This window comes from Miscanthus floridulus, chromosome 5 (genome assembly GCF_019320115.1).
Source record: "Miscanthus floridulus cultivar M001 chromosome 5, ASM1932011v1, whole genome shotgun sequence".
NCBI classification, from domain to species: domain Eukaryota; kingdom Viridiplantae; phylum Streptophyta; class Magnoliopsida; order Poales; family Poaceae; genus Miscanthus; species Miscanthus floridulus.
In genome coordinates this window covers 88,501,822-88,573,910 of record NC_089584.1, presented here as the reverse complement: position 1 = coordinate 88,573,910, position 72,089 = coordinate 88,501,822, and the positions used below count along the sequence as shown (strand labels likewise).

General features: G+C 43.7%; 2 protein-coding genes and 3 long non-coding RNA genes across 5 annotated transcripts; all 5 read right to left on the bottom strand.

Moving 5' to 3' along the window:
- Positions 1–9,960: 9,960 nt before the first annotated feature.
- Positions 9,961–10,827, bottom strand: LOC136452547 (uncharacterized). The gene is made up of 3 exons (XR_010758852.1): positions 10,700–10,827; positions 10,500–10,619; positions 9,961–10,124 (listed from the first exon to the last, which is right to left on the bottom strand). It is a non-coding gene; the product is annotated as an uncharacterized lncRNA (long non-coding RNA).
- A 953-nt stretch (positions 10,828–11,780) lies between these two features.
- LOC136452546 (uncharacterized) lies at positions 11,781–13,205 on the bottom strand. Its single transcript, XR_010758851.1, has 3 exons — positions 12,502–13,205; positions 12,125–12,232; positions 11,781–11,901 (listed from the first exon to the last, which is right to left on the bottom strand). It is a non-coding gene; the product is annotated as an uncharacterized lncRNA (long non-coding RNA).
- Positions 13,206–13,782: 577 nt separating this feature from the next.
- Positions 13,783–15,057, bottom strand: LOC136452545 (uncharacterized). Its single transcript, XR_010758850.1, has 3 exons — positions 14,808–15,057; positions 14,590–14,687; positions 13,783–13,969 (listed from the first exon to the last, which is right to left on the bottom strand). It is a non-coding gene; the product is annotated as an uncharacterized lncRNA (long non-coding RNA).
- Positions 15,058–40,636: 25,579 nt separating this feature from the next.
- On the bottom strand, positions 40,637–44,963 carry LOC136450195 (S-adenosyl-L-methionine-dependent uroporphyrinogen III methyltransferase, chloroplastic-like). Its single transcript, XM_066450549.1, has 6 exons — positions 44,311–44,963; positions 43,947–44,024; positions 43,064–43,133; positions 42,900–42,969; positions 41,475–41,682; positions 40,637–41,397 (listed from the first exon to the last, which is right to left on the bottom strand). Exons 1-6 carry the CDS (start codon positions 44,896–44,898, stop codon positions 41,230–41,232), a joined length of 1,182 nt encoding a protein of 393 aa, XP_066306646.1. The 5' UTR covers positions 44,899–44,963; the 3' UTR covers positions 40,637–41,229.
- A 6,104-nt stretch (positions 44,964–51,067) lies between these two features.
- Positions 51,068–56,810, bottom strand: LOC136450194 (glutenin, high molecular weight subunit DX5-like). The gene is made up of 10 exons (XM_066450548.1): positions 56,521–56,810; positions 55,368–55,622; positions 55,080–55,295; positions 52,799–54,989; positions 52,364–52,720; positions 52,079–52,210; positions 51,898–51,980; positions 51,596–51,759; positions 51,407–51,515; positions 51,068–51,318 (listed from the first exon to the last, which is right to left on the bottom strand). Exons 2-9 carry the CDS (start codon positions 55,572–55,574, stop codon positions 51,440–51,442), a joined length of 3,426 nt encoding a protein of 1,141 aa, XP_066306645.1. The 5' UTR covers positions 55,575–55,622; positions 56,521–56,810; the 3' UTR covers positions 51,068–51,318; positions 51,407–51,439.
- Between the last annotated feature and the right edge of the window lie 15,279 nt (positions 56,811–72,089).

The window sequence follows — 72,089 nt, the reverse complement described above, 5'->3', positions numbered from 1 at the left end:
ATGCTGCTTTTACTCAATATCCGAATAGATATTTGTATCCGACCTTCTCCGAATCCGATTCATACCGTATTCGATACTCATTATTCATATCCGTAACCGAGTCAATCCGTATTCGTATATGTATCCGAACGCTATCCGTGTCCGAATCCGAATCCGAACAAAAATATGAAAATAAATATAATATGAGTGATATTCGTTCGTATCCGATCCGTTTTCATCCCTAATGTGTATGGATGTTTGTGTGGTGTTCTACGATTACGTTCAGTCGGTGAGATATACGTAGTGATCCAGAAGGAGAAGAAGGACGTGAAGATTAAAGCTTACCGAAGGATCAGTGTGTAAGGCAAGTATAGCATGGGACCATCCTTGTTACCTATTCACATTTAATCACTTAACTCATATTGCATGTGTCTACCTTGTTGCCATTAAGGATATCCCAGATATTTGATATCTTGTACCTTGATACCTTTGGGATATTGCATTGGGTAGTTTTTGCTAGTGCTTAATCAAAACCATGATCTTGTAACTTGACTAATGGTATATGCAATAAACATTAAAACTTGACTTTTTGGTAACATGGAAATAGGGGGCTGGAGTGTTTAGCTACTTTCTAAATGCTTCAGATTTCTCTCCCTAAGGACTTATCCGTAAGCGATCATTCGGGACTTACAGTACAGCTATGAGGGCTATATGGCTCTGGCTTTAGCTCAGTATGAGGACCTTTTCTAGCTTATTAGTGGTTACCTTTATGGCGTAAGAGGGTATGTTTCCTTTTCTGCTGGGATGTGTGTACCGTGCTGCGATGCCCAAGCATGCCACTCCTAGAGAAGGGCCACATACGCCTATCGGCCCTAACTTGTTAGACGAACCTTTGAAAGGCTTCATAGTGAACCCTGCCAACCTTCCTTGGTAGTGGGTCAAGATGCTGATCACCTTGGGTGAAAGGGTAAATCATGACTCATAGTGAAAGTGTACAACCTTTGCAGAGTGTAAAATTATTATAACAACCGTGCTCACGGTCATGAGTGGCCTTAGACCCTTATGGAATAGAGATGATTACTAATGGATAATGGTACTAATAATTAATTGTTTATGCTATACATTATTCATGTTTACCTAATCATGTGTTTATGGGAATGATAAATTCTTTGCCACTCAATTGCATAAAAAGATGACCTATTAAAGGTAATCGTTGTAAACCAGTGTTAGCCTTTTGAGCCTCATGAACCCCATGATATAATTGTTAAGTACAACATGTACTTACGCTTGCTTTACTTTTCTATACTTGGATAAAAATCCCGGATGGGTACCAGATTGCTGGTTTGGAGGAGTTAGGCTTGTGGTCAACCAGTCAGTCATCCCTATGGATTTGGAGTCTTCGCCAGGAGATCGGAGTCGACTTTCCGTTGTCTACACTCTGAGGTTATATTCCTTTTACTAATACATTATGTAATAAGTATTGTCTCTTGGTATTACCCTTATTTGTGGCTATATGTGAGATTTGACTTCCTAGACTCACATATAGTGTGTATCTGGTTTTGTCTTTAAAACCGGGTGCTACAGCTTCCAACTCAACACATCTCTAACCTTCTTGGGATCTACTGCTACTCCTCCATTAGAGATTATGTGACCAAGCAAAGATACTTCTTTTAGCCAGAACTCACATTTGCTAAACTTGGCATAAAGCTGATGTTCTCTAAGCTTCTGCAACACCAACCTCAAATGTTCCTCATGTTCTTCTACATTCTTAGAGCACACTAATATGTCATCAATGAACACAACAACAAACTTGTCAAGGTACTCCATGAACACTTTGTTCATCAGATACATGAAGTAAGCAGGTGCATTTGTTAGACCAAAAGACATGACTGTGAACTCATATAGTCCATATCGGGTCACAAAAGAAGTTTTGGGGATGTCAGTACGTCTTATCCTCAACTGATGATATCCAGATCGAAGGTCGATCTTGGAAAACACACAAGCCCCTTTAGCTGGTCAAATAGGTCATCAATTCTAGGCAGTGGGTACTTGTTCTTAATTGTAACCTCATTAAGTGATCTGTAATCTATGCACATTCTCTGTGTACCATCTTTATTCTCTACAAATAGTACTGGTGCACCCCATGGTGAAGAACTAGGTTGAACATAACCCTTATCTAACAATTCCCTTAATTGTTTCTTAAGTTCTGCTAATTCATTCACTCCCATTCTATAGGGTCTCTTAGCTATGGGTGTAGTTCTAGGTAAAAGTTCAATTATAAACTTGATGTCTCGTTCTAGTGGCATACCTGGCAATTCCTCAGGGAAGACATCTGGGTACTCATTTACTATCCTTATATCTTCTAAGGTTGTGCCCTCCAACTGATTAACCCGGCAGATTTCTGCAGCTAACTGTGTTGCCACATACTCAATTTTCTCTCTGGATGGAGTGGTAAGATTCGCAGAGCTATTGCCACAATTAATAACTGCCTTCTACAATCTTAACCAATCCATTTCCAAAATGACATCAATACCAGATGAGTTTATGACTACAAGGTTTGCCTAAAATTCTACCCCCCTTATGCTAAGACTAGCAGCTAAGCATATCCCCTCTGCTTTCATTACCCCTCTAGGTGAGCTTACTAACATGTGTTTCTTCATAACACTCACTGGAATACTATGCTTCTTTATAAATGTATATGCTATGAAGGAATGTGAAGCACTAGAATCAAAAAGTACGGTAGCTAAGTTTGAGTTGACTGGAAACATACCGATCACCACATCTGGTGCCTCCTGAGCTGTTTCAGCAGTCACATGGTTCACCTTCCCCCAAACATAATTCTATTGCGTGTTAGCCATCCTCTTGGGGCATCTGTTGGAGTAATGTCCTGGCTCTCCACAATTGAAACATTTATTATAATTAACTGCATTTGGCGCTTTTGGTGCGCCATTCTTCTATGGAGCATTGGGGGCATTGTTTCTCACAGGTACATTGTTGGACTGCTACTGGCGCTGAGCTGGTGCCTTGTACTGCTGCTACTACTATGCACGCTAGGGTTGCTGGTTGCGGTTGAAACCTGACTGACCTTGATAGTGCTGCTGAGGTTGAGCTTGTTGAGGGTTGGCATAGAAGCGAGAGTTGCTCCTGGATTGTTGTCCTTGAAACTTCCTCTTTTTGTCCTCCATCTAGCGGTGCTTGTTCTCGATCACTAAAGCCTTATCCACCAGCTGCTGGAAGTTAGCAAAAGTATGAGACAGCAACTGGTACTGGAGACCATCATTTAGGCCCTCCATAAACAACTCTTGCCTCTTCTCGTCCTCATCTACCTCAGTTGGTGCATACCATGACAATTGTATGAACTTGTCATGATATTCAGCAACAGTCATGCTCCCCTGCTTGAGAGCCAAGAACTCCTTCTTCTTTAGCTTCATCAGTCCTGCAGGCACGTGGTGAGAGCGGAAGGCACTACGGAACTCAACCCAAGTGATGGGATTAGCTTCGGTATGGCCGAAGTGGAATGAGTCACACCAATCTAGTGTAGCTCCTTGCAACTATCCAGAAGCATATAGAACCTTCTCCTTGTCATCACACTAGGCAATCTCCAGTTGCCTCTCAATGGCATGTAGCTAGTCGTCAGCTTGGAGTGGGTCGGTAGAGTGCTTGAATATAGGTGGGTGTCCTTTCAGGAACTCTCCCCTCTTATCTCTGACGTGAGGGGGTGCATTCCCATTCCCTTGCCCCATGTTCTACATATTCTGGGCCATCTGCTGAAGCAACTATGTCTGCATCATCATCAGCTGCTCCATGGTGACTGGAGGGGGTGGTGGCAAGTCCTCGCCTCCCTGATTGTTCCTCCTGGTGTTCACCATCTGTAGATGCATCATATAAGTCTCACATGTCCAAGCATATAACTCTTAAAATATAATGGTGTAACAAAAGTAGGTGTCACAAGATCAAGACAAGAGATATATGTAGGGTATACAAGAAGATATTTGTTCTGAACTTTTCCGGCGAGTTGGACAACAGCAGTGTAGTAAAACGAGCATATCTCACTCTCTGTTTATCATCTGATTGCGTATTTTACCTTTCTAGAAAGCTTATGCAATTATCTACAACTTTCATTTAGAACACTGTTCTAGGCATGGTGTGGTGACCACAGACCCCTCCATGGATATCGCTCAGCAGAAGCTTCCCCTGTTCGATGGGGATATAGATCTACAGGATCTCGGTGTGGCTTCGTTTGTAGAGTTCGCCTTCTACAAGAACAAAGGACTTGGCACGACGTGCGAGCCATCAAGCTTCTGTCTTGTCCATCGGCAGCATGTCACAAAGGAGGTAGTCGAGGTAGAGTGTTCTCTAGTTGACCAGAGGGTCAGGCTCTATCACTGGATCCTCTTCCAGCTTCATGACCTCAGGGCCGGACAGAGCCGTCAGATGGTTAGCCTCCGAGGCTAGATTGGATGGACCATCGTCGGCCCATTCCAACCCTTCGTAGTGCACCGATGGCTTGTGTTGGTCGCTGGTGAAGACACCTGTTGGCACTGGCTCTTGGTCAGACGCCGCCTTCACAAGCGCATCGGCCGCCTCGTTGAGGTGTCTTGGGATGTGATTGAGTTTGAGGCTGTCAAACTTGTCCTCTAGCCATCAGACTTCTTGGCAGTACGTAGCCATCTTGGTGTCATGATAGCTCAACTCCTTCATGACTTGGTTGATGACTAGCTAGGAGTCGCCCCTAATGTCGAGGCATTGGATGCCCAACTTGATGGCAATGCATAGGCCATTGATGAGTGCTTCATACTCATCCACATTATTGATGAGGGAAAATGGAGACAAACCATGTACCTCATGCGTACCCTAAGGGGCAATACGAAGACCAATCCTACGCTGGTGCCCTTCTTCATCAGCGATCCATCAAAGTACGTAGTCCAGTACACTTGATCGATGACCGCCGGTGGTGTTTCGACCTTGATCCATTCTGTGATGAAGTCAGCCAACACCTAGGACTTGATCACCGTTTGGGAGCCATATGTAATGCCCTGATCCATTAACTCAAGTGCCCACTTTGCGGTTTTTCCTATGGCATCCTAGCTTTGGACGACCTCACTGAGGGGGAATGACGTCATGACCGTCATCGGGTGTGACTCGAAGTAGTGGCGTAGCTTCCTCTTGGTGATGAGGACTGCATACAGGAGCTTCTAGATTTGAGAGTAGCGGGTTTTAGAGTCGGATAGTACCTCACTGATGAAGAACACAGGGCGCTGCACCTTGAGGGCATGCCCCTCTTCCTCCCACTCTACTACCAGGGCAGCGCTAACCACTTGCATGGTGGCCGCTATGTATAGCAAGAGGGATTCTTTGTCTCTTGGAGGAACCAAGATCGAGGCCCTTGTCAGAAGCAGTTTGACCATGTCAAGTGCCTCCTAGGCCTCGGAGATCCACTCAAAGCAGTCAGCTTTCTTCAAGAGGCAATAAAGGGGTAGACCTCATTCACCGAGGTGTGAGATGAATCGGCTGAGTGCGGCAAGGCACCCTATGACTCGCTAAACCCCCTTTATGTTCTAAATTAGGCCCATACTTGTGATGGCTGAGATTTTCTCTAGGTTTGCTTCGATGCCACGCTTGGAGACGATGAAGCCGAGTAGCATGCCCCTCGGGACCCCAAAAACACACTTCTCAAGATTGAGTTTGATGCCGTTCGCTCGGAGTTTTGCAAAGGTCTACTCAATATCAGCAATGAGGTGGTCAACCGGTTTGGACTTAACTATGATGTCATCAATGTAGGCCTCAATGGTCCGCCCGATGAGGTCCCCAAAGCATTTAAGCATATAGCGCTGGAACATAGCCCCGGTGTTCTTTAGACCAAATGGCATTGAAACATAGTAGAACAATCCAAAGGGGGTGATGAAAGATGTCATGAGCTGGTCAGACTCTTTCATTGTGATTTAATGGTACCCGGAGTACGCATCAAGGAAGCAGAGGGTTTCGCACCCCGAGGTAGAGTCGACTATTTGGTCTATGCATGGCAAAGGAAATGGATCCTTTGGGCATGCCTTGTTGAGACCCGTATAGTCTACACACATCTTCCATTTCCCACTCTTCTTTCATATAAGAATAGGATTGGCTAACCACTCTGGGTGGTATACTTCCTTGATGAATTCGATAGCCGATAGTTTTGCTATCTCTTCACCGATGGCCCTATGTTTCTCCTCGTCAAAGCGACACAAGTGTTGCTTCACTGGCTTGGAGCCTAGGTGGATCTTCAAGGTATGCTCGGCGACCTCCCTCGGAATGCCCGGCATATTCGAGGGTTTCCACGCAAAGATGTCTTTGTTGTTGCAGAGGAAGTCGATGAGCGCGCTTTCCTATTTGGAGGAAAGCGTGGTACCAATGCATACTGTTTTGTCCTCGGTGCTCTTGAGGTCTATGGGGGCTTCTTTAGAGCCCTCTAGCGACTCGAATGACTCGATCAACTTCTTGGAGTTTAGCGCTTCTTTGGTGACCTCCTCCTTGAGGGTGGTGAGCTCCCTTGAGGTGACGATTGCTGCAGCATGACCGCATCACTCAACCTTGCACTCATAGGCGTGCTGGAAGGAGGTGCTGATGGTGATGACCCCATAGGGGGCTAGCATCTTCAGCTTGAGGTATGTATAGTTGGGGACAGCCATGAACTTCGTGTAGCATGGACGTCCTAGGATGGCGTGGAAGGTTCCGAGGAACCCAACCACCTCAAAGGTGAGGGTTTTAGTCCTAAAATTGAACTGATCCCCGAAGGTAATGGGCAGATCGATCTGCCTGAGTGGCATGGCCTGCTTCCTAGGCATGATGTCGTGGAAGGTTGCTCGGGTTGGGAGGAGGCGGGTTCGGTCAACACCCATCTTGTCGAGCGTCTTGGCGTACATGATGTTGAGGCTGCTGCCTCCATCCATCAGTACTTTGGTGAGTCACTTTGGGCCAACGATTAGGTCAACCACAAGCGGATATCTCCCTGGGTGTGGAACGCTATTCGGATGGCTAGTCTGATCAAAGGTTATGGCAAACTCTGACCACCAGAGGAAGGGAGGTGTCGTCAGTTCGGCCATGTAGACCTCGCTGCGTGCGACCTTCTGACGACATTTGGAGTCATAGGCTGCTGATCCTCCAAAGATCATAAGGCAACCATTTGGCGTCGGAAAGTCATCGTCCTTCTCCTCGATGTTGTCCGTAGTGGGGCAGGGTCCTTTCCCTGCTCCCCTTTATTGGAGCCCTCGGACAAGAACCGCCGCATGAGGCTACAGTCCTTGAGCAGATGTTTAATTAGAAAGGCATGGTTTAGGCATGGCCCCTCAAGTAATTTTTTTGAAGTGGTTTAGAGTGCCCTCCGTGGGCTTCCGACCACCCTTGCGATCAGCAGCGCCACGAGCAAGTCCTCGCGCCATTGCTTCTTGTTCTTCCTTTTGGGGGAACGATTAGAGGTGCCTTTGCCGGCTCCCTCATCCCGCCTTGCCTTGCCCTCAAGACGATCGAAGATTGCTCCGACTGCCTCTTCTCCTGAGGCGTGGCTGGTGGCGATGTCCAAGAGTTCCTTGGTGGTTCATGGGCCCTTGCGTCCTAGCTTATGGACCAAAGACTCACAGGTAGTCCTAGATAGGAAGGCTCCTTTAACGTCAGCATCGGTGATGTTGGGGAGCTCGTTACACTACCAGGAGAAGCGCTGGATGTGCCCAAGGAGGGTCTCACCAGCCTTCTGACGGTAGTTCTTGAGGTCCCATGGGTTCTCAGGGTGCTTGTATGTGCCCTGAAAGTTTCCCATAAAGATCTCCTTCAGATCCGCCCAACTCTAAATTGTGTTGGACGGCAAGTGTTCCAACCATGCTCGTGCCGAATCAGCTAAGAACAGTGGAAGGTTGCGGATAATGAAGTCATCATTATCTGCACCACTGGCTTAGCAGGCAAGCCGGTAGTCTTCGAGCCAAAGTCTAGGGTTTGTCTCCCCAGAGTACTTAGGGATATCGGTAGGTGGTCGGTACCTCGACGGGAAAGCAGCATTGAGGATGTGTCGGCCGAAGGCCTGAGGGCCCGGTAGCCTAGGGCTCGGGCTCTAGTCCTCACCACTGTCGTAGCGTCCGCTGAGACAATGATGATAGAAGCGGCGGGCTCCTCTTGGGTCACCGTAGGTGCGTCTACGGGCGTCGAGGGTGCTGCATGTGTCATGGTTGTAGCTGAGACGCTGATGCACCAGGACCACGGCACGCTGCCTGCCACCTGTGGTGCCTGGTGGACTGACGCATCCCTAGTGGGGCATGCCGAGGGCGTGCGCTGGCTGGTGTCGAGCTCGCATCGCTGAGACAATGAGCTCTCTGCCTGTTGCGCCGCCGCATGCTCGAGCAACATACGAATCTCACGGTGGGCCTGACGATCCTCGGGCATCACGGCCTCTGGAAGTCCATGGAACAAGGCCATTGCAGCGGCAATGTTCTGGCTCACCCGTGCGAAGTGAGGAAGGGCTTCATCGTCGGTGATGATCCTCCGGTTTACATCGTAGGCCATGGCATGTGCGCGACCACTATCCCCACGGCGTTCGATCTCTCAATCGAGCTCCACGCACTCTTGCACAAGCTGGATTCTAGCTTCCTTGATCTCTCGCTTTCGGGCTTTCAGCTGCTCCACCCCTATGTGAGGTGGGGCCGCTGTGTCCCCCTCGGTTTCGTCGTCGAGGTTGCCCATCGGGGTAGCCTCCTCCGTGGGGATGCTTTTGACATGTCCCTCGGGGGTACCCATCATGTAGCATTCCCGGGAGTCCAGCCTGGGGGGGTCGGGCGAGGCGGAATCTACCCCTAGACATCGGGCAAGGCAGAGTCCAGCCCTCAAGGTCGGCCAAGGCAGAGCCAACCCTCAGGGGCCGGGCGAGGCGCAGCCAACCTTCGGTCATACGGACAAGAAGTGCAGTTGCGTTCTCGTCTGCTTGAAAGCATCAGCATTTGATGGTTATTAGCTCCACCTCATTGGGTACCCAGTATTAGGTCCCCGACAGATTCCTTTAACGGCAACTAAGTGAGCTTCCTTAGGACTAGCTTGAAATCTAGCACACATACACACAGTAAACATGATGTCGGGCCTAGATACGGTCAAGTATAACAAGCTACCAATCATAGAACGGTAGAGAGTTTAATCATGATGTCGGGCCTATATACGGTCATGTATAACAAGCTACCAATCATAGAACGGTAGAGAGTTTAATCAACTGATTTACCTCCCTCGTCTAGGTCGAGATGTCCATTAGAAGGCATTGGTGTCTTAATTAGCTTACATTCATCCATTTTGAACCTCTTGAGAAGATCCTTGGTATACTTTTCTTGAGAGATGAGAATCCCTTCTCTCATTTGTTTGACTTAAAAAACAAGAAAGAATATGAGCTCTCCAATCATTGACATCTCAAACTCCTTCAACATCAATTCACCAAACTCTTTTCAATAGTCTTCATTTGTTGAGACAAATATGATATCATCAACATATACTTGACAAATGAAGATCTCTCCATTAAGCTTCTTGGTGAATAGTATAGTATCGACCTTCCCAATGTTGAAGCCCTTCTCAATGAGAAAATCTTGAAGACGCTTATACCAAGCTCTTGGGGCTTGCTTTAGCCCATATAGCGCCTTGGACAACCTATAAACACTAGTATAGTGCCTGTGCTAACGCCACGACTTCATTTCAGGGATGCACATGAAAACAACCAAATTGCGTCACATAAATAGAGTACAGCAAGACAATTAAGAGAGATTCCAATTCGGTGCACCATTTTTAGTATATTATAGAAATAGTATAATACCCATGCTAACGCTATGGACAAATCAAATAACTAAAGTATTTGTAAGAAAATATTTGTTTGCCAATCAACAAGACATTAAAAAAAAATCATACACGACATAGGAAACATCTCAATTCATATGAATATTGTATTAAAAATATAACAATACATGATGATACACAGTGCAACCATAATTCAATTAATAATAAAATTCATATTTATTTTTATGAATCAATATCTAGCTAGATATTATATAATACACAATATCTAGAAGTCTTCACCCATGTTAATTATTGGTACATGCTTCCATCCGGTGTGTCTTCCATCTCAATACTTTCTTTATCAGCTTCTTAAATGCCTAAAAGAATCAGATAGTCACTGTATTTTTGCAATAATGCTTACACAATACTGACTATTTATAACAAGGTATGAACAACAGATATAACCAACATAACACTTGTCTGTGCAGCTTCTACCAGTAAGCAATAGCTATAGGATAGTAGTTGAGAAAGAAAATATAACAAAACAGTAGTGATTTCATCAGATGACCAAACAAATCAGCATGGGTGCATTATATTGGTGTAGGGAAGAAGCATGACCTCTTTTAGTTCTCTAATTATATCGTATTTTTATTAGCATTAGATTGTTACATTTCCAATAAATTCATATTTGAACCTATGTCAACAGGTTGTAAAATTTAGAAATGCCAAACGTGGAGAAGGTGAGAGCTTACTTTGTGGCTCCTGGAAAATTCAGAAGCCCACCCAAGGCGTGCATGTTGCCTAGCCACCCCTTTAACAGCAGCAAGAAGACGGTGGTCCTCATGTGTATCCTACCTATGAAGAACTTGCTCCTATTTTAGAGTGGCACAAACTACTGTGTTAACCACTAAACATAAATGTTATTCAAAGGAAAAGGGAGGAGGACACTTACAAGGTAGGAAAATATGAAGCTCCTGTAGAAACACTCTCCATCACCATGCACTGGCCTTCATAATAGGAGTACATTTGAGTGAAATTCCACTCCTTGCTCAGCAACCATTTTGAGGAGCTTGTAATGCCTAATGAACCCGGCCATGTGTACTTTCTGCACAAACACAAGAACAAAGGAATTTAAATCAAAATGATCTGAACCAGGAAGCATCAGTTCTAATATTGGATTCTAATTTCTTAATTTTTCAGGTTTCCACATATAAGAAAACTTTAAGCCACTAATAAATGAAACATTTTTGCTGACACTGATTGTTCTGTGAAGAAAGAAAGAACATATAGCACATTTCCTAAATTTAATACCAATCCAAGCTGATCAAGGTCCATTTCCCCCGAGTTGCTGAAACACCATCAAGGCAATACCTGTGCATATGAGGTCAATAGTTATATGGCTGGCAAATACATCTGAAAATTTCATATGATCAAATTCTAAATCCAGTGAACAAAGTAGATACAGGTTCTAAAAAGTAGTTGAACAAATCATTACTGCATATGTATTTTTGCGCAGAAACATGTATTGAAGCCTGGCCTTCCAAAGTGAAGCATGGCCTGCCGCGGCAGATTTTCTGGATGTCCTTGGTAGGCTGCAGCGTGCAAAAATTAGAGCAAAAATTAGTTGAACTCATGATTTGAATATTTTCCAGTGAGACCAACAAATCGATGCAGTGTTTCATTGTTCTCGTCAGCTTCTAAAGCTACCAAACAACAGTGTGAAAAAAATTAGAGCATAGTAAGTATGACATCATCAAACTGCTTCGAATTAGCAAAGGAATCAGAGAAAAATTAGGATCCTACAAGGCTTTAACACCACTGCATAATAAATTCTTGCCCAGAAATTAACGCTACTGCATAACATGTGCACATGTCACATCACACAACTGGAATCAACTCTCATCAGCACTGAACATTCAGAGCACAAAGCAAACTGGTTCAATCGATTTCAGCACAAGAGAAGGGAGAGAACCCAAGCCGTGACGCACCTTAGTGATCTTGAGCTTGTTGAACACATCCTGCGGGACCTTGTAATTCTAGATCATGTCGTACTCCATCTTGGCGTCGAAGTTAACCTTGTGCATTGGCACGGCACCGGGATGCGCTGCGTCCATCAGTTGGCACGCAACCGCGCCAAAAAATGGTTTGATGATACTGATGCAGAGGCAAGTTGTTTTGATGCAAAATAAAAAAAATGGATTAGTGATACTGATGCTCAGGCAAGTTGTTTTGAGATTTATGTACAACAATTTTAGCACAGGCCACATGAATGTCAATGCTCCTTTAAATACTCTGCAGCACAGTTTTAGCTTCACATCAAATACCTCAGCTCACAGTCTGATGTGTGAATTGCAACATGTAATTTTTTTCCCCTCACCTGGATCGTTGATGGCAAATGCGGCAGCATCCCTATGCATAGCCCCACCTGATTTAGACAACGTGGTTCAAAATTGCAGAAAACATGTCCTTGTCCACCACTTTGATCCTGTCATTGCACCAATGTCACCTCAGTCATATACATTTATCTCTATTCTTGTCATGTGAATCATATACAAGTCATAGCATTAGTCCAAGTGTTAATTCAATTTTATAGCTGGTTCTATAATTCAGGAAAACAAATCTTGTGCGTAAAATTATATTCTGACAAATAATAGAAGCTCTTGAATAGGTTGCAATGTCACAATTTGATTTTTTAGTAGAAATAAATTGGCCAATATAAAAAAACTTGCAATGATCAGGCTGCAGATTTATTACCAGACAAGCACCAAAGTAACTTGAGTTCTCAGATTCAGGATACACCTTTTATTTTGCACAACCTATATGAGTTTGGCACCTACTGTTCCAAGGACCTGCAAATGGTACTATGTTAAATAAAACTGCCATTGCAGTTTTTTCTGGACACCTACCTTGTGGAGCAGCAAAATATGGGGTAAAATACATCTTCACATGAGAGATAAAAATACTTCAACTAGTAGACTACAGTATGTGAAAAGAGAAAAAAAAACATTTCAAATTTACAGAGCAGTGAAACAATGGATACATGAGAGCAATTTTTTAAATTGGCAGGAAACACTAAGCATAGGACTACATTAAGGGTCAGCTTTGAGCCCTTATCTGTTTGCCTTAATGATGGATGAGGTCACAAGGGAAATACAAGGGGACATCCCTTGGTTTATGCTTTTCGCGGACGATGTAGTGCTAGTTGATGAAAGCCGGACAGGAGTGAATTAGAAACTGGAGTTATGGCGGGAGACTTTAGAGTCCAAAGGTTTTAGACTTAGTAGAACTAAAACTGAGTATATAAGATGTGACTTCGGCACTACTACTCGGGAGGAGGAAGATATTAGTTTGGAAGGTCAAGTAGTGCCTAGAAAGGATACATTTTGATATTTAGGATCAATGCTACAGAGAGACGGGGATATTGATGTAGATGTTAGCCATAGAATCAAAGCAGGGTGGATGAAGTAGCGCCAAACATCTGGTGTTCTATGTGACAAAAGGGTACCACAGAAGCTAAAATGCAAGTTTCATAGGATCAATGCTATGCTGTATGGTGCAAAATGTTGGCCTACGAAAAGACAACATGTTCAACAGATAAGTGTCGCGAAAATACGTATGTTGCGTTGGATTTGAGGTCATACAAGAAGGGACCGAGTTCGGAATGATGATATATGTGATAGATTAGGGGTAGCACCAATTGAAGAAAAGCTTATCCAACACCGATTGAGATAGTTTGGACATATTCAACAGAGACATCCAGAGGCACTGGTGAGTAGTGGAATCATAAGCCAGGATAGTAACGTAAAGAGAGGCAGAGGAAGACCAAAGTTGACTTGGGTAAAGGCAATAAAAGGAGACTTAAAAGGATAGAATATACCTAAAGACTTAGCCTTAGATAGGAGTGCTTGGAAAACAGCTATTCACGTGCCTGAACTTTGATTGCTTCTGCTGGGTTTCAACTCTAGCCTACCCCAACTTGTTTGGGACTTAAATGCTTTGTTGTTGTTGTTATTGTTGTTGTTGTTGTTGTTGTTGTTGTTGTTGTTGTTGTTGTTGTTGCAGGAAACACTAAGCATACAAACAATGCCCCCCTTTTTAATAGGAAAATAACAGCAGATAAAACAAACATTCTATACTCTTGGCAAATAAAATGTGCTAGTAGCAGAGATCCTTTCATTTTTGCTGGCAGAGATCCTTTCATTCAGTTTAATTCCAAATATACCTGCACAACAACCACCAGTCACAACTCCAAATATAAACTGTGATTTAAAAAAAAAGTCTAACTATTGCTGCAGTTCAATTGCGGCTGCACATTGTGACTTCTTACGGATATTTTTTATTTAAACAAGAGAAGACAGAGTATGACTGGAAAATATAACAGAACATCATAATGCCTTTGTCTAAATTTATTAACTTTCAACTCATTGAAAGTCTTCATCTAGCAATATCAAATTAGTACTTCTTTTATTAGAATCACCCTCTTACCCTACTCAGTGTTGTCGATGGAATATTACTTCTATCAAGTATATTTCCCATGCTAACGCTATGGGAGAAAATGAAATAGTATACTGGCCGCTACGGGAGAAAAAGGAAGGGTGTCAGAACCATGATAACCGATTGCTTCCAAGAAGCAATGAATCACAGCTCATGATTATTACCTGTATACTTTGATTGTGTATAATTGTTGGCCTTGAATAATTTAAAAAGCCGATAGCAAAAAAACAAGTACTCACTAATAATATACTATTTACAACATAGGCAACACTTTAGACTGGATGCCTTTTATTCTGTCATGGTTCTCGTCACAACACAGTATGAAGACAGATCAGTATATATATTTACCTTAATTGAGTCGTCTTGGGCAATGCTCTGTACTCACGAACATGAGAAAAAGAAAGCATCTGTTCTGTTCATCCATGCCTGAAAGAAAAAAGAAGGATCTGCAGCAGCCAACAAGGTCACCATCCATCGGAGAAACAGGGGACACCACACCATCCCCTGCCCACAACTGAGCAGCAAACGGGGGTTCTTGCGGCAGGGACAACGGAAACGAAACAAACCTATGGGGCCGGAGAGCAGGATGGCGCGGCCGCGGCTGGTGGCGAAGAGGTTCCGGATATGCTTTGATAGCTCCGCGGGGACCTTCAGGATGGGCACCGGCAGCGGCGGATCTAGGGCGGGTCGGGGCTGAGGGAGGAGGGCTGCCGGGGCTCGCTCGCGCCTGTGCGCCGCCGGCGAGGGCGCCGTCGCCCTACACCAGCCGTCGCGTCGGGAGAGAGAGATGGAGTTGGAGGGGAGCGGGAGAGGAGTCAGTCGCGTGGGGGAGAAAAAAATTGAGACTTTTTCCCGTGTGCCATTACTCCATTCTTACGTACCATCAAAAAGTTCACACAGACCTTGGTGCCATGACGCTAAACTCTTTTGTCCAACAAGCCGTTCCGTCCAGTTTTGCTCCTAACGGTGGGTAACGGCGCAGCCAAATGACTTAAATGCCCTTAGGCTTGTGAGGCTTTGTGAACTAGTTGGTTTGCTTATGTGCCATTTCCAGGCCAGCCCAAGGCCGAGCGTTTTGGCACCAAAGTCAGGGTTGTTGGCGCCAACTGAGCCCCTAGGCTGTTCCTCATATATATAGGTCCTCAGCTCTATCTTTGTGTATGAGTAGTCATGGATGAATGGATGTATGGATGGATGGATGAATCAATCAATCAATGTTGAATGATGAATATGAAGATTGTTCATTTGTCAAGAATGCAACAACATATGAGAACAATATAACAACAATTAGAGTACTGCAACAGTAAACAAACATTCATCACATAATAGCGGCTACCTTAGTGTTTTTTATCACAAAGGTTTTATGGCACCAACATTCATCACATAGCAACTAAGTTATTGGTTTTCATCTACAGCTAAGTATTGTTATGCCATCATAGAACATTCATCACAGAGCAAAAGAATAGTTGTGCCATCACATAGCAGGTATTTTTTCAGAACCACATCACCAAAAGAACATTGAGCAGGCACCTTTCACTGCAGCTAGAGCTTCTTCTTGCTTCTAGTATTTGAAGCAGGACTACCTAGGCTAGATGGGCTGGCTGTTGTAACTTGGAGCTTCTTTGGTGTAAGCTTCTTCTTGATCCCTATCTTCCTCCTTAGTGAAGCCTAGGTCAGCACAGTCTCTAGTGGCTCTGTCTCTATTGTAATGGAGTCTTCATGGAAAGGGGTCAGGTTCACAGTTTGGATTGGAACTAGGTCATTGGAACCAGTTCCAGACCTTGTGGCAAAAAGGCAGAGTGTGCTTTAGCATTAGCAGTCATAATAGAAGTGTTGTGATCAATTTAAGAGCTGGTAAACATACTTGTTAGACACACGGTTTGGACCTGAGTTTGAAGTAGTAGTGGTAGCTGCCCCCTTGCTCTTCTTGGCACCAGAAGAAGAAGATTTCCTCTTCCTTTTCTTGTGTCTAGCATTGATCACTGCCTCATTGTGTGGAAACACCATCTGGGATGGAGTAGCAACCACAATGCTAGTCTCTGTGTTATAGCTTGCTGTTTTTTAGCCTTTTCTTTGGAAGACCCTTGCATGGAAAAAGTTACATTAGTTAACTAAGTTATTGAAGCTGTACATGTATCTGCAAAGTAATTTAGTTACATAGTTTACCTTTCAGCCTCCATTGCAGCTATATCTTCTGGATTCCCATTCTCGCAAGTGTACCTGTGATGCCCTAACTCATGGCAGATGGGGTACTCATGTTTCTTTGTCCTCTTCTTGCTGCAGCCTCCCTCAAATGATGATTTCATCCTATTCTTCCTTCTACCTCCTATGGACCTAAGACAGGAGGGTGCATGAAAAAGTCATGTGTAGCTTTGGGCCACATGCTTTTGTTAGGAATATAAGGGATGGAACCCTCATATGCAGCTCTGAATTTGTTGACAGAGAAGTAATCATCCACATGGTCTTCCAGTTTTCCCTAGGAATTGAAGTAATGTAGGCTATTGCATGTTTGCATGGGATTCCTAACCCCTGCCAAACCCTATAGGAACAGGTTCTGTCAAGTAGGCTGACCACAAACCTGAAGCCACTACCTCCCTTAGCATACAGTTCTGCCACACCATCAGGGGAGGCTGTGATCACTTCAATGTCCAGGTTGTAACTGTCTTCGCTTAGCTTATGCAGGATATGATGCAGAATCTTTCCTTCCAACTTCTTGGCTACCTTCTTCCTATGGTTCCATTTGATCAAAATCTTTTGTCTTATAGTGTCCAGCAAGTCATCCAGGTGCTTTACCTTCTCAGGATTGATCCAATTATTGAATGATTCAGCCAAATTATTAGTCACATAATCAACCTTTGACAATGTCCTGTACTGGCTCCTAGTTCAAAGTTTCTTGTGAGTTTCTTGCAGATACTTCATTGCCTCAGATTTGGCTGCAGCCATTGCTTGATAGTGCTTCTCAAACATGTAAGGGCTCCATGAATATGAAGAAGCCCACAAGTGATCATCAAATACCTTCCCACTGTACCTCTTCTTGAAATTCTATACTAAGTGATACATACACTCTCTATGTTCAGCATTTGGAAAAACTTTACTAACCCCATTCATGACTGCTTGCCACAATCTTTGCAGAATGTCAAGCCCTCTGGGGTGGCTATTGCTTCCTTCAACCTCTCCATGAACCACACCCAATTCTCATTGGTTTCTGAGTCAATTACACCAACAGCTACTGGATACATCCAGTTGTGCCCATCTACTACACAAGCAATGCCCAACTGTCCCCTAAACCTTCCTATTAAAAATGTGCTATCTACTGCAAGATATGGTCTACAGCCTCTAAGAAATCCATCAACACATGGTTTTAGTGCAAAGAATAGCCTATTGAACCTGATCTTATTGTTGATGGTGTGATTATCAATGACAAGAAATGATTCAGGACTTGATTCTTTTAACTGGGCCTTAAGCCTATATAGGTTATCAAAACTTTTGCCCCAAGGCCCATAAATCTTATCCATGGCAAGATTTTTACCTTTATACACTCTCTTGTAGGGCACCATAATTTTGTGTGCATCCTTCAACCTCCTTTGCAGTTCTGTTGCACCTAGAGTTTCATCTTCCTTCAGCCAATCAATCACCTAACTACACACCCAGAACTATGTTACCCCTACACAGATTCCTTGCCTCCTAGTGCTCTGACACTCATGAGGGTAGGGGTTCCTTTTCACCTGCAAAATAGTCAAGTAATGCACTTATTACAAGCCACACAATGCAAGAAAAATAGGGAGCAGTCAATGAAAACAATGTACTAACACATTACCTTAATAGTGTGCCCATACCTTAGAGTTGAGGCATGAAGTCTCCACCTACAGCCCTCACTTCGCTATGAGCAGTTCACCCTATACCTCCCTATATCACTCTTCTCAATGTCATAGTTGAACTCATGTTTAACAGTATGAGTAGCTAAAGCAATCTTAACATCATCCATGTCTAAATACACTGTTCCTACTAATATAGGAGGGTCCTTTTTGTCATAATCAATATCAGGCATATGTTCAGGCTCCCTATCTTTAACCATATCATCTATGTATTCTACTTCATCATTAGAGGATTCATCATCCGAGTCTGTCTCAGAGGATTCATCAGCACCAGAACTCTCACCTTCCCATTCTTTACTCCCACCTTAGCTCTGAGGATTGGGAGGAGGTGGGGGTATTGGGGATCAAGGTCAATATACAACCCTTCCTTATCTACACCCACATGCTCATTCATTGGGTTTGGGTTAGCCAGGTATTCATGTTTAGCAGATTGAGTGTGTGTGGCATGGCTTGGTTCTGCTAAGCTTGGACAAGCAATTGAAGGGGTGAATGGGGGTTCAACAGAGTTCACAGTGCTACTAGAATGCCAATCAGGAATCACAGGGGGTTCACTACTTGGGCTATGATATGCAACAGTCAACAAGCAACATTTGGAAGCCTTATGTTTTGCAAACATTTCAACCAAATCTTGGTCAGTGCAGACTTGGATGTTCACTTTACTATCCATGCAGAAATAAAACAATCTCACTATGTCACCATAGTTATGAGGATACTTGTCGACAACTTCAGCAACCAGGTCTGTGAAGTTAGTGCGGTTAGCATCCACGACTTTGTTAACTGAAAACCACCGCGCACGAGTATTGGGAGCAACAATCTAGATTTCTAAGTTGTAGCTACTTTCTGCATCCATCCTATAGATGAACAAGGAGCATGCAATCAACACTACAAACATGGGGCACAAACGCAAGGCACTAAATACCAATCAACACTACAAACACGGGGCACCACGAAACCAAGGGGGAAGCAGTGAACTCACTCATCCAGAAGCCAATCCAGTCGCTCGCCCATGCCCTTGTTCCCCGCCATGCCACGCCTATCCTGTATATCCATGGGCGAATTCATGCTCCACTACCCCATGCGCTACCACAAGCACAGGGGATTCATCATCTTCTCTCCTAGCCGCCACTATAGCCTCCACTGCCGCTAGGGTTTCTTCGCTGCTAGGGTTAAGGAACTAAGGGAGTCGAGCAAGAAGAGAGAGTGAGAGACTAAGGGAGATGTCAGTCAATATCGATCAACATAGCCTCCACATATGTCCATGACTAAAAGGGCAACATGGACATTTTTCTTGCCCGATACCACATGTAAGAGCTGCCAAACGGTCAAAACCAAACAGAATGAAGACAGAATGGCGTGTTGGACAAAAGAGTTTAGCATCATGGCACTAGGGTCCGTGTGAACTTTTTGGTGGCATGTAGAAATGGAGCATCTTCCATAATGGCACATAGGGAAAAGGCTAAAAAAATTCACGCATGTGGGATCAGGGGCGTCAGGGAGAAGGAGAGCCGCTCGTGGGGTGACACAGGATAGGATGGGATGGGACGATGAGTAATGAGGACTAATCCCAACAATCTAGACCATTAGATGTGAGTAAGAGAAAAGAGATGTTAGAGTAAATCTGGTGCGTTCATTTTTAAAGGTTAGCTGTTGTTGGGTGCAATTTTATGGTGCATGTAGGAGAGTTTATGACTGTGGTGGACAGTTTATGGGGTGGCTTTAGGAAAGTTCACAAGCGGTGCATTATTAGTGATAGAGATGATTAGGATATCTAGGGTCTTCAAACCCGGGAGGTTGATCAATATAGACTAGTTAATTTATGAAGCCATTTAAAAAACACTTTTAACATTCATTTGATATAATTTTATTTCATGATGCGATGCATATGCAAGGAGGGTATGAATGGCTTCAAGTCTTGCAACTGGTGCAAAGGTCTCTCCAAAATCCAAACCTTCAACTTGAGAGAACCCCTTTGCAATTAGCTTTGCCTTGTTCCTCAAAAAAATGCCTTGATCATCTTGCTTATTGCGGAATACCCACTTTGTTCCAATAACTCTTGCAACTTGTGGTCGCTCTTCAAGTGTCCAAACTTCACTGCGGATGAAGTTGTTCAATTCTTTATGTAGGGTATTTATCCAATCCAGATCTTGAAGAACTTCTTCTACATTCTTAGGCTTAATGCAAGAAACAAAAGAGTGATGTTCAACAAATGAAGCAAGTTTTTGAGAGTGAGTCATTACACCCTTTGAAGGACTCCCTATGACGAGATCTTGTGGATGTGTTTGAAGTAGAGGCGAATTTCTTCTTTCAACCACTTAGGGAGGAGGTTGTGGAGCATCAACATCTTGAGCTTGTGCCACCATTTGATCATGGGAGACATGAGTATCTTCATTTTCTACTCTCCCATCTTTATCATTATCTTGTGGCACATTTGATGAAGAGGTGGATCAATCACTTGCACTTCATCTTCAACATCTTTAGGCTTGATGTCTCCAACTAGAATGTTCTTCATGGCCTCCCTCAATGGTTCATCACCTACATCATCAAGATTCTTATGTGCTCCTTAGGAGCCATTAGATTCATCAAATTCCATATCATATGTTTCTTCTACCAAGGCAGTGGCATTTTTGAATACTCGATATTGAAAGGATCTAAACAATGCCTAGAGCAGGGGTTAATAGGCGTATATAAAAATTTCTACAAAAACTCTAAGTCAATAGTTAGCAACTGCCAAAACTTCCGATAGTTTGGGCCAGAACTTCCAGCGGTCGAAAGTTCTAACGCAAACAGTCAGCAGTTCTGGCTCCTACGGGAAATTTGCTACAAGTGCTAAAATGAACTTTTGAGTGTGAGATTTCTTACAAACCCACTTCCAAGTGGTTAGGTAGACATATAGGGTCACTCCCTTGACGCTGAAATGCTTCCACTCCGTAGATTGAGTCCAAACCCTAGACAAAGCTTTGGGGAGGAAGAGAGACAAAACAAGAACAAGTATGATGGCACAAATCATAACAACAACAAGCACATAGGACATAAGAATTTATCCCTAGGTTTGGCAACCCCACAACGGAGCTCCTACGTTCTTGTTGTTGAGGTGACCACAAAGGTCAGAGTCTCTTCCACCTCCTTGCCTCTCTCAAGGAAAACACAAAGGTCACTTGAGTTTTCCACTAAGAAATCAAGGGTAATACAAACTTCTCAAGGCTCTTCCACAAGATGAAAAGCTCTTGGGCGATGCCTAGCTTGCTAGGAGCAAAGCTCCAAGAGTAATAGATGCAAATCCAACCGGCTTGACAAAGAAATCAAGTGCTCAAGCTTGCCAAAGTGATTCTCTCACTAAATCCACTCTCCAATCACTCAAATCCTTAGGGAAATCAAATTTAGGAGCAAAGGGGAGAGGAGATGAGAGCCTTGAATGCTTAAGAGGAGTTTTGGACAGAGTTAGGTCATAATGAATGAGTGGGTAACGATTAAAAGAGAGGAGAGAGCTATTTATACTCATAGGTAAAAACCAACCGTTAAGATCAGCATCGAAAGTTCCAACACAAATCGCTGGAACTTCTGGTGCCAAAGAAAAGCAATGTTCAAACGTGTAGTCCACTTGGTTGACTCCACCAGAGTTAGAACTGTTGATGATCGCCAGCACTTCTGGCTAGCGTCGACACCTCTAATGGTTGGCCGGGCAAGGCGCCTAAGTCCCCTAGGCCTAGGAGTTCCGGCAGGAGCTAGGACTTCCGGCAGTCGGCACCTCTGGCTAGCATCGGCACCTTCGATGGTTGGCTGAGCTAGGCGCCTAAGTCCCAAGGCCCCAGGAGTTCCAAAGGGAGCCAAGACTTTCGACAGCTGGTACCTTCGGCTAGCATCGGCACTTTTGACGGCCAAAACTCCAAAAGCTATATCTAAGTGTTCATGAGGTTCTTGAGTGTCTCTCTTTTGATTTTATTTTTATGCTTGAGCACTCTATCTTCCTCAGACCACCTAAATCTGCATCCCTCTTAATAGTACGACGAACCTAAACCCAAAACAAAAAATGTAAACTTTGGAGACCACTTTGAGTTTGTCTGCCTTTCCAACTTCAAGAAATTGAGGGATACCATTTCATCTTACATCAACTCTTTAAAACTTTCATGGGACTAAAGCTGCAATATATCTCATTAAGATCTTATTAGTCGCTAATTTGGATGTCATCAATACACCAAAACCCACATAGGGGGCAAATGCACTTTCAATCTCCCCCTTTTTAGTAATTGATGACAACCAACTTAGGCTTTTATAAGAATGGAAGAGTTTAAAGCTTTTGAACCCCAAAATTTATGGATAGCTCCCCCTTAATATATGCAATGAATTTGAATTTCAATGATGATCATAAACACATCAGTTGCATATATTAAGATAGAAACTCTCCCTAAATTTTACAATCCGTGGGGTGCAACAAGTGTGTGTGAGCATGTATATATCTGTGAAAAAGATAAGCAACATGACATGATATATTCATACAACAAGTAAAAGAGATCGTGATGGCCAAGATCTCAAAGTAAAAACTTGAAACAACACATGGCTATCCAAGATAACATCCACCAATCCTAAGTAAAGACAAGCATGAACTCTAATAAGATAGATAATAAGCATTACTTGTCCTACAATCATCCATCATACATAGATATATACTTGTCCATCATATAGTTGACACCACACGACATAGTTCATACAAGCTAAAAGTTTTAAAGTCTCGAACCCAACTAGCTTATTACATAGATAGATCAAAGCCTAACACTCCCCCTTTATCAACAAGTGTCAAAAGGGGTAGGCCGCGTGAAAGAAAGAACTACTAATTCTCATAGTCGTCATCATCATCATGATCACCATCATCACCACCATCGTCATCACCATTGTCATCGTCATCATCATCTTCCTCGATGTAATCCTCATCATCAACATCAACTTGCTGCTTGCCATGGTGATAGGGCTAATCGGACGACTCCCCATAATAATCCTTGCAAGCCTCATCATAAAGCTAGAAGGGGTCACGAAGGGGCTCTAAGTCATGAGGTAGAGCAGAGTGGATGTCCAACTTTTGCTCAATGCAATGCATCTGCACAAGCAACTCTTGCTCACACTCCACGCTAGCACAACAAGCCCCAAACATATACTTCATGAAGAACTTGAACTTGATGGGGGGCTTAGCACCGGAGGAGGACGAGGACTGAGGCTCCTCACTATGAGCATGATGAGAGTGAGAGCCATGCGATGGAGAAGCATGTGAGGTGGATCCGGAAGCACGAGTACCCTTCGCCTTCTTGAGCTCATCCTTGGCCTTAAGAGACATCTTGTTGGAAATCTTGAGCTTGGTGTGGCGCGTGTTGGTGGGGAACTTGATGCTAGACACTTGCTCAATAATGTGCATGATATAGGGAGCATATGGAAAATACTTCACAACATTCTCACTAATCTGAGTGATCCAGTCCCAAATGTACTCACTGATGGTGAACTTAGTGATATGCTCACCAAAGCAATCAAGAACCACCGGAGAATCATCACGAAGAAAGGTAGAGTCATCGCCCTTCGGATAGAAAATCTAACAAAAGATGTTGTTCATCACATAATAATAGGGCTTTAGCCAAGTAGTCTTGCCATCAGCTAGGTGACCATCCATGTACATGTACTAATACTCTGAGATTACAAGTTTCTTGAGGTCAAAAATCTGAGGTCGCTTGCGATCCTCCTTTATAAAGCCAAGAAGGTGACCAAAAGTGACTGCATCTAGCTTATAATGCTTGCCTTTGGTAGTCCAATGGATGCAATGGTTGGAGTTATCCAAGTGATAGGAGGCATAGAATTGACAAATAATCTCATTGCTCCATGGCTTGTGGAAGTCCATTAACTGCTCTAGCCCCATCCTCCTCAAATCACGGACAAGCTATTTGAGCTCCAACTCTGGCATCTTACCAAGTTCATAAGTGTCGATGTATTGCATGTCAAGAACCGGTGGCTCAACCTTCTTGCTGTGAAGGAAATGGTGATAGACCAAGTGATTATAGAAATCAAAGTGGAAGGGATGCCAAAGGCGATACTCGATCCTCAAGTCTTTGCCTTCCTCCTCATAAAGATTCTAGGCACGCTATTGCCTGAGCCGCTGCACATCAATCCATGGATAGGTGTGGCATGTAGCCTCCAGCAGGATTGGGAGTGCGCTGAGGCTCCCAGATGGTAGGACTAGGGCCTGAGAAAGGAACCAAATGACTAACCAAAAGAAATGAGTCTGTTGGGAGGAGTGTGTGGACACACTTCTGGATCAATGGTGTGGCCTGCTTGATTGAGAGCATCTTTGGTAGGATTAGTAACTAGCACATCTCCAATGCTAGGAACAAACTACCACGCTGCAGCACTCACTGGTGGAGGAGGAGGGGCTACTGGAGCGGAAGGGGCACGGGCATGGGTAGACTGACCATAGCCACAAGCACCACCAGCATCATGAATGTATGCAACCTTGGTACGGCCTGATGGCTTGGAGGAACTAGTTGGGTCGTTGTTCTTCTTGAACCGCTTCTCTCAACATTGCGGAGCACTATCATCATCACCAGACGCCATGGCTATGAGGCAAAATGAAGTAGGACTAAGCAACAAGGCGAGAAGAAAGGGAACAAATACCTGGAGGTGGAGAAACACGGACGGATGGATGACCAAGGAGTCAGAAGTGCCAGCCTGAGCCAGAACTGCCGACTGTTGGGAGTCCCGTGCTTAGGGTTAGGACTACCGATGCACTCGGTGATCGATCCATCCAAAGGGCTCTAGATCCAGGGAAGCAAGAACACAAGGAGGGTAGAGGAGTAGAGAGGGAAGAAATAGAGAAGCAAAAATCATAGTACATTGAAGATTAGGGTTAGGGCATCATGGCTAGTACCTTGAGAGATAGAGAAGAAGATGGAGAAGCTTCAATCCACATCGAGGAGAACACCACGGAGTAGAATCACAGCCACCACACCACACGCAAGCCTTCAATCCGAGGAAGAAGAACATCGATGAAGAACTCTAGGATGAAGAGCGAGTGGATGGTGAGAAGATGGAGGGAGAGGTGGTGCCAAGATCAGAGCCAGAGCTCTCGGGGAAGGCCAAGCCCCTAGGGAGGGCCGAAGCACTCAGCGTGGGCCAAAGCCACCGGTAGGGATGCGGTGAAACAACGGCGGCGGCAGAAGCGACGCAAAGACGGGGGCGGCATAGTCAGGGGTGGGCAAGTGGGATAGAAAGAGTGGAGTGGTAACTAGGCCAGGCCACGGTGAAAAGTTATTACCCTAGGTCAAATGGGCACGGTCAAAACATAGTCAAAGCGGTCGGCTCAGATCTACATCGGCCGTGCAGACATGAGCCGAAACTACTAGCAGTCGGGGGTTCCGGTAGGAGCCGGCACCTCCAGCTGTCGACACTTCTGGGCGACGCCAAAACTTCTGACGTAGGAAACTTATAAACTTCCTAGCTCAAACTCAACATGCCATGTGGGGCAAAAATATGATGGACACTAGCATTTTCAGGTGTGACTAGATTTCAAGCAACCATTTCAAAGCAATAGTCACGCGTGAAAAACTATAAAGTAGATTTTGAAAGTATCACACAACATTTTTCACAAGTGCTTCTACTATATAGATCAAACAAAGTATGTGCAAGACATCAAGCCACGTTATGAGAATCAATGATATTTAGCTCACTCCTCAAAGCAAAAACTCATCTAGGGGCTTTATGAAGATATCGGCTAGTTGCTTTTCGGTGCTCACATGATGAATTGTGATATCTCCTTTGGCTTCATGATCTCTCAAAAAGTGATGCTGGATGTCTATGTGCTTTGTTCAAGAGTGGTTTACAGGGTTGTTTGCCAACTTAATGGCACTCTCGTTGTCACACAAAAGAGGAATCTTGGTTAGCTCACAGCCAAAGTCTTTGAGAGTTTTCTTTATCTAAAGTAGTTGGGCACAACATGCACCGGTCGCCTAATACTCAGCTTCGACGGTGGACAAAGCAATGGAGTTTTGCTTCTTAGAGCTCTAAGACACCAAAGACCTACCAATAAATTGGCAAGTCCCGGTAGTACTCTTTCGATTTACTTTGCAACCGGCATAATCCGAATCAGAATAGCCAAGTAACTCAAAAGTGGAGCCCTTAGGATACCACAAGCCAAGATTAGGAGTGTGCATTAAATACTGAAAAAATCTCTTAATAACCATCAAGTGACATTCTTTTGGATTAGCTTGAAATTTTTCACACATGCACACACTAATCATAATATTAGGCCTAGATGCACAAAGGTAAAGAAGGAATCAAATCATGGAGCGATATACCTTTTGATCGACGTCCTTTCCACCTTCATCAAGATCAAGATGTCCATTGGTTGGCATGGGTGTCTTGATGGGCTTGTCTTTGTCCATATCAAACTTCTTCAACATGTCATTGGTGTACTTGGTTTGACTTATGAACGTGCCATCCTTGAGTTTCTTAATTTGAAATCCAAGAAAGAACTTCACCTCTCCCATCGTGGACATCTCGAACCTATTCATCTTGATCCTACTAAATTCCTCACAAAAAGCCACATTAGTACTACCAAATATTATGTCATTGACATATATTTGGCAAACAAAGATATCATTATTGACTTTGCGAGTGAATAAGGTAGCATCAGCCTTTTCTATCTCAAACCCTTGTTTGAGTAGGAAATCCTTCAAGCAATCATACCAAGCTCTAGGGGCCTGTTTGAGCCCATAGTGCGCCTTGTCGAGCTTGTAGACATGGTTAGGATACTTGGGGTCTTCAAAGCCGGGTGGTTGCTCTACATACACCAACTCGGATAGGGGGCCATTGAGAAATGCACTCTTCATGTCCATTAGATATAGCCTAAAATCATGATGAGCGGCATAGGCAAGTAGAATATGAATCGATTCTAGCCTGGCCACCAGTGCATAGGTCTCTCCAAAATCTATGCCATCAATTTAAGTGAATCCTTAAGCCACCAACCTTGCCTTGTTTCTTGTCACCACACCATGCTCATCTTGCTTGTTGTGGAAGACCCACTTGGTTCCAATCACATTTTGCTTAGGCCTTTCCACCAAAGACCAGACTTCATTCCGAGTGAAAGTGTTCAACTCCTCTTGCATGGCTATCATCCAATCTAGATCATCAAGTGCCTCTTGCACCCTATGAGGTTCCAACGGAGAAACAAACGAGTAATGTTCACAAAAACTTGCTAAAGGGAAATGTGTCATTACTCCTCATCGAATGCTCCCTAATATGTTATCAATGGGATGATCCCATTGAATGGAATGATGAACTCTTAGATGTGGCACTTGAGTTGATCTTTGGATGGGGCCATCATCTTCATCATCATGGTCTTGATTGATTTGAGGATCAAAACCATGGTCTTGTGGAGGGTCGTCTTCACTTCTTGCTTGATTGTTGAGTTGAGGTTGAGCTTGCTCATCACCATTGATAGCACCATCTTGACATGGATGACCTTGTGCATCATTTGATCTTCCATCATTTCTTGTTGCAAAAGCTTCACCATGTTCATTGGGTGAAACATGATGAATGCTAGGATAATGATCAGCATGCATAGTGGTGTCTTCATCTTCATCTTGTACTTCGATGGGCTTTACCTCACCAATGGCAAGCTTCTTGATAGCTTTATGAGGAGCTTCTTCATTATCTACAATCTCAACATTGACTTGCTCCTTTTGAGAGCCGTCGGTTTCATCAAAAGTCACGTCTACTGCGATTTCAATTAAACCGGTGGTTTTATTGAAAACACGATATCCATGTTCGTTAGTACTATAACCAAGCATGAAACCTTTATCAACCTTTGGTGCAAACTTTGAGCTCTTGGATTTCTTGTTAAGTATGAAACACTTGGATCCAAAAACTCTAAAGTAGCGCACCTTAGGCTTTTTACCGATTAGAAGTTCATAGGCAGTCTTTTCTCTTTTCTTGTAGAGATATAAGCGGTTGATGGCATGGCATGCCGTGTTGACCGCTTCCACCCAATAGTTGGTTGGAGTCTTGTACTCATCCAACATTGCTCTTGCGGCTTCTATGAGTGTTCAATTCTTCCTCTCTACAACACCATTTTGTTGTGGAGTGTATGGAATCGAAGACTCATGCTTGATGCCTTCTTCATCAAGGAACTCTTCAACATTGGTATTCTTGAACTCCGTCCCATTGTCACTTCTAACTCTCTTGATCTTGACATCAAACTCATTTTGGGCTCTTCTTGCAAACTTCTTGAAGATGCCTTGTACCTCACTCTTATCACGCAAAAAGAACATCCAAGTGAAACGAGAATAATCATCAACAATTACGAAACCATATTTGTTACCACCAATGCTTATATAAGCGATGGGTCCAAATATGTCCATGTGAAGCAATTCCAATGGCCTTTCGGTTGTTACAACATTCTTGACGAGATGTTTGGCTCCAACTTGCTTTCCATCTTGGCATGCACTACAAATTCTATCTTTCTCAAAAGAAACATTTGTTAGTTCAAGGATGTGTTCACCTTTTTGAAGTCTGGTCAAGTTCCTCACCCCAACATGGGCAAGTCAGCGATGTCATAACCAACTCATGCTAGATTTTGCCACTAAACAAGTCTTGGGATTTACTCTATTTGATGTGAAATCAACTAGATAGAGTTTCCCTTTTAGATGACCCATAAATGCAATAGAGGAATCCTCACTTCTATAGACTTCCACACCCTTATCCATAAAGAGATAATTATAACTCGTCTCACAAAGTTGTGAAACAGACAACAAATTATATCTCAATGAATTCACAAGTAAAACATTGGAAATAGAGTTGTCATTTGAGATAGCAATTTTACCCAAACCAAGTACTTCTCCTTTTCCATTATCACCAAACACAATGTTTCTAATTTTTTCATGACTAGGTTGGAATGGTGTGAACATATCCTTCTCTCTGGTCATATGATTGGTGCATCCACTATCCACCACCCAACTTGTTCCACCAAAGGAATATTCCTACAAAGATAAATCAAGCTTTTGTTTTAGGTACCCAAAAAGATTTAGGCCCTAGGGGGTTAGTCACATAAAACTTGGGCACCCAAACACTCCTCATGATCTCCTTCCTCTTTTGGGCACCAACATACTTCACCATAATCTTGCCATCCTTGCCCAAACAACACATATAATCACTAACATAGCACCATGGAAGTGGTGCTTGTGGCTTGGGGGCCTCGGATTGCTTCATCTTGATTGTCTTGTCACTTGTAGGTGGGATCTTGGGAATGAAGACCTTGTTGTTTGCCTTGCATATGAGCTCATCAAGAGCAACACCTTTGCTAAACTTCACACAAGGCACACCATTGATCATGTTCCTTCCATTGGCCTTTCCATCATACATATTATAGCCAATGCCTTCCTTGATGGATGGGTGCCTTAATGACTTGTATATAGTCTTGTTGATTGCTCTTGACACTTGCACCCATTCTTCAAGATCATATTAAACTTATGAATCTCCTTTTCTTTCTTTTCTAGCTCAACAAGATTAGTTGTATATACATTTACATCAATTTTATAACATCTTTTACAACCATTACTAGTGGAGACATTAGAGTCTTCGGTTGCCTTAGGAGAAGTTGAAGTGCTAGCCCAAAGAGTGCTATATTTTAACTCAAGATTATGGTATTTTTCTTCCAAGCTTGTAAGGCTTTCTTGAGCTATACTTTTCTCATTCTTGAGGCTAGCTATCGTGTCATTAACCGAGGAATGTTCCTTAGTCAATTTTCCAATTGAGTCATTGACTAAAGACAATTCTACGGTTAACTTCTCAACCTTCATCTTTTCCTCGGTGATAGATGCTTCAAGTGTCAAGGTTTTCTCTCTCTTTAGTGATTATATCTCCTTGCATCTATAAGCATCTATCCCTCTTCTCTAATTTCTTCATTAGCGTTTTTATTTTAGTGAAGGCTTTTTTACCAAATTTCTTTATCATGGTTGCTTCAATTTCTTCTATGTTCTCATCACAGCTATCATACTCATCACTAGAAGAATCTATTGAGTCATGTACCTTCTCCCTTTTAGCCATGAGGCAAGTTGGAGTGTAGTATTCATTGTTGATGAGGTTGGAGAAGAGCCTCGGTGATGAAGATAGGTTGGAGAAGAGTTTTAGTGGTGAAGTCAAATCGGGGAAGATCATGGTCGGTGACGATGAGTGGTGGATGGCGATGTTTGTGGCTCCCTTCTTCTTCTCATCATCACTTGAGTCATTATCATTTGACTCCCACTCTTCACCAAGATGAGCTTCACCTCTCTTCTTGCCTTTGTTCTTCTTGTCTTCATCCTTGTCATGCTTGTGCTTCTTCTTTTCATTAGGACAATCGGCTATGAAGTGACAGGTTTGGCCACACCCATAGCAAAACCTTTTCTTGTTCCTCCTCTTCCCATCACCGTAAGTCTTGCGGTTGCTCTTCTTCTTTATGAACTTTCTAAAGTTTCTAATGATGAGTGCAACATCTTCATCGGACTCTTCTTCTTCACTTGAAGAATTATCCTTCACTTTCTTCTTCTCTTGACTAGAAGATTTGCCTTCATGAGCTTGAGTTGCTTTTAGGGCTATATTTTTGTTGTATCTCATTGCATTAGGATTTTAATTGTGAGCATTGATTGCATCTTCATCTAGACACTATGATGCTTGAGCTTTGAAAGAACTTCTTGAGGTGTCATCTCATCATAACCAGGCCTTTCCATGATCACGGATGCTAACATGTTGTTCTTGTCTCTATAGGTTCTCAACATCTTCCTAGCAAACTTGTCATCCCATTCGGTGCTTCCAAGAGCTCTTATGCGGTTGACCAATGCCACAAGCCTATCAAACATAGATTGAGTTGTTTCATCTTGCAAGAACATAAATATTTCCAATTCACCATGAAGTAACTCAATGTTGTATTTTCTCACACTCTTATCTCCTTCAAATGACACTTTCAAAGTGTCCCATATTTGCTTTGCACTTCCCATTCCATTCACCTTTCTAAACTCATCTGGGCCTAGGCTTGACACAAGCAATGCTATGGTTTGGGCATTTTGATGAAGATTGTGCACTTCTTCTGGAGTTATCTCTCTATCTTCATTGGTAGGAATCATCACACGAACATCCACAACTTCCCAAAGTCTTGCGGCAATGAGATGCATCTTCATCTTGTAAGACCAATAGGTGTATCTTGTTTCATCAAAGTGAGGTGGCTTGCCGAGATTGACAGAAGGAGAATGTAGGTGGACCTTTGATGAGTTGTCCATAATCGAATCCCATGTTTGAATACATTCCTTTTTCATTTGCATGCTTGCCTGCTCCAACATCACTTGCATTGTCTTTGGTTGCTTCATTCTTGCCACTTATAGCATCTTCCACCTTCTTGCTCAACTCTTTCTTCATCTTGCGCACCTCATCTTGTTTCTTCTTCATTTCATCTTGGAATAGCTTTTCTTGCTCACCCATCAACTCTTTTGCAATTTGCTTGGGCATCTCGATGGCATCGGCTTGCATCTTTTCAGTGTCCGACATTGTTTCTTCTCACGTAGTGAAGTGCTAAAAGAAGACCTTGCTCTGATACCAATTGAAAGGACCTAAACAATGCCTAGAGGGGCTTGAATAGGTGTATCTAAAAATTTCTACACAAACTCAAAGTCAACAGTCAGCAATTGCCAAAACTTCTGGCGGTTTGGGCCAAAACTTCCGACGGCCAAAAGTTTCGACACAAACAGTCAGTAGTTCCACGTAGGGTCACTCCCTTGACACCGAAATTTAATCTAGGAGGAAAGGGGAGAGGAGAGAAGAGCCTTCAATGCTTGAGGGGAGTTTTGGACAGAGTTAGATCGCAACGAATGAGTGGGTAACAGTTAGAAGAGATGAGAGACCTATTAATACTCATAGGTAAAAACCAACCATTTAGATCTGCATCAGAAGTTTTGACACAGATCGCCGGAACTTTCGGCGCCAAAGAAAAGCATTGTTCAAACATGCAGTCCACTTGGTTGACTCAGCCAGAGTCAAAACTGCTGACGACCGCTGGCACTTCCGGCAGCCGACACTTTTGGCTGGTGTCGGCACCTCCAACGGTTGGCCGAGCAGGGCACGTAAGTCCCCTGGGCCTGGGAGTTCCGGCATGAGCTGGGACTTCTAGCAGCCGGCATCTTCGGCTAGCGTTGGCACCTCCGACGGTCGACCGAGCTAGGTGCCTAAGTCCCAAGGCCCCAGGAGTTCCAGAGGGAGTCGAGACTTCCGGCTAGCGTCGGCACTTCCGACGTCCAAAACTCCAAAAGATATATCTAAGTGTTTATGAGGTGCTTGAGTGTCTCTCTTTTAATTTTATTTTTATGCTTGAGCACTCTATCTTTCTCAGACCACCTAAATTTGCATCCCTCTTAATAGTACGACGAACCTAAAACCAAAACAAGAAATGTAAACTTTGGAGACCGCTTTGAGTTCATCCGCCTTTTCAACTTTAAGAAATTGAGGGATACCATTTCATCTTAGATCAACTCTTTAAAACTTTCATGGGACTAAAACTGCAATATATCTCATTAAGATCTCATTAGTCCCAAATTTGGATGTCATCAATACACCAAAACCCACGTAGGGGGCAAATGCACTTTTAGATATGATTTGGACTTTAATGAGTAACCAACAAGAAAGACAATATCACAACGTCTTTGGAACTTCTCTAGGTGTTGCCGCTTCTTATAGATGTTGCATTTACAACCAAACACCCGGAAGAATAAGACGTTCGGCTTCTTTCCATTGAGCAACTCATAAGGGGTTTTGCCAAGAAACTTTTGAAGAAATAGGCAGTTGGATGCATAACATGCGATGTTGATAGCTTCCGCCCATAAGTCTTGAGGTGTATTGTACTCATCAAGCATTATTCTTGAAAGGGTGATTAGTGTCCAGTTCTTTCTCTCTACTACACCATTTTGTTGAGTGTTGGTTGTGAAGACCTCATGCTTGATCCCAACTTCATCACAATACTCTTCAATGTTTGTGTTGATAAATTCTTTTCCATTGTCACTTCTTATTTTCTTGATCTTCACATCAAATTTATTTTGTGCTCTCTTGGCAAACTTCTTGAAACATGTAGTCACTTTGGTCTTGTCATGAAGGAAGAACACCCAAGTGTATCTTGAATAATCATCAACTATCACAAGACAATAGAGGTTGCCACCCAAACTTTTATAAGTTATTGGTCCAAATAGATCCATGTGGAGAAGCTCTACCACTCTTGACGTTGATATGTAAGCCTTGGTTGAATGAGTATTTGCAACTTGCTTGTGGGCTTGATATGCACTATAAAGTTTGTCCTTCTCAAACTTGATATCCTTCAAGCCTCTCACCAACTCCTTCATTATCTTCTTGAGTGAGCTCATCCTAACATGTGCAAGCCTCCTATGCGAAAGCCACCCAAGTGATGTTTTGGTGAATAAGTATGTCTTCAAGTTAGCATCTTCGGAGGTGAAATCAACTAGATATAGGTTGTTGTATCTAAATCCTTTGAATATTACTTGTTCATCATCCTTCTTTGATACAACCACTTCCTTCTCGGTAAATAAGCATTGAAAGTCAAGATCACACAATTGTCCAACGGATAGCAAGTTGAAGCTCAATGAAGCAACATACAACACATTTGATATTGAGTGGTCATTTGATATTGCAACTTTGCCCAACCCTTGTATTTTGCCCTTTGAATTATCACCAAATGTAATTCTTTCTTGATAATCCACTTCATTATCTAGTGAGGTGAACATACAAGGATCATCAGTCATATGTTGAGTGCAACCACTATTAATAACCCAATGACTTCCACCGATCTTGTAGTTCACCTACACACACAAGAGATCAAGCTTGTTGTTTAGGGACCCAAACTTGATGAGGGCCCTTGACTTTCTCAACTAGTGACTTAGCAACCCAAATTTGCTTAGGCCTATTCTTGTTTGGTGGACCTAAGAACATGACTTTCATCTTTCCACTAGAATCCTTTCTAAGCATGTAGTGATCGAGCATTGAAAGCAAAGGGTCTAGCATGCTTGGGCAAGGGTTGTGGTGGTGGAGTTTCACACTCATGAGCAAAGTGACCTTCTTGTCCACACTCAAAGCATTTCTTTGGCTTAGGCTTTGACTTGTGTTGTTGATGTTGAGCTTGACCTTTCTTCTCTTGATGTGCCAAGAATCCAATACCACTTCTATCCATCTTCATCACAGTGTTCATTAGTAGCTCACTTTGAAGATATTGGCCTTTTGTGAATTTGCTCAAACTGGTCTTGAGATGTTCCTTCTCCAACTTGAGTTTCTTGTTTTTTCTCTAAGTTCATAATGAGTTGATAGCTTCTCAAGATCCTTCTCCATCTTGAGCCTCTTGTTCTCTTCTCTAAGCATCTCATTCTCAAGAGCCAAATCTTGATCACTGTCAAGTGTCTCCAAGACAATTGTGTTGGTGGTTGCTAGCTTCTCAAGATCCTTTTGAAGCTTCTCATTCTCACTCTTGAGCTTGACATAATCATCATAGTTATCAAACTCAACCACTTTCTTGCCTTTGCTACTAGAACCTTGCTCAATGCTCTCAACAATCAAGTTATCACATGATGTGGCTATATCAATCTTAACAACTTGGTTAGTAGCATCATGCGGTTCATTAGATAAATACGCATGAGAACGCACAAGATTATCATGATTAACTTTGAGAGTGGTGCATTCTTCTTTTAGCAAGTTGTATCTAGTGGTGAGCTCATTGTGTATCCCCTCAAGTTATCATGTTTTTCTATAAGCTCCTTTTTAGAAGTTTTGAGCTCCTTGAGCTTGGATGACACAATTTCAACTTTTTCTCTAAGCTCATCATTAGCTTTTTTTGCTATGTCATATTTTGCTAAAAGAGACTCATTCTCAAGTTTTAGCTTTTCATTTTTAGCTCTTGTCTTTCTTATGATTTTAGTGTAGTCATTTAGCAAGACAACTAGATCATCATAGGAGGGTGATTCAAATTCTTCATCACTATCACTACCATTTTCATCACCACTACTCTCATCATCACTTTGTACCTTTCGATCACCCTTGGCCATGAGGCATAGGTGTGTAGAGGATGATGGTGGCGGTGGCAGTGAAGATAATGAAGACCCAATCACAAGGGCGGCCACCTTCTCCTTCTCATTGTCACTTTCACCATCGGATGAGCCACTTGATAATTCAATATCCGTGATCCAATCACCAACAATAAGCCTTGCCATTCTTCTTCTTGTGATATTCCTTCTTCTTGCCATCCTTCTTCTTGTATGGCTTGTTTTTCTTCTTCTCGTCATCATCATCACTTGAGTCATCTTTCTTGCTCTTGTACTTCTTCTTGTACTTGTCTTTCTTGGGCTTGGGACATTGATGAGCTAGATGACCAAGCTCTCCACAATTATAGCAATCCATTTTGAAGATGGGCTTTCTCTTGCTACTAGTGAAGAATTTCTTCTTCTTGCCATCAAACTTGATGCCACTCTTGTTTAGCTTTCTGAGCATCTTGGTGGTTCTTCTCACCATGAGAGTAAGATTTACATCATCAACTTCATCATCACTTGAACTATCATGAGTGATCTTTTCGTTGCCCCTCTTCTCTTGGCTAGCCTTGAATGCTAAATCTTTCTTCTTGGTGGAAGAAGAGCCATCTTATGGAGTGATGTGCATGTACATCTCATGTGCATTGATCTTCCCCAATATTTGAGTTGGCGTAGCGGTGGAAAGATCACCTTGATGAAGCACCGTCACAATATGTCCATACTTGTCAATGGAGAGGACACTCAAGATCTTTCTCACAACATTGGATGGTTGCATTTGAGTGAGTCCAAGCCCATTGACCTCCTCTACAAGAACATTCAAGCAAGAATATATTTCATTAGCACATTCATTAGGAAGCATCTCAAATAAATTTAGCTTTTTGATCACAAGGTGATAGCATTCCTCACGCTCACTCTTAGTTCCCTCATGGAGCACACAAATGTCCGACCATAGTGCATGAGAGTCTTCATGGTTTTGCACACGGTTAAAGACATCCTTGCAAAGGCCTCTAAGGAGGGTGTTTTTAGCCTTTGCATTCCACTTCTCATAATTTACCTCATCACCAACAAGGTAGGCGGGGTCCTTAGGTTTTGGAAAGCCTTATGTGGCGGCTCTATACACTCCAACATCTATGGCCTCTAGATACGCCTCCATGCAAATTTTCCAATAAGGAAAATCATCTCCCTCAAAGACGGGAGGGGTCCATCTCATGGGACATCTTGCTCTAGGCGGTTAAGCCTAATTTAAGGAGCACGAGGCTCCGATACCAACTGAAAGTATCAAGATGTCCAAGAGGGGGGTGAATTGGACTAATTCTAAATTTCTTGCAATAATTAAGCCCTACACTTAGCCCATTTCACTCCTAGTGCCTAAGTGTGTTCTCTATTGATCTACCGCATAAAAGTTTTGCACCCTAGGTTCTAATTCTACTCTAACATGGCAATTCTAAGAATGTAAAGATAAGAATTGAATTGCTCAAATGTAAATGCTCAAAGTAAAGAGAGGGAGAGAAACACGAAGATATTTTTCTGAGGTATCAGAGAGTCGCCACTCCCCACTAGTCCTCGTTGAAGTACCCACGCAAGGGTGTAGCTCCCCCTTGATCCACGCAAGGATCAAGTGCTCTCTACGAGCTGATTCTTTGACACTCTGTTGCGGTGAATCACCTACAACCACTCACACCATGGCTTGGGTCATCCATAAGCTCCGTAGGATGATCAACAAGCTTCCAATCACCACCGAGCCGTCTAGGTGATGGCGATCACCAAGAGTAACAAGCATAAACTCTCACTTGATCAAGACAAGCCTAATGAGAAACGTGGATGCACACTTGCTACTCGATATGCATTAATGAGGCCCTTAATCTTGGATTATCAAATCTCGATCATCCCACTAGGCTCTTACTCTCCCTTGCACTCCAAAGTGTTTCCTCAGCTGAATAAATGGGCAAGAGAGCTAAATTGCACGAGTAGATGTATTTAAACACTCCCATTCAAAACATAACCGTTAGGGTCCAACTTAGCACAAAACGAAGTGACCGGACGCGTCCAGTCAGTAGCCAATGGCTACAATGATGCCAGCATCGACAGACGACCGTTAAACTAACCTGACTCATTGTAGCGTCCGGTCCCTCCAGACATGACGCGTCTGGTCCGAAAATGCCTCCTTTGGACCCTTTCTGTATTTGACCGGACTCGGCCACGAGCGAGTCAGGTCACACACTGCACTGCGTCCGGTCTGTTGTGATCACTAAGCCGAGAGCGGCTGTAGGGGCACCTACGCGTCCGGTCAACAACCAGACCCATCGTCTGGTCTTCAAGCAGACCCCCGCTGCGCAACTTACCACTGACTGGACACTACGCCTTAGCGTCCGGTCCTTCTTCAGCATCCGATAAACATAAACAACACTTCATTCACTTCCGATTCAAAAACTTTGTGAATGAGTTTGACTTCAAATGATCTTTGGGCCAACTCAGAGCTAGCTAGTGCTAAGTTTGACAAGTGTGCATCACATCTAACACATTATACTCACCTAGGACAAACCACCAGTTCATACCCCCTTAATAGTGTGACCAAAGGAAAAACAAAGTCCTAAACTACTCTAAGTGTCTCTTCAACACCAAACGACACTTAGAACTATTCCTACCTTAACCTTGTCGTCCATCCTTTAAAAACCGAAACGATTTCTATTGATAGGGGCATTGAAACCATCGATTGCCCCAATAATCACCATTACCATAATATAACTCAATTTGTCTCTGCAAAACACACGTTAATCACAGTAATTTTGTGTCTTCATTAATCAACAGAACCCAACTAAGAGCCTAGATGTTTTTCACTGACAATCATGGTTCGCACACTGCAACGTTGTTGGTTCGGTTTACCCTGCCCACGGTTCGCTTTTTGAACACACTGGAGGTGCTCTTGCAGCAACTTGAGAAGGAGGAGCTCACCATCCACGCTTGCAATATGCTGGAGATGACGGCTCTTGCCCTTTTCGCCTTGGATGTATTGTTGGCCTCTATTAGGATTGATGATTGTTTTTTTTAGCTAGAGACGATTTTTATGTGTGAACTCTTGTAACGAATTGGTCTGATTTCTGAGTTATGAGTAAGTTGGTGAGTACGAAGCCTATTAGTTTACTTCCATTATTTTAAAAAGACGAACCTCCTATGCATTTCTTGCTACAAGGTACTACCATCTAGTGACATTGCCGTCAGACATGTGCATGAGTGCAACCCACGCTTGGAGATCATGTGTATTCTAGTATCTGTCACTGTTGCGAAAGATCTTTGCCAGATCCCGTGTCCCTAGGTAGAAAGATTACACCGGTCTTGTGATGTAGTAGTAGCAGTAGATGTGCTTGGATTTCTTGCTCCGTAGTGTATAGTCTTGCCTAGCGAGGGCGTGGATGGAAGCAGATCTCCAACTATAGTGCCTCGAGACTTTGCGGGTAAGGTTTTTTCTTGCTAGCAGAGAAGAGCTAAAATGGCTCACCTGACCTCGCAAGGCTAAGCAAGATAAAGCAATCAAGGCTGATAAAGAAACCAAACAGGCCCAACGCCCAAGAGTGCTTACCTGTATTCAAGGATATTCAGGTGAATATCCAAAAATTTTGCTGAAAACCCTTGTATATACAGTACATACATGTATGTGTATTGGGAAAAGAAAGAAAATAAAGTCAAAACAAACAAATATCATGTAAAAAATTCAGCCCAAATTAAACATGTATTCTCATGCTACTTTTCCATTACCTAGCGGGTTGTGGTCCAACTTCTCCCCTGCCACAACTCTGCAGGTCAGAGACATCAGCACATCGCCCGCTGGCGCTCGCTCATGCGCTCATTTTCTCTCCTGTTTCTTCCCCAGTGGCGGCGGCGGCGGAGAAGAGGACTCCATCAGTGGCTGGGCTCCATGGCACAGGGCGGCGACAACAAAATTCACGCTAAATATTTTTGGTTTGTATAGAACACAAATTTGAGTTAATTTGTACTTGTTTTAAAATACCAAATTGTAGAACTTTACTACTGCTCACTGAATTGTTAAATGGAGTTTACCAATCTGTTTTATGTGCTACATGAAACTCATTTATTCTCTCTACTTAAAAAATGTTGTCATGTTATCATAAACGCATATTTGGTAGCACGCTAAATGTAAATGAAACTCTCACTGGGTGTACCAGAATTAACGGCTCGCCGTTGTCTTCTAAGATTTTCTTGAATGGACTCATTAATACACTACCTCATATAGGACGGCGTGAGAGAACCGAACCAAAATACCGAAACCAAATTTTTCGGTGCCCTGTTCGGTTCCTAATTCCCAGGAACCGAATTTACCTCGGGGAACCGAATTTACCGAACTATGCTAAGTTTGAGTATTGTTATATTATTGATAGCACTATTTTAGTCTATTATATTATGTATTTGTGGTACTCTACTCTTATAGTCTTGTGGACTTTTATATGTATGTATTTGGCATTATTATTCTCTATGAAATCATGTCCAAATTATGTCAAAATTAGCTTTTGAACCTACTATTACATGTCCATGCGGTCAGTTTGGTATTTTTCGGTAAATACCAAAACCGAACCAAAAATACCAAAACCGAATTTCCTCGAAACCGAATTTTGGAAGAAACCGATCGGTACCTATTTTCTGAGGAACCGAATTTCTCTGTGAACCGAAGTACCGAACCGATCGGTTCGGTAATACCGAATGCCCAGGCTGACCTTTCAGACCGTTTGTCCGTTACAAAGGTCGTACAAAAGTTATATTGAAACCGCAACCTCGTCGCGTCAAAAAAATTTAGAACAGTAATATCGACATTATTAGAGGTAGTTTTCATAAGAAAAGTAAGAACTACCGAGGGGCCCTTTGGAATGTAGGAATTTTACGAGTATTAGACAGGAATTACACAAAATTTAGTTTATTTTCATAGGAAAACATAAAAAATAGAGAAAATTCCCCAAAAGAGGCCTAAATGAGCTGAACCTGACTGGCTTAGAACAAAGCTAATAATATAACTCTTTACTAGATATATGTACATTTACAACCTACCTATCAACTCAATCGTATAGTAGTCAGCCCTTACAACCACTTTTTTCTCTCATAAAGTTTTTTTGGTTTTTTTATGTATAATGTGGCTATAAGTTTACAGGCGCTTCTCTCCACCAGCCAAATACAACCCTTTCCTATACATGCTCTTAAAGATTGATTCAGTCTGTATTTTACGTTGAGTTTTGAAAGATGAACAGAACACATAAAAACAATGTATTTATTTTAAAGATGATAAAAAATTCCTTACAGTTATCTACATTTGGGGAGCAGAAAGTTTCTTATTTTCCACAAAAATATAACTACTTATCGTCGAATTTCTGCAAAATCCCTGCACTCCGAATGGGCCTCAGGCCATGTTTAGTTCCTCCCAATTCCAGAATTTGACACTATGCAAAAAGAAGATTTCCCGTCACATCAAATTTGCGGTACATGCATGGAGTACTAAATGTTGACGAAATTAAAAACTAATTACACAGTTTGGTTGTACTTTGCGAGACGAACGTTTTGAGCCTAATTAGTCAACGATTGGACAATTATTAGCAAATAAAAACAAAACGATTGGACAATTATTAGCTACAGTACCCCCGAAAACAAAGACGACACTGAATTGAAAGCCGTCTACATACTTAATCTCAAGCATCCAGACATGACCTCTTCATCAACAGAAGCAAGGGGATCAAACCAATTCCCACCAAAGCAATACAGAAGCACACAACTATTGCTGAACAACTAAATCGAAATTTGTGGATCTCAGGTAGATTAGGCCAAAGAGTCGAGCATGATCAGTCCAAATGCGCTTCTGCCCCAAGGCTGTTATGGGCTTAAGCTACCATCCATCATTCAGAATCCATGCTTCCTGAAATGTTTGTGTACACCAGGTCGAACTTGTGCTCGCATGTCCTAAATGGATCTCAATTGGAACTGCTCGTATCTGGGATATTTCATTACTCAAAGTATTGTCCAATCACTAAAATCAGGAAAGCATGTTATCATCTGGCTTCATTTGCATACGAGCTCTCAATTTTCAGTGCATCATGTTCAGATGACTCAACCCAGAAGGGCGACAAGGATACCACTTTCCCGATAATTATTAGAGTTGGAGAAACTAGATCAGCTGACTTGACTTCATCAACAAGATCCTTTAACAAGGCGAACACCTACAGTGTAAGGAACATTCAGAATGGCAGAGTAAGGTTAAACACAATTTAGTTTTTCAGGGCCTAAGAGTCGCTACCGTTCGTTGTTGAGGTGTAGTCCCGCGCTCTACTGCAACAGCAGGGGTATCTGGCGGCAGGCCGTGCTTCATTAACTTTGGAGCAAGTGATGAAAGTGTTGACAAACCCATGTACACAACCAAAGTAGTGTCCGGATCAGCTGCATTTCCAGCTACATGTAGTGGATCTGTCCCACCATTTCTGGAGTGGCCAGTTAAAAATCTTACACTGCAGCGAAGATTATATGTCAACAATTTATCCTACTATAAGCACTTAAGAAATATTCTCTCTCTACACTACAGTGTCAGAGACAAGCTAGTGCCTTTCTGTTCATTTAACGATGCAAGAGAGTTTTTAACTAAAAAATTGCTATTCCATTACCATAGCACAGCAGAACTGCAGAAAATAATACCGAGAACTTGGCCTATTTGGAACAAAGGAATGCAAAATGAAGGAAAGGAAAAAAACCGCAGGAATAGGGTATAGGTGTTATGGGAAAACATAGGAATGGAAAAACACAGGAAAATGTAGATAGGGGTGTTTGGAATGTAGGAATTATAACACAGGATTCTGAAAACATAAGGTGTGATTAAAAGACAAGAATACTTGTTTTATTATTCAAATATTTGTCATTACAATGTCAATTTTTTATTAGCAAATAAACATATTTAATTCATATAGACCCATAATTCACAATTATCTCCAGTACGGCTATACAGCATGGGACCCATAATAAAGTTATCTGCAGACACAAATTTTCTTGCACAAAGCTGCTAGACTTTCCTCTTCCCTCTCCCGAAGAAAAGTTCAGCCAAATCCTCATTATCCAATAGCATCCTACCACAGCCCGTGTCTAACATCGGCTGCTCTCCCCTCTCTATTGTGTGCATCCACTTAATAACAGCCTTGTTGTCCAAATCGGAAGTTACCGGATGAGTAGACCCATGGCTGAGATGAAAGGTTGGTGGGAGAGTAGATAAGCAGCGAAGATTCTTTCCCTTGGATCTCAGTGGATGTTTTATTTCCTACGTTTTGTGCATCGACTATTCCCTTTCCTGTGGAATGGAACTCTGTATTCCTTCAATCCAAACACTCCTATTCAATTCCTTGCCTATGGATTGTGTTCCTTCAAAATTCCCGTGAAAATCCTTCAATCCAAACAGCCCCTTACTACGCAACGAGACAGGTATGGTGAAAAACGGGAACCATTTCAGAGTTACAGCAAGTAACTAGTACACTTAAAGCCTCAACCCTATAGAAAATGCTCAAAAGATCCACATTTAGGCATGCTAATTGCTGCATTTGAGGGAGTATTGCAGATCCTACGAAATGGTGAAGCTTGTTGAAAAGTCATTTAGAAGAAACATTTCCATATATAAAGGGGAAATCTTTTTGTAGTAGTTAAAAGTTAGGTAGAATAAAATTACAAAAGGCTAAGCATATACCTGGTAGCAACACCTCTATGGGTTAGCGGAATGCCTAGTTCTGCTGCAATTCCCGAAGCAGAAGTAATTCCTGCAGAGTTTTGGAATTCAGATCCAAAGTATTTCATAACTGCTACAAACCAACAATGCAAAGTATCCAAGCTAGTGCAATAGGATTATCATACCTGGGATAACTTCAACTTCGATTCCCTGTTGTTGTAAGAAATCCATCTCTTCTCCACCCCTTCCAAAAACCTGAAAGGAATACAAGCAAATTTATTGCCCACAGATAGAAGCGCAATTCCAGAGAGTTATATGTAGAGTGAAACACTGTCTATGCTCAAAGTGATAAAAATTGCAATGTTGGTGCTACTTTTCTCTGCCTCTATTTTTTATTAGAAAAAGTACAACTGCACCCCCATGGCTCTGGGATCTCTAAAATGATACATCCACATGGAATTTACATGAGATGGTATAACCAAATAGCCAATAAGAATGGGAATCCTTTTGAAGAAAAATGAATGAAAAAATAGAAAAAATTTAGAGTCAGTTGCTATTGCTACTATACAGATAAAACAAAGTACAGGGCATAATTAAGTGGCATTGTTTGTCTCGGTTAATGAAAGGCTATCACACTTAGAATTGAGAAGTATTTCTGCAATGATAACTGAAAAGATTAAATAAGGACATGATCGATCATCTACACTCTCTGCAAACACAACAGCTTACAAATGATTGATCTTTCCCATCCTAGCAATATTGTCTCCTTTCCAAAGGAAAACAGTAGCCTGAGGGTTTACTTTTATTCTTTTATGACCTGCTGCTTTGATGAGTCAGATGTGACAGCCATGACATATAGATCATAACAGTACTAATCAGTATCAGACAATCAGTTCTATGAATCCATCACGTGAAAATGACTCAAGCCACACCAAGAATGGATCATGATTTAAAAAAGTTAGTCCTCAAAAGTTGTCAAACCAATTTTGTTGTTTGGCTTGGGTAACAAATGTAAGTGCCACAATAACCCTAAGGTGCTAAGTAGATTTGCAAGCAAGAGCAAATTACCAGAGGATCGCCACCTTTCAAGCGCACAACATTGGCACCAGCCTCCGCAAAGCTCAGCAGAAGCTCGTGAATCTCCTCCTACATTGCATCAATCAGTCATCAAACATACAAATTACCAACAAGGGGGAGGAAAGGTACAAAGTCCTAAGCTGAGGTCGCCTCAATTCTCTGTTATTTTTTTCCAGACAGAGACAGCCATATGGCACAAGCTCTGTTTTTCTTCATGGAAGTTGTCTGGCACGTCCCCAGAAAAAAGTACTCCGTACTTGAAATCGTTATTGCAGAATGCCCGCCCAACTAGCATTTCCAATCGCGTGTAAACCTCAATTGATCCAAAATCGAAACGAAGGAACAGTGTTCCCACCTGGGTGCGGCTGTGGTATCCCGCCGTCTTGCCGACATAGAGCAGCCTGGCGCCCTCCCCGACCAAGTCCAACACGTCGTTAGACACCAGCCTGTCGTAGAGCACCAGGTCCGCCGCCTCGATGGCCCGGACTGCCTTGAGCGTGAGCAGCTCGGGGTCCCCGGGCCCTGTTCCCACCAGCGCCACCCTCCCGGGCCCGCCGCCGCCGTCTGCCCCCTCGGCGCCCCTCCCCCTGGACGCCCTCAGCGTGTCCAGGAGCCTCCGCAGCTCCGGCAGCTGCAGCGCGATCTCGTCGTCCCGGCGGCCCGCCGCCGCCGCGGCAGCGGCAGCATCGGAGGACGGGGGTGCGGAGTTGGAGGAGCCCTCGGCGGCGGCGTAGGACCAGGCGTCGCGGCGGTAGCGCGAGGAGGAGGTGGCCTCGGTGAAGGGCGAGGCGCGGACGGCGGCGGCGGCGCAGGCGCGGGGCCTCGCGTTCGCGGCGGCGGCGGCGGCGCCGGCGCAGGCGAGGGAGGTCGAGGCGGGTGGTGCGGGCACAGAAATGGAGGCCGGTCGAGGCTGGAAGCGGGGCGTGCGGACGGCGAGAGCCATGGCGATGCGGGGGGCAGCGGATGGCTTGGCCGCCGCTGGTGGTGCGCTTTTTATACGGGGGCAGCTGACCAGCACCAGCTTGTCCGCGAAGGGGTGGAGGGAAAGCGCAGGGAGGGCGGGACGAAAGGGCCGCTGCTGGGCCCTGGCGGAAGGAGGAGCCGGGGCGGAGACGCCAGACGCCCCCTGGCGGCCTCGGCTAGTTGGCTAGTCTGGCCTTGGCGAGTGTTGAAGGGCCAGGTTCAATGAACCACAGGGTCAGGGTGGTGGACAGTGGACGACTGGTGGCAGAACCGTGGAGGTGGGCAAGTTCGAGTGGTAGTGTGCCTCCGGCTCCCCGCACGGGCTCTACGGACGCGGGTGGTGCCGCGGCGGCGGCGCAGCGAATTCTCACTGACGCCATCGCAGATGTCAGCCGATTCTTTTTAGAGAGAGAGACGACCAATCATCAGATCCAGCCTGATAGCTGATCGGATGCATAACCAAGGCTACCGTGAGTCGGTGAGTTTTTTCTTGTGTTTGGTACAGCTTGGCCTTGTTTATCACTGAGAGTATGAGGATAGCTCATAGGTAGAAGAAAGGTGGAGACAAACAACAGGAGCCATCGAACCATCGTTCCCCCACCATTTAGCCAGACTCGGCTCTGTCCTAGATATCAGAAATAACTTGCTAGGTTACCTTTGCCACACGGCGAATACGGAAAAGATGGTCAGCATTGCCTTGTTCATGTTGGGTCACTAGTGCAATTAGATTACAGAAACTCTTTGCGCATCCTTTTAAGAGCTTGTGACTTGATGCTGACCGCCCTGCTCTGAAATTTTGCATACCAAGGTTCAAGCATGACCCTGGCCATAAGAGATTGGCGGACAAGGTCAAACTCAGCTTGAATGACGAGACCTGTGCGTCGACAACTTCCTCATGGTGAGCACTCCTTTGGCCTTCCTCCCATGGACGCAGGGGGATGGGGACATATGGGTGGTCCGAATGACAGGGTATAGGTAACTCCTTTAGTACATTCCTTGTGAAAGTGATCATGTTTGTTGTTGTCGTCTGAATCTTCTGCTTTGCATTGACAGTGACAGGAACGTTCCAAAACTAGGCGATTTGATATATTTCCTAAAGGAGGTGAAATTCCATGGTTGTACACCATTCTCATCCAGTAAATGCCGAGCACTTTCGACTGTTAAGCAGTAGGCCAAGCCTCAGTTCTCAGCGTATGTCTTTTTGAAGTTTAGCTTGTTTTTCTCCAAAGGTAGCTTCTGCATAACAAATGCCAACTGTCTGTCATCCATGACCTGCAGTTTCTTATTGGAAGCAAAGAATTGGGATCCAGCAACTAGAAGCAAATCTACAGCTAGTCACAAGAGGATGTTTAAGGATGATACATTTGCTTTAGTTAGAGTTCTAAGTGTAGAAAAATCACTCAAAACTTGGATGCTGAAACAGCAAATATAGCTTGTATGAATGTTATCTGGACTTAATTTGCCAAAGAACTTGAGACTCAAAATCGGACTACTGAAAGGAAAGATCAATTGTTCAATGTGCTAGAAAAATCTGATAAGTTTTACCATGATCAAACTGTGAAAGGCTGCTTTTGTAATTGGACAACAAAGTTTATACTTTTCTTTATATTACCACTCTAGATTAGCATACAAATAAGAGTTTATTCTTCAGGTGGTCTTCAAAGTGATATAGCCACATATGGTGTATATAGAGCCTAGTGCCCTCTTTTGTGTCGTATACAGGAGTATGCGAGATGTCAAACGTCAATGATAGAGATGTGTTCTGTTGGCATGGAGGAAGTCAAACTAAGTTACACTTAATTGTAAAACTTTAATGTAAATACATTGTACATGTTCTACGAAATTAGATGACGTTATCGCGCGACCTTCTTCCTCGCTCGCGATGCTCCACCCTCACCAAACTCCTGCGCTCCTCTTACTCATGCACCCCTCCGCCGCTGCTCTTCCACTACCGTCGGTCAGCGGCCCCCGACACCTCGCCGCACCACCCACCTCCCGACACAGCCCGCTCGATCCCGCTCTCCCCTAATCACAGGGCAACCGACGACTACTGACGCTCCCGCTGCCAACCCCACCAAACCGCCGTCTCCCACTGTCCAACGAGTGTTGCCCCCGCCGCTCCGCCCTCATCTCGACCGCCACCACCGTCACCGGCAGCAGGGTAATGGGCTCATAGACCGCAGGCGCGGGGACGCGACTTCCTCACTCTGCGTGACTGGTCACATAGGCCCTGTTCGCTTGTCTTATAATCCGTACTTTTCGGCTTGTTTTTTCAGTCGAAATAGTGTTTTTCTCTCCCAACAAATCAGCCGAAACAGTATTTTAACCAAAATAGTAGTTTGCGTATGGAATTCATGTCCGTGTATACGTGAAGTTCAAATCGCTCTCTGTCTACTCCACACGTCATTTGCATCACTGCATGCTCGTACTGTCGTACGAAGGTACTGTAATCAACAGTGACCAAAAAATTTCCCCTCGTTCTTTAAACTAGGGTATTTTATTTAGTACAAAAAAATTTATTATCTATGTTTCACAAAACAAATATTAATCCCTCAGTCCCAAAAAAAAAAATCAATAAGGTATTTAAAAGAATACCTGTCATAAAGTTTTCTTATCATCTATGAACCGGTGCAAGAAAAATGCGCTCATACTTCCTCCGTCCCCCCCCCCCCCCCCCCCCCCCCCCCCCCCCCCCACACCCCCCCCCAAAAAAAAAATAGCATCCTAAGTTTAAAATAAGTCTAACTAGATTTACAAAAATTAATATCAACATTAGTCTCTCCAATAGTCGCAAAAAAAAAATAGTATGTCCAGATAGTTTTATTGTGAAAATGTTTCATTATACATCTAACGTTATTACTTACATATAAATATTAGTACTTGATCAAATTTGACACTGATAGACTCCTCAATAGGTGAGAATGACATTCTTTCAGGTTTCAGGGACAAAGGGAGTAGTTAAATGTCCACATGCTAAGCCAAGGCAAAGTCCAATGCAACAACAGTCGCTTCTGTTTCGGGAATAAAAAACAGGGGCACCACATTGCATCAAAATTACTCAAAAATATAGCTAAACGCTGCAAAGTAGAATTTTTCATACAGAAATGTTTCAAGAATACAAGAAACTTCATCCACACCCTTAAGAATATATTACAAGAATTTACATATACCAGCGAGTAGGTTAATTAGTAGTCATACACCACTGAATGTTACATCGGTTTCTTACACTGAAACTTCTATTTTAAAAAAATTTTAAGAATACAAGAATCTATTTACAAGGTGAGGTACATTAATTAGTAGGTGCACTCTATTGAAACGAACATTGGTATATTAACACTGCAAACTTGTATAGAAATATATGTGAATACATTACAAAAATTTTCTTTTACACCTGGGTGCATTAGTTGGTAAGGAACGAACTACGGGACAGGAATTTTACAATTTAAACCTCAGCTCAGTTGATATGAGGTGCCCTGGAGTCAGTCAAAAACATCCGATGCTGGCAGAAAATGAGCCAAGGCGAGGTCAGTTCGTTCAAACAGCAGTCGGCACACAGGCACATCCACCATCTACATGAATCCCAAAAAAACACACAAGAAAACAGAGACAAAAGAAACAAAGATCGTCCACATTATGCCAAGCACGAACAGCAAACAAATTGAATATAATGCACTGCAAGTTACTATTGTGACAGCAAACCGATTGATTATAATGGTAAAATAATATCACGTTGTAACATACTTACTATTGACACTAGTGACAAATGGCACTAGCACCAGTGATTCAACAATTCATTCAAAGCTAAATAGGAGGGAACCCAAGATTCAAGAAAACAGACATTTTGGCCGGATTGTTAGGAATATGTACTACAAAAATGCTTGTATTTAGCTTAGTCTAAGCTTCAGGCAATTAATACCAGACCAGTCTTTGGGTCAAAACCTGAGTGGAATTTGCCAGACATGCTTTCATTTTCACCCACTATTCTGTATAACAAATCACGGCTGACCCCGAAATTACAAAACTACTGATTTTGGCATTCCAATTGCTAAGTCATCATCGTAGCCCCCATTCCAATCAGAGAAAATAAATAAGGGCACTGCAATCATCTCGAATGATTTCTTGCCTTTGAGCAACGTAAAATATGCCATGTAATTTTGAAGAGGGAATAAATATGTAACCAATTCATTTGCAACTAGCCAACCAAATTGTGCATGCAGCAGAAGGGAATATTAGTACCAAATTGTGCATGCAGCAAAAGGGAATAAATCTGTGGGGCCTTTTTAATAGATTGGTCATATCCAAACTAATAACAGCTACAAAGGGTAGTAGAGCAGAAAGCACCAAGTTCTGAACGATACTATCATCTTGCTAAATAACCTTTCTACCTAGTTCTATAAAAAATCACAGTAGTATGTCGAAGAGGTTACACATTTGAACGTTAACCCTATGAGTAGTTTGGTGAAAATCCATGAGCAGGTGAAGAATGTATATAACAAGTCTAACCCCAAGCAACCTGTGTTTGGGAGAAATATATGTTATGCCCAACCAGCTTGTTTTTTTTTTTTTGTGGGGTGGGGGTGGGTGGGGGGGGGGGGGGGGGGGGGGGGGGGGGGGGGGGGTGGGCTCCTGTGGGCAACGCTATCAGGCAAACTAACTAAGCGCTGGAAAGTGATCAAACATGACATTGGGACACGCTTGAACCAATTGGCGATCACATAAATTGAGTTCAACCAAGCTGTGTAATGTCACTCCTTACCCCGAATGAACATATATGTACACAATCCATTAGTTTACACATAAATATGTCTTATGTTGTTTCCTACAAACAAAAGCATATGATGTCCCCACAATTATACAAACTGGAACCTTTAGTGTCCAAGTAATTGACAGGCCACAGATTGGCTTCAGCACTTTAGCCATAATCCATATATGAAAAACTTCTGTCAAAAAGTTTGAAGTGCATTGTAATAAAAGCACAATACCTATCTTTCCTTACCAGCATTATCAAAGCATGTCATCCTTACCATCGTTAGGGAAACATGCAAGTATGACAGGAGCCCTCTGCTGGAAATTATCCTACACTTTCCAGTTTCTGCTTAGCAAACAAACAGCAAAGACAGATGATTTAAAACAGACATCTAGAGAAAGGCCACCATCAGCAAAATATATCACATGCGAACAATCACATCAAACATAACTGAACAAGCCATCTGTCCAGCAGTAATGAATTAGAAACTTAAGTATTTTACCCACAACATTTAGTGCCTGTAGGGTTCAACGATGTCCTATTCTGAACATCAAACCTATGATAACAAAACCATCACTATCTCGAATAACTAACTGGAAGTGAATAATACAACTCCAGTATCGGTATCAACAAGCTCTGCATACATGATGCATGTACCAGTATTCATATGAAAACCAAGATATCTTTCTTTTTCTTCTATATTTGAGCACAACCTATACTTTGGTTCTATAACTCAGCCTCTTCATATTTTGTGTTTCCTTCCAGGCTTCCAAGCCTCCCTTTAACACTAATGGATCCCTCACAGCCACAAAATAGGCAACCGCTTTAATGAGATTATTTTTGTTGATTTGGATGGCTTTGTTGTTGCCATGCAATGACATGTCAACAACTCTAGCCCATGTGTTTAATCAGGAATGCAGCACTTTTGTCCGTCCTTGTTTTGAATGAGAACATATCACAGAATCAGCATTCAATAATTTTAAAATATATGATTAAGCAAATTGGGCTTTGTGATGTAAAAAAACTATTTTTTATACACCACGCCCTTAGATTTTTTGTATTTAAACTACGCAAAACTAGCATAACTTTCAGGCACTGAAAGTACCTTTAACATGTTTCCATTAGCCCCTTACCAACAGATTCCAACAAAAATTTACCATGTTATGGATGTCCAATGACAACTACAAGTCTCATTGTAAAAGTTTCAGTGTGGTCTATTATTAGCAGTGTTTTAAAGGTGTCGCCTAGGCGTCCAGGCGTACCCAGCTCGCCTTGGGAAACAGTGGCGCCTTGTCGCCTAGGCGCCGCCTAGGCGTCCAGGCGTACCAAGCACTCGCCTGGACGCCTAGCCGCCTTTAAAACATGGATTATTAGGTCACCATTAGACAAAGCATGAGCCTAGTTGAAAGAAACAGGATTCATAAATTATCGCATACAGAAGAAGGGTACTAGCATGTTAAGCAATCCCAGAACAACTTCAGTAAAAATACTTGAAGTAAACATAGCCATGTGAACTCTGCAGATCAACATGGCAACAAAAGTTTGGGACCATTACAAGTTCCACTTCAAATACGCTGAACCGCATGAACAGGATGCCTGAAGAGATCTCCATTCTCGATTGCCTTTGAAACGTCCATAAGCACCAGTAGCAACCTGGGAAAATATTAGGAAGTGACCAATTGAACCATATAGGGGCAAAATGTCTTTACTTGTGGATCACAATCGAATAGCCAGAACTCACCTTCAAAACCACATCAAGCTGAATCAGGTAACACTAACGCCTATTCCCACGAAAATGGCCCTTCCCAGAAACCTTTTTGTTGTTGAATGACTTGGGGCCTCCATAATTCCTGAGTACAGAGTATCTGAGTTTATAAACAGGGAAATGCTTCACTTTGGAAATTCAAAATCAAATAAGTTTATATCTCACAGTTTTGGCCTCTTTGCAACATCTTGCTTCATTTTCAGGACAATGTCCATTGCACATTGCTGATGTTCCCTTGTTTGTACATGCATATCCAGATTCTCTGCGCTCCCACAGTTAAACATGCATATTCGGCACCAACCAGAATTCCCATTTCTCAAGAATCCACCCTAGATGTAAGAACACTCAAACAGTTTAGTAGCTAAACAATACATAATCAGCAACAACAATAACATATATAGGAAGTGCTGATACATAATCAGTAACAAAAAAGAATAAATTCATGTAAAAAGGCACTGATAACCCACCAAACCAAAGTGTGCTGCAGTTTTAGGAAATCCATGCTGAGAATAGTCAGCGACAAGCTGAGGGTCACCTGGATGCATGTCACCTGCAAAGTGATGGCTAGAAGGTTCAGTTAAATGCAATAGTTATTACCATGGGGTTCTCCACACCCAGCATGTAGGCTAGTGGAAGGAAAAGAATCACCAAGGTTGAAAGGAGCTTGAGGGAAGTCTGGACCCTCAAAAGAATGTTGTAAATTCCCAGGAAGGTTACCAGAGCCGAGCTGGGTTTTAGGGGGACCACCAGGACCGCCACTTGTCCCTTGAGCAAATGGGCCTGAAAACATTCAAATTCAATGGAGGAACATCATTGGCAAATTCAAAGTTCAAAGAGTCAAGCTTTCATTTATATAACCAAAAGAACTGCTGCCATTGAAGTATTCTAATATTATCAGTTATTAATTTATGCATATCGCTTCAAAATCTGTACCTGGGTTTCTGAAATTAGGCATTCCAATAGCCCTATGATGATCAAATTCTGCTCCGTGTGACAGGAAGTCGGTGTGACTGGCAGTTGCACTTTGCTTTCTTGGAAAATCCTCATGCAAACCTGCACTTCTATGGTTTGGAAATGGAGGTCTTCCAGGTACTGAATCAAGGAAACCATCAGGTCTACCTAAAGCTCTCTCAAAATGTCTAGGGTCCCTTTGCAAGCCCTGACCATCCAGAAGGGCTGGCACCGGAAAATGTTTCCGGTCGTCTTTGATATTGTCATGTCTTCCAGGATATGCTGCACCCCCTGAAGTGTTGAACCCCTCACCACCAAAGTCATTGCTGTTCAGCATTCCTGAATAAATGGAAGTTAGGTCAGCATACTTGCAACAACAAAAAAAAGGAAGTATTTGCCTATAATCAAGAGTATTACCAAGAGGATGTGGCTGGCCCAAACGTTCAAGATCAAATGGAGGCAACACTGCACCATGATGTCCAGGTAATGCGCCAACCACACGAGGTCGAATCATACCATCACTGGGTCTGATACCCCCAGGCTGTGACATTGGCATCTGAACCTGGTTCTCTCCAAATGGCCTTGGTATCGTTCCAGAATGAAACAAACCATATGGTTGTTGCAACGGAGGACGGATATTTTCAGAGAAACCATGCTTATGGCCAGGATTCATCATATGCTGAGGAAGCATTTTATCTGGTCCAGATGGATGTCGTGATACCACACCTGGGGGCACAAAAGAGCCCAGTGCCCCTGCATTTTGCAGTGATGCCTGCTGAAATGACCGTCCTTTCTCATGATTAGTAGATGCATCTGAAGCCTTATGGTCTTTGCCTCCCTGCACAACTGGACCATGTGAATTACCTGTCTGGTGAGTATTCCCATCCCTCCTAACTGAACCATCTAAACCATGCGATACAGTGCCAGTTTGCACTGCATCTTTTCTAACACTAACAAAACCATTCTGTTCGCTGTTCATGTTTTCATCACCCAATTGCGACTTTGTAGGTCTCATGACAGCTGACTCAGCACCGCTATTCTTATTTTCACTGACAGCATTAGTTGCATTTTCTGACTTCCCTGATTTTGAAGTATTTTTTTCAAGATCTAAAGAACCCTGCCCAATAGGGTGCCCAGCAGCAGGCGACTCAGTTCTAAGCGCTGCTGCTGGCTGTTGATGCTGAAATTGCAGCGTTGGTGCAAGATGAGTCATAGATCTGCCAGCTGAAGTTTGAACGTGTTGTCCAGTATTGCCAGTAACATGCTGTTGTGTATAAGGCTGACCAGGTTGGGAATGCACCTGTTGTGATGAGGACATTCCTTGCTGGTATGGTTGAACTGATTGTGAGGAAACAGATGAGTGCGCGGGCAATCCCTGTGGTGGTGCCTGGGAAGGGATGTTGGAATACATTGGTGGCCACTGAGCATGAAACCCAATATGTTTTTCATGTTGTGTTGTATGTTGGATTCCTTGAGGCTGCAAAGCTGGCTGTTGGCCTGGCAATGGAGGACGCATCGGTGCAGGATGATGAGAAACATGTGCTTGTTGGTGGGACACATGTACAGGTTGCAAAAGAGCACCTTGTGGTGTTTGCTGCTGTGTATATGAAACATTCTGGGGGTGCAAATGTGTTTGTTGAGGATAGGCCTGAGGTTGTGGGTAAGCTTGCTGCTGGACATGTGGAGGCTGGAGCTGAACTTGAGAGTTTAGCTGCATCTGAGGTTGAATATTTTGCTGTGGAGGTAAAGCTTGCAGTTGCAGATGTGGATGTTGTTGCTGTGCAACAATATGTTGCTGCTGCAGAGGTTGAGCTTGTACATGTGGGTGCACCTGACGAGCCGTTGCTTGAGTAGCAAATTGCTGGTTACCAACTTGAGTAGGAGCAGATGGATGTGCTGCAGGTTGTACTTGGAGACCAGATGGTTGGAGAGGAACTTGACTTGGTTGGAGCTGTGGAACTTGGGCTGACTGAATTGGTTGATGAAGCTGCAACTGACCTGCAGGTGCTTGAACATGGGAAAGATGAGGGTGACTTTGGGGTTGGGGTTGAACCGGATGCTGCTGAAGCTGTGGTTGACTTGTCAATGGATGGACCTGGGGCTGACTTTGGGCTTGCATCATCAGCTGAGAGGACTGCACTTGAGGCTGAACATAAGAAGCAGGTTGTGCAGATCCTGGCACCACATTTTGGGATGGTACTTGCATTGGAGGTTGCATGTATTGCTGATACACCTGCTGGTATTGGTCATACTGTTGATATTGCTGCATGTAAGGGTTGGATCCAGGGTGCTGCTGCTGGTAGTATTGTGAGTATTGGAGCTGCTGCTGCTGCTGGTACCACTGCTCAGCTGTTGGAGTTTGGGAAGCAAAAGTAGATGCAGCTGAAGAAGGCACTGCTGCTGTGGTTGCACCAGCTGCCCCTCCTGTTGCTGTTGCAGAATCTGTTACAGCTGTGGCTGTAGTTGAAGATGGCTTCGGTAGGGTTGTAGCTGCAGCTGCAGCAGATACAGCTGAGGCAAGTGATGGATCTTGGGTGACTGGCTGAGTTGTTGACGCCGCTAGCTGTACCTGACTACCATCAGCTTGTTGGGTTTGAGATTGTAAGCCCTGCAAATAACAAAAAAAAAGTAAAAAGAAACCGTCACTTACAGCATAGTTCTAGACATCCATAAGTTACTGAAGACATGATGGACATACATGGCAGAGTTGAGCATGTTCTTGCACTTGACGATGCACAATTTGTGTCCCACAACGATTGCAAACAACAGGAGAGTTCCCATATGCGCAAGTAGTACCATGTGTGATACAGGCAGATAGCTCTCCATGCCATTGGCAGCCACTCTTATTATACAGGCAATAGACCGCGACTTTGCCAATAGTCTCAGCAAGGGTTTTATTTGATTCCATAAGAGGCTGTAGATTGCAAATGTGATAGTAAGAGGAGCGCCATTACTTCACATACAAAAACTCATTAAATATGCATACCTTCGAATCAGCTTCTGTTACAAGGTATCCATCATAAGGACAAGCTTGTGTGGTTGCCACTACATACGCCAAGCAGGATTTGCAGTAGAGATGTGTGCATTGACTTTGTAGGGCCTCATTGGGATATACGAGTGTCCGGCAAACAGGGCAGAAATATTCACCAGGAAGGGATTGAATACTCAAGATACATTCATTATCAAACCCCATTGCTGAAACTTGTTAAACTCTGCCCAGTGCCCCAGTCAAATATCAAGCCTGCACAAATAAATGCATAAACTTACATGCTGCATATGTGCTATGTGCTGAAAAGGAAAAAACAGAAATCCAACAGAAAAAAGTGCATGCCAAGTTGCCAACTATTCGGGAAACGACAAAAAACAGAAATACGTCCTCAACAACTTCTTGATAAGACAGCAAGTTACCAACACGTGGCAGTCACTCTACAGTCACAGCATAAACACACAGAAAGAGGTGCCTAACAGGTGTTATCATGTAAGCAGGGCATCATCTATCCCGTTCTAAAAAGCTTCAATAATGGATAGATAGGATAAGTACCTCATCAGTATCATTCAGACTAAATCAAATTCTAAAGGTCACACATCTAAAAGATGGGATTTTAGACTAAATAGAATTCACATGACGCATAGATAGGATAAGTATCTCCTCTGTACCATTCAGATATTCAATAAATGATTTGCACATATGGTTTTTTCGAATTCTAAAGGTCACACATCTAAAAGATGGAATTTTAGACAAAATAGAATTCACATGTCGCATAGATAGGATAAGTATCTCCTCTGTATCATTCAGATATTCAATAATGGATTTGCACACATTGTTTTTTTTCCAAAAAAAAAAACTTGTGACGTGATCATGGAAATAACAGGATTTTGCATGCTATATAGAAACCTCTCATCCAATCCAAGTATATACCTAATTACAAATAGGAATGGCACCCCTGCTGCCCCATCTATCCCATTCTCCCGCACCAGCAACTCGGTCTACTGCTGTCAGTAATCAATCACAGATCAAATCCACAAAAATCAAACCCTAACACCGATGCAGCAAACAAATCCACAGATCAAGCAACGGGTGTGAGCCTTGCACCCAAACCACAGTCAATACACAGAGGTAGAGGTGGAGCGATCCTAACCTTGACGAGGTAGAGGTGGAACGATCCTAACCTTGACGAGGTAGAGGCCGAGGGCTACTGGTACTGGTGGGCGTGAGGACGACGGGGGAGCGGAGGTTGGCGGCGTTGAGGATGACACCGGCGCCTCGTCCGGATCCGGTAGGAAGCTGAGGATGGCGGCGATGGAGGCGGCGGCGCTACTAAACCCTAGTAGCCATGGTAGAGGCGAGCGCCGAGCGAGAGGAGAGGAGACGCTCGGGGATGGGGCCGAGGCCGAGTAGGAAAGGATTCTGGACGGGAGGGAGGAGAGTTGCCTATTCAAGGACCAAGGCGTTTCTGTTCTTTTCTCTCTGTCAACTGCTAGGGCGACGATGTGTGAGGTGCAGTTTTTGGCGTTTGGACGTGTTTGTCGGTCTGGACGGGCCACAGAATAGCCGGCCCGCTGCAGTTAAGCAATGAAAACGGTAGGACGGTCCGGAAAACCCTTTAACTATTTTTTTTCATATTTTTTATATGGTAATGGAATCGGAAATTAACCTACCTTAACTTGTTTGAGACTAAAAGGCTATATTGTTGTTGTAATGGAATCGGGAACGGAAATACTCGGTCTAGAAATCACAAATGGGATATTCGGTACGTTGGAAATGATCGGATAAACCCTCTAACTATTTTTTTTCATATTTTTTATATGGTAATGGAATCGGGAATTAACCTACCTTAACTTGTTTGGGACTGAAAGGCTATATTATTGTTGTAATGGAATCGGGAACGGAAATACTCGGTCTAGAAATCAGAAATGGAATATTCGGTACGTTGGGAACGATCGGATACGGTCGGATACACGTCAATAACGGTTGGATCAGGAACACCAGCCCATGTAACCACTTCAAATATGTAGCTCGACACAACAAATTCAATAATCACATCATGACATCAATATAATACAAACTTATGCTTGAAAAATCAGCAGTAAAGCTACCAAAAACAAAGGTATAAATTGTCATTATCATTGAACTTGCTAACCGTGCTCCAGGAGACACAGTACAAAATGTCGTCCATGCATATCAGCACAAGAAACAGATAAATAAAAAAAAACAAACGCAAAGAGACATGGGGGATAAATAAAAAAAACAAACGCTCTGTTTCTTGTGTTGATCTGCCTAGAGCCTGGGTACCCCCAAATACGGGATCATTCCCGCTAAAATACGGGACCGTTCCCCCTAAAATACAGAATCCGCAAAAACGGTCCGGGAAAACAGTTCACACGAATTCATTTCCGTTTCTACCAATTTTTTCCTGCGTAAATTCCTATTTCTGTTTTTCCCGAATAAACGGTATTCGGTCGGTTTATACGGTATACGGTGCCGATCGGTATGGGATTTTCCCTTACCGTTTTCATCCCTAGTTGCAGTGCGTCGTGTTTGTTTGTCTCGATGCTTACAAGGTCTGGCAGTTGGGAGCCCAGCGCCAGGAAACGAAAGTCCTCTTCGTTTCTCGCGGGCTAAGGTTCGGTGGTGGCTCTGGCGGGCTCATCTTCGCCCTTTCTAGGGCACTCCCTCCGTCGCGCGCACTATGCGGAAAGTCAGCGCCATGACTTTAGGGTTCGCCCTCCCCTTTTATCCCCCGTCGCCGCTCGCTCTTTCTCGTGCTCTCTGGTCCTCACTCCCCCTCGCTCTCCACTCTCCTCGCTACTCTAGTGCCTCTCCCTTCTTCCTCCGACAGTGCGTGGTGACAGAGGGGTCGTAGGCAGGCCTCGCGTGGCTCACGTCAGCTGCACCTCTTTCGTCTCGCTGGTTGATGGGTGCGCATCCGATTCATCGTCTTCTTCTTCCTTGGCTTGACACTGAGGAGACGCACGACGACGGTGGTTGCCGTGTTTGTTGGCCTAGATGTTGGCCTGTGGTGGACGCTGCTCCACAAGCCCGGGTCATCTTCTTTCCCACCTGTGCACTTCTTCGTTGTTGCTTCCTCTCCGTCCTCGAAGCAAGGTGAAATCTTAACATTTTTTCTTGTCACGTGGCCCGATTCGATGGTTTACGTGCTCTATTGCATTGTGATGCTCGGATTTTGGGTGTCTCAAGGCAGTTTGTTGGCTTAATCTTGTCTAGTATGGCTAGATCTGTGAGTTTGAGGTTCCAATTGATGATATTATCTTGATTTACTCCTCTTGCGATAATCCGCATTGCTAGTGTATTTTGTTGCTTTTCTTAGTCTATGATGTTGAGGTGGAGCCTCTGGGTGGTTGTGCTTTGCACATAACAACCGAGGTGATAAACCCTTGTCCACCCGTAAAGATTGATGAATGCAATGTTGTGCATTTAGAGACCAACAAGGTTTGCCTAAACCTCAAATATGAATATATGTTTAACTATACGAGTTTTAAATAGATTATTAGGAGAATCATTCTTGAGTTAGATCGTTACCAGCAGACTCCGTCGCCACAAAGGACTGGCTGAGAAAGACATGGTCATTGAGCTCATCGTGAATATAGATGGTCAAATGGGTGACCAGGTCTTGGCCCAGTCCTGGCACTATGAGTCACGACACTTTAGACACTGCCTTATTTGTGCCATGTAGTGCCATCAGGGCATCCTTGTCGTGCCGTGTAGTGTCATCTCAGCCCAGGCACGGTCATATGGCCTATTACTCATGTTGTGCTAGCACTACGGGCACGGCAGCTAGAACATGCACGTGCTAGCCTTGCACTGTAGCTTTGCACGAGGAACGACCTCGTTGTTACCATCGTGTCACTGCTGGCGATGGTCGTCCTCGCGCCCCCACGTCATCGACTGAGAGGACGGTGTCGTTACCGGGAGCATCGAACGGTTGGTAAAGGGCTAGGGGAGGTAGAGAGAGGGAGGGAGTCGGCATCTTGGGAGTAGCAACCGACATTCGAGGGGCGAGGGAAGGAGAGGCGGTCAACCCAAGTCACCGACCTCAGAGAGAGAGAGATGGTGGCCTCCTAGGGAAGCAAGCGATTGCAGTGCTCGATCTCCCGAAGAGTGAGTGAGAAAAGAGAGGGGGCAGCGACCAACCATGAGGAGAGAAGTGATTTTTATATTTAGGGTTTTCCATTGAGTTCATCCAATGGTTGAGAAAGGATATGAGGCATCCAATGGCTGATAAGGATCGGGCCAGCATAGTGCCAACCCACTATCTGTAGCATGCCTGTGCCGGCACTGCGGCCCAGCATCACGATCTAGGCACAACCATACACCCGTGTTCATGCCGGCACTGGCAATATAGCCGTTGTGGTGGCCCGTGCTAGGGTTGGGCCTGTGTGGGTGCAGGGTTGAGATGGCGGACTAGAGGGGGTGAATAGTCCTTTCTAAAATTAATTGCGTTGGCTAACCGAGATAAATGCGGAGTTAAAACTATCAGTCTAGACAAGACTACACCCCTCTATCGAAGTTCTCAAGCACTTTATAAAAGATCCTAATTAGGCAACAAAAGTGCCGGGCTAGCTAAGGCTCACCTAATCAATTCTAGGAGTAAGGTCACACAAACCTATGCCACTAGTACTTTGATAATCGAGGGAGCTCCTACACAAACTAGTAAGCAAAAGCACAAAGCTTCTAAACTCACTAGCAATGCTCAATAACAAGGATACACAAGCCAAATTAGAGAGCACAAATTACTTAGATACACAAACTAAGCAATGCGACTAACAAGGCTACTTAAGTTAATTAGTCATACAAGGGAGCTACTTCTATGCTACACAAAGCAAGAAGATAATCAACAAGCTACACAAGCTAACTAATTGCAACTATGCTAAACAACTAGCAAGAAACTAGTTACAACTAGGAAGACTACCAAGAGAACTAGTTACAACTAGGCTATGCGACTAGCAAGAAAACTAGTTACAACTAGTTACAACTAGGAAGGCTACCAAGAGAACTAGTTACAACTACTTACAATACATGAAAGAATAAATGCAAGCTTGTGTATGGGGAATACAAACCAATAGGAAGAACAAAGTTAACATGGTGATTTTTCTCCCGAGGTTCACGTGTTTGCCAACACGCTAGTCCCTGTTGTATCGACCGCTCACTCGGTGGTTCGGTGGCTAATAGGTGTTTTACAAACCTAGCCCACACATTGGGTGCCACAAGAACCTACCCCAAAAGTGAGGGTAGCTCAATGACACGCTCTACTAGTATTGCTCTTTGTAGCTCCCGCGGGGCGAGCATAATACCCCTCACAATTTCTTGTCTGGAGCACCGCATAATCTTCCTTGCATGCTTCACGACGAAGACCACAATCCACCAAGCCATCTAGATGATGGCAATCACCAAGAGTAACAAGAAATCCCCAATCACAAAGATTTCCTAGTGCCACCAAATGAAAATCCTAAATGCACACACTAGGCTCTCAATCCCTCACTCGAATTAGCACCAAGCTTGAGAGGGAGAGAAAGGGGAGGAGGTGGATCTTCAATCTCTCATCCACACCCACAAAGGGCACTCAATCTCTTCTCAAGATTTGGCACATAGCAAAGGGGAGAAGAGAGAGGAGAGGAACCTTAGCTCACCAAGAGCAACAATGGGGAATAGGAGTGGTGAGGAAGAAGGAGGGGAGAAGCTAGCCTTATCCCCTCACGCATAGGCTCTCCAACACTCAGACCCACACTGGAATTTCTTGTCTACGTGGCCTAGAAATTCCAGTGCGAGAGCGGACCAAACGCCCCCAACGGCTCTTTCTCCAACGGTTAGAACGGGAGGACTTCCGCACTGGAAATTCTAGTGACGGCCTGGAATATCTTGGGCGCGGACGCTCCACACACCAGGTGTGCCTTCCGCATTGGAAATTCCAGTTAATTATGGCCAACCAACAGAGGACCCCTGCCTGGAATAATAAGCCCAGTGAGCAAGAAATTCTTGTTCACATTCCTCAACTTGCCCAAAACAAGTGCTATCTCATCCCAAAAGCACCAAACCAATTTTTGCACTTGAGATAGCTTTTCACAAAGAATTTTCTTGGGATTTCTTATGCACCTCACCACATCACTAAGCGCAATGCATATACAAATAAAACTCACACTTGGTGGCACTAAATAACCGTTGCAACTAAAAGATTTCCCCTCTTTATGGTATGACTATCTATCCTAATTTTGGTTGTTTACACCAAAATTTGGGAAGAAGAACGCGGGAACTCGAAGCTTCTAAGATTGTGTCAATCAAGGAATCGATTGCATAAGGATCGATATCAACTGATTCAAATGTGGCACTAGAATTGGCTCTCTTCGAATGACGTCAGCAGATGACGACAATGAGCTACGATTGGCGTCGGGAAATATGTGTCGGACTCTACAAAAAGGGAAAGATTAGGGTCCAAATTATCTTAAGTTAGGAATGTTTTCTTTTATACCAAAGATTATAATGAGTCGTACTTGAGTAGGATTCATGCTTAGGCTCCAGATATAAATATTGGACCCCGGCTATTGTAAAAAGGACATCCAATCAATCAATACAAGTTACTTTTTGGCTTTATGCCAACTCTTAGGAGTAGGAGTAGTGTAGATCTCAGTGAGTTCTTCAACAAGTAAGGCTGCATCGGTCTGGCCAACCTCTGGCTTGTCTGTAAGTACTGTCATGGCTTATGCTTTGGTTTGTAAGGCTGCATCGGTTAAGTTCGACCTCCACTTGCTACTGCTTGCTTGATTTTAGCTCCTTTCAACCCTTGTTTGAGTCTCTCCTTTCACTTATTGAATTTGATTTTGATCTTAAATCAACTCAAAACCAAACTTAGGTCCCTCAACCAATTATAAACATGTTTCCAACTTGAGGGCCTTTCAATCAAAGTGACTCTTGATCAATCCAATGGTTGTCACTTTTCTAACAGATTCTATACCTTTGTTATCTCATGATCATCCATAGCAAGCTTCAACTCAAATATTTGCAAGCCACCATATAATTCTAATAAAACACCAACAACATGAATATTGCACTTGTATGTTATAGCACTTGGACTTCACTCAATCTTGACTTGGCACTGGGATAGGATTAGCACTAGGCTTTATAACTTGACTCAACATATGATGAACAATAAAAATTCCATTGAATCAAGCCTCCAATGCCATGGCACCTACAATCAAACATCCACTTTTTGATGGTACCCAAACTAGTTTGGGTCCTCTCAAGTTAGATGCAACATACTTAGACATAGCCTTAGTATGAGTAGCGGGATATTTTGCAATAGCAACCATAGATGTACCATTACCATCCTTTCTAAGCATATTATTATCAACAATTGAAATGGGCTTAGAATTGTTACCTAGGGGACATGAATTTGCCATGTGTCCCCTTTTTTTTGGCATGAGTAGCAATTTCTCTTAAATTGAGCCTTCTCTTCCTTGCTCATATATTGCTTCTTATTGCCTTGCCTCTTTGAAAGCTCTAGTTTAGTTTTGGTGAATTGATGAAACCCTAAGTGCTAACCTATTTGCTCTAGTGATCATGAGATAAGTGGCACTATTCCAAGTGGTGGAGCAAATGAAGATCATGTTGATGGTGGTGATGGCCATGTTGGTCAAGTGCTCAGCTTGGAAAAGAAGAAAGAGAAAAACAAAAAGCTCAAGACAAAGGTGAAACTTGATAGGAGCCTTTTGGTTTGGTGATCGAGACACTTAGCTAGTGTGATCACATTTAGGATCGATAGCCATACTATTAAGACGGTGAAACTCATCGTGAAATGCAGTTATCAAAGTACCACTAGATGTTCTAACTCATTGCATATGCATTTAGATTCTAGTGGAGAGCTAACACCCTTGAAAATGTTTGTGAAAATATGCTAACACACATGCATAAGGTGATACACTTGGTGGTTGACACATTTGAGCAAGGGTGACCGGACGCATCCAAAATTAGGACCGAATGCATCCGGTATTTTACCCAGGCTTGGGCTTGTATTTCAGAAGTGATCGGACACGTCTAGAATCAGGACCAGATGCATTCGGTATTTGGCCCTGAGGTGAGCGACTAAGTTAGAGATGACTGGACTCTATGCATCCGATCAGTGGTGATCTAACGCGTTCGGTCATGCTCTGAACCTCTCGGTGTAGTTTTTGACCTCGACCAGACTCTGAGTGAAATGTTTGTCCTGACACTTGGGGTCGTGTTCGGTCTATGCAGGAGGCGAGTGCGAGGGTGTGTGACCTAACGCCGGCTACGTACAGTCAGTAGTACCAGACGTGTTCGATCATGTTCGAGCAGCTCTAGGAGCTCTCTAGACTCGACCTAACGTTGCCTCTCCTACGTTCGATCACTTTCTAACGGTGCGTCCTATCAGTTGTGTCAGAGTGTGATAGAGAGAGCCATTGGGGCACCAATGGCTAACTCATTTGAAGTGGACATGTGGCTCTCGCGAAGCGACTAGACGCGTCCAATCGCCACATCAGATGCATCTGATCATCACACAGGCAGCCCAATAGTAGAGGTAACGGCTCTATTGTTTGGAGGTGTTTATAAATATCATTTGGCCAGCTCAATCTCACTCTCTTGGCCATTTTCATTGACATAGCAACCTTGTGAGCTTAGCCAAAGCCCTCCCACTCATCTCCATCATTGATTCATCATCTTCGTGAGATTGGGAGTGAATCGAAGTGCATTGCTTGAGTGATTGCATCTAGATGCACTTGGTGATTGTGTTTTGCTATGGGTTTTGCTTGTTAGTCTTGGTGGTTGTCGCCACCTAGATAGCTTAGTGCAGCGAGGATCGTCGAGCGGAGGTTGGTGATTGACTCTAGCTCCGATCGTGGTGATTGTGAGGGGTTCTTGACCTTTCCCTAGTAGAGAGCCAAAAGGTACTCTGTTGGATTGCTCGTGGCTTGTGTGATCCTCATCTTGTGTTGGTTGTGCGGCACCCGGTTGTGGGTTTGGCATATGATGCCAATTAGCGCATGAACCTCCAAGTGAGTGAATCGCCACAACGAGAACTAGCTTACTGGTAAGCAAGTGAACCTCGGTAAAAAATCTTTATGTCATCATTGTCCTGAGGTTTTCTTGGCATTCATTGTGATTGATTGGCTCCATCTTGTGATTGGCTCATTCCTCTACATGGTAGTATAAACATCACATCCCATCTCGTGTTTTTACATTCTTAGTGTATCTAACCACTTTTGTGTTTATAGTTTTGAGAGCTAGCTTGTGTAGGGTCTAGTGGTTAGTGAGGCTCTTTAGTTAGTCTTTGAGAGTTCACTAACTTAGTGTAGTGACATAGCCTTTGTGTGCATAGAGATTATAGAAACTAGAATTGTGGTAGGTGGCTTGCATTTTTTGGTATGCTAGCGCAATATTTGCTTCACCTCATATTTGTCTAACCTCTTTGCTTAGTGTTGTTGTAGAAATTTTTATAGGATATTCACCCCCTCTATCCATTAGGACCTTTCAAGTGGTATCGAAGCCATGGTCTCCTTGATTTGAGGCTTAACAACCTTCGGTATCAAAATGGCTCAAATCAACAATACCAAGAAGCCATCCCAATTTGATGGCTCAAATTATCCATATTGGAAGGCAAAGATGACCACCTTCATCAAGTCAATCAATAGAAAGGTGTTGAAGGTGGTGAAGACCAAGATTGAGATTGCTAATGAGTAGGCTCCCACCGCCACCTAAGAGGTGCAACTTCAAAACAATGACATTGCTCTTAGTACCATTTATGATGCTTTGGATGATAGAATATTTGATCAAATCAAGAACATTGAGGGGGCTCATGAGGCATGGAAGAAGTTGGAGGAGTCATTTGAGGGCACTTAAGCCATGAAGGGTGTAAAGGCATATATTCTCAAGAAGTTTGCAAGCTTCAAGATGAAGGAGGATGAGAGTGTGCCGAAGATGTTCCATAGGCTTCAAGTGCTTGTGAATGATCTCAAAGCACTTAGAGAAGAGGTGAAGTACAAGGACTTCTCCCACAAGTTCTTGAGATGCTTACCTTCGAAATTTGGCACATTGGTCACTATTCTAGTGAGGAGTGGTTTGGACACCATGACACCAAACCAAGTGTTGGGAGATGTGATGACCGATGACACATATAGAGATGATGATGAGAATGAAGAAAAGAAGGAGAAGAAAGATGAGAAGAAGGATGAGAAAAAGAAGAGTGTGTCATTCAAGGCCACATCATCCAAGGGCAAGGAAAAGCAAGAATCATCAAGTGAAGATGAAGACTTGCGCTTTGAGAAGATGGATGATGAGAAGATGGCTCTCATTGTGAAGAGATTTGGCAAGTTCATGGTGAAGAAGGGATACCATACTAGAAGTAAGAAGTCTTCATCCAAGAACAAAGAAGAGTCAAGAAGGTGCTTCAAGTGAGGAAGCAAGGATCATCTTATTGCTCTATGCCCATACAATAGTGACAATGATGATGACAAGAAGAGCAAGAAGAAGGATAAGAAGGAAAAGAAAGAGAAGAAGGACAAGATGACCTTCAAGAAGAAGAAGAAGAAGGGTGGTTCATATGTGGTCACTTGGGATAGTGATGCTTCCTCAAGTAATGATAATGATAGTGATGATCACAAGACCACCAGGAAGAAGGCTCTTGTAAGCATTGCTATCAATGAGAAGCCTTCTCTCATCGACACTCCATCATGCTTTATGGCTAAGGCCACTAAGGTACAAACTTATGATGATGGATGTGATAAGGAACATGATAATGAAAATGAAAGTGAAAGTGATGATGATGAACCAACTAAAGATGAACTACTTGACATGTTAGATGATGCTAAGGAACATTTTGACATTAAGAGAAAGGAATGCAAAGACTTGCGTAAGGAACTAAACACCCTTAAGCAAGCCTTTGATGAGCTCAATGCATCTCATGAGAGGCTAAAGGAAGCCCATGAGAAGCTTGGCAAGGCTCAGAAGAAGCTTGAAAAAGCTCATTCCTCTCTACTTGATGAGCAAAAGGTGAAAGAGCATGTTGTAACATGTGATGTAGGCTTAACTTGTGATATAATTAATGAATCATTATATAAGCCTATCATTGTTGCTCCCACTAACCCTTCTTGTAGCACTTACACTTATACCTTATCTAGTAGTGATGGTTTCACTTGTGATGCCTCACTAATGGTTGATAATGAAACTCTCAAGAAGGATGTTAATGAGCTTACTCGTGCCTTAGGCAAAGCCTATGGTAGTGAGGACCGCTTGCTTATGTGTTTGGGTAGCTAAAGAGCTTCTCTCTACAAAGAGGGATTGGGCTATACCCTCAAGATAGGTAAGACGACCTTTGCTCCTCACAAGACTAGTTTTGTGAAAAAATAATGGTCGGTTTTGCACTAGTTGCAAGTAAGTTGGCCATAAAGAGCATGATTGCAAGAACAAGAACTAGAATGCTAATGTATCCTCAATTAAGCTTGACTCTTTCTATGTGCTTACTAGGGGTATAAATGGTGTTAAGGCTAAGTTCATTGGTGCACCATGGATGTGCTTAAGAAGGAAAGCCATTTGGGTACCAAAGAGCTTAGTAATTAACCTTCAAGGACCCAAGCAAGTTTGGGTACCTAAAAAGAATTGATCTTCTTTTGTAGGTCAACTATAAAACTAGAGGAAGGCATTGGATACTTGATAGTGGGTGCGCTCAACACATGACTAGTGATGTAAGAATGTTCAACTCAATCAACACCAATGGCAATGATGGTTATGATAGTATTACATTTGGTGACAATGGCAAAGGCAAGGTCAAAGAGCTTGGTAAGATTGCAATATCCAATAACATGAGCATTTCTAATGTGTTGCTAGTTGAGAGCTTGAACTTCAATTTGCTATCCATGGCTCAATTGTATGATCTTGGATTCAAATATATATTTGGAGTAGATGATGTAGAGATCATAAGTGTAGATGGCTCTAACTTGATCTTCAATGGCTTTAGATATGAGAATCTATACTTGGTTGATTTCAATGCTAGTGAAGCTCAATTGTCAATATGCTTGTTCACTAAGTCTAATATGAGTTGGTTATGGCATAGAAGGCTTGGTCATGTTGGAATGAAACAATTGAATAGATTGGTTAAGAATGACTTGAATAGACGCTTGAAAGATGTTGTGTTTGAGAAGGATAAACTTTGTAGCTCTTGTCAAGCCAACAAACAAGTTGGAAACACCCATCCTAAGAAAAGCATAATGAGCACTAGCAAGACATTTAAGTTATTGCACATTGATTTGTTTAGGCCAACACAATACACTAGCATTGGTGAAAACAAATATGACTTTGTGATAGTGGATGATTACACTATATACACATGTACATTCTTTCTAGTGGACAAGAGTGATGTGTTTGCAACATTCAAATCATTTGTCAAGGTCATACATAATGAGTTTGAAATAACCATCAAGAGAGTTAGAAGTGACAATGGTAGTGAGTTCAAGAACACTAGACTTGATGAGTTGTGTGATGAATTTGGAATTAGACATCAATTCTCGGCCAAGTACACTCCACAATCAAATGACCTTATTGAGAGGGTTTAGGGCATACACAATGAGTTTGAAACAACCATCAAGAGAGTTAGAAGTGACAATGGTAGTGAGTTTAACAACACTAGAATTGATGAATTGTGTGATGAATTTGGAATTAGATATCAATTCTTAGCCAAATACACTCCACAATCAAATGACCTTATTGAGAGGAAGAATAGAACCTTGATTGACATGGCAAGATCAATGTTGAGTGAGTACAATGTGAGTTAATCTTTTTGGGACAAAGCTATCAACATGGCTTGCGATTGTAGCAACCGCTTATATTGTCACCCATTGAAAGAGGAGGCACCATATGAGCTCTTGAATGGTAGAAAGCCAAATATTGCATACTTTTGGGTCTTTGGTTGCAAATGCTGTATCTTGAAGAAAGGCACTAGATTGAGCAAGTTTGACAAGAAATGTGATGAATGATTCTTACTTGGATATTCAACCACTAGCAAAGCTTATAGAGTTTGAAATTTGGCAAGTGGTGCTCTTGAGAAAGTTTATGATGTGGAATTTAATGAAACCAAGGGTTCCCAAGATGAGAATGAGAACTTGAAAGATGTGAGATGTAACAACCCAAAAATCCACACACCAAAAATCACAACTACAATTTTTTTTTATTTTAACCCTGTGTGATGTTGAGTGACACATGTAGAAGCCAAACCCTAGTTTTGGATTGGATGTGACCCAACTAGGTTAAAATCATGAGCATAGCTTGGTTTTATGCCACATGTGTAATTAAATTCCTAAATAAATAAATCATGCATGCATCCTTAATCCCACTTGTGATTTGGATTCTTTTGCCTAATGTGATGTTTAACTAAATAAATTGAACCCTAACCAAATTGGCAACAAATGAAAGAGAAAGGCAAACAAAATAGAAAAGAAATAAAAGAGAAAGGAAAAGGAGGGAGGCAGCAGCTCAGCCCAGCCTACCTCGACCGACCCAGTTAGCCTAGCGAAGCCTTGCCTGCCCTTCACGTGTGCAGCCACTGACAAACTAGACCCGCCCGTCAGCCGTCACGCACCGCACGCCGCCGCATCAGGACAAGCTGACAAACCAAACCCCACATGTCAGCCACCCCAGCAACAGGATCATCTTCCTCCCCACGCCAACCTCTTCCACGACCGGGAGCCAACCACAGAGCAGACGCGGGCCCAAGGTCATGCACATTGCATGACCCTGTTCCCCCTTGCGCCATGCCTATGCTACCGCACGCAAGCCATCGGATGCGTCGCACGCATCACCACCACCCGATCACCGTCCACCATTGGAGCCCTTGGAGCTCGGCTATAAAAGCCAACGCCCATGAGCCCTAACCCTCAGCCCATTTGCCGCCACCACTGGTGGCATAGCACCACATCACGTCAAGCCGAGAGAGAGGTAAGAGGAAGAAGCAAGGAGGAGGAAGGAAGCCACTGCGGAACTAGACCTCGCCGGAGCCAGGAGCGCTGCCCCGATCGGCTATGGCGATGTAGCTGCTCAACACGGCACTGCATTGCCTCATCACAGCCTCGCCTCACCAATGCACCGCCATCCTACTGCCACGAGCCCTACGGTGAGCCACGTCGTTCGCCACTCGCCGTACTCGCCATGAACACCACCGCGTCCCCGCGCCTAGGAAACACAGAGGCGGAGCATTCCCGCTCTTGGACATGCTGCACACACACCACACGTGCACCAGCCCAAGGCCTGACCTCACCGACCCCTAGCAGCTTGGGAACATCGGCACGACCACACCTAGCCTCTCGGACGCCATGAATGGACCACATTGGAGCACGAGCTCTTGCTCCGGCTTAGCCAACCGGTAGCATAGAAGGACCACCACGACCCTCTTGTTGAGCCAAACGGAAACGCAAAGCAAAGGGAGGAAAGGGGGCAACGCCGAGCCCTCTGCTCAGGAACGCCAGCGCCGAGCGCTCTGCTTATGCCAGGCAAACGCATCGCACGCACGCACGCGCTCACCATGGCTAGAGCACAACCATGGCGAGACCACCACGTCTTCTATGTTGCGGTAAAGGCGATGTTGACACCCTGACTGGCTCTGCCTTGACGGGAGACACACCACGATCACCTTAGCCGAGAATGAAGCCCACCGGAGCCCCGTGTTGCCGCACCGCACCTCGTCGGAGCGCCACCGCCTCCGCTTTGCCCCACCACCATGGCCGGAGCCACTGGGAGCACCAGGAGCTCCTTCAACACACCTACCATGGTCGTAGAAGCACCGTGGAGCTCACATGCTCCTCCAACTGGGCTCTCGCTATCGCTGCAGCCCTGACCATGCACGCTGACAAACCCACACCGCCGTTCACCGCGGCTAGCCAACTAGAGCCACCCGACCACCACGTTAACTTCACCAGGACACCCGCGCCGCTGGAGGGGCTCGCCAATGAGCTCACCACTAGTGGGAGCACGACGGGGAAGAAGATTGGGATTTTCACCTCGCCGGCCACACGTCCGTGCACTTGGTGCACGTGAATCGAACACTGGGAAGGAGTAAGTGGAACAAGTCCTTCATAGACCAGCTTCGTAGTCTATGGACCAACACAGGCGGGTTCACCATGAACCGCGCCTCACCTGTTAGACACCGTTTGACCCCAGACCCACCTGTCAGCCATAGTTTAGCTCAGATGGCGCCATGGTAACGTCATGCCGATGATGAGACCATGCCAGCGTTGGGGACTTCGGCAATCTCACCGACCACCTCGGTGACATCTCTGACCACCTTCGCGACCTTTTCGACCACTTCGGTGACCTCTCCGACCACCACACCAGCTGTATCCTTACATGCCACGTGAACCAGTCATAGTGTGACATGTGTCAGCCATGAATTAATCAGCCTTAATTTAATCTTCAAAAATACATAACTAATTCATATGACCTCAGAAAAATACAAGACCAGGACCAAAATTCATCTAAAATCAAACTCTACGCAATGAACCCATGTTTGAGTGCATTTGGCTCTTTTGAATTTTCATTGCTTCTTTGTGCTATTCTATAGACGTTGCTAACGCAACTATAATGTGATCGTTTGTAGACTCGGAGGAGAACCAGACGGACAAGGACTGAGAGTACCATGAGGAGTACGGAGACGACTACACTGAAGGTGCCACATCACACCCAACCTTGTAGCACCTATTACGCATGGCTAATATAGAACTGCTATTGCTTTACTTTATTGTTATGATCTCACTATGATAGGACTTGCATGGTAGTATGCTTTCTTGATGGCCTTTACCTTGACGCAGCCTTACCCCTGCTCACCCTGCTGTTAGACTAGTCACACGCTTGCTGCTATATTTCATTACTTATTACTTCTACTACGCTTGTACTACATTGATGTGTGGTGGAAACTAGCGTTATCTGAACTATGGGGAGAGTGCTGCGTGTGTGACTTGGGTACATGGAGGGTGAGGGTTGTGTCGACCAAGTTGGAGTATATGACGAGCCTAGGGCAAGCCTTGCCATGTGGTGCTACCTGGACACTTGGATATGGAATACCTGTGGCGGGTAAATGGTAATTGGGGGTGGCCTTGGGTGTGAACCTCGGAGAGGTGGAGCCTAGGGTAGAGGTGCTGTGGTGGCACTATAAATGGAAACCCTGATGAAGACATTCTGGCTTGGTCATCCCTAAGGACTTACTAGTACTTAGACTCATCGGGAATCCTTTGCATCCCACTCGCCCTATATGGTGCGGGACGGTCAGACTACTTAGTAGACGATGCCACTACTGCTAGGCGAACATGTGCAAGGAGGTACAGGGCGCGCGGTTTCCCCCACACCCTTCCAAGACTTTAGGAGGCCTTGTGGACTCGGCTCTTGACATCCGAAGGGCCCTGGCTCTATCTATGACTCACAGTATCAGCCATCCCAGACTAGACTTGGGATGTTCCAGGGCTGAGAGGTAGGGTGGCATCGTTCTAGGCTAGCAAGCGACCAGAATTCTACCTAGGAGATACATGGCTCCGAGGATGGCTAATCTTGTGGTATGTAAAACCTCTACAGAGTGTTTGGTTGATCGATCGATACATATGCCGACTTGTTGGCTATGGACCTTTCCTGGGTTTCGCTTAAACTAGATAGTGAGATGAGTCCTTCTCTTCTCCCCCCTAGGAGTGAGTGTTCGGACATAGC

Bases quoted from the DNA above. Each gene is read 5' to 3' on its own strand.
- LOC136450195 (XM_066450549.1), bottom strand. From the start codon at position 44,898: ATGGCTCTCGCCGTCCGCACGCCCCGCTTCCAGCCTCGACCGGCCTCC. The intron at 44,025-44,310 runs GTGGGAACACTG...GATGCAATGTAG, and splicing joins GATACCACAGCCGCACCCAG to GAGGAGATTCACGAGCTTCT. The intron at 42,970-43,063 runs GTATGATAATCC...AAAACTCTGCAG, and splicing joins CGAAGTTGAAGTTATCCCAG to GAATTACTTCTGCTTCGGGA.
- LOC136450194 (XM_066450548.1), bottom strand. From the start codon at position 55,574: ATGGGGTTTGATAATGAATGTATCTTGAGTATTCAATCCCTTCCTGGT. The intron at 55,296-55,367 runs GTATGCATATTT...TGCAATCTACAG, and splicing joins TAACAGAAGCTGATTCGAAG to CCTCTTATGGAATCAAATAA. The intron at 54,990-55,079 runs GTATGTCCATCA...TGTTATTTGCAG, and splicing joins AACATGCTCAACTCTGCCAT to GGCTTACAATCTCAAACCCA.